This window comes from Pinus tabuliformis, chromosome 9, assembly GCF_031772625.1.
Source record: "Pinus tabuliformis cultivar Carrire ecotype Pingquan chromosome 9, CPIR1, whole genome shotgun sequence".
Taxonomy (NCBI): domain Eukaryota; kingdom Viridiplantae; phylum Streptophyta; class Pinopsida; order Pinales; family Pinaceae; genus Pinus; species Pinus tabuliformis.
In genome coordinates this window covers 1,193,569,046-1,193,641,134 of record NC_142307.1, presented here as the reverse complement: position 1 = coordinate 1,193,641,134, position 72,089 = coordinate 1,193,569,046, and positions in this window count along the sequence as shown.

Here is a 72,089-nt window from a genome sequence, read left to right as displayed (position 1 = left end):
AATGGATGCCTGATGGTTTTCTTTCCTATTATCAAGTGCTACATAGATTCGAGGAAGTATTTGAACAAAATCCACGACTGTCTATGCCTCCTGGGCATTGTAGATCTGAGGCCTTCCACCCTGGTACAATGCACAACCCTTCTTTCGATGATCCTTTCCACAAATCCAACATTGCAATGGTTCTTTGCCACTACCTTTATTCTCCTCCTCTCGAGGTTGAGGTCCATGTCCCTTGTCAGCTGCATTAAACTTCTTGCAAATAGCCACATTTTATTTCTCACCTACACCTGGAGGTGTTCCTCACTTCTAAGGCCATTTTCCTTTAGCCTTCTCATTCCCTTTCCAATCTCACTTAGGTTCATACTTTCTCTTTAAGAACTCATAACAATGCTTCAATTTATGCTAACTTCCTCTAATGACCAAGGCTCATCATACTCAATCAGATCCTTGAAGGCTAATGGCAGTTCATTGATGAATCTTTGGACCTTCATCTTCTCATCCTTGAGATAAGGCACATACCTCAACAACTCTAAAAATTTGGTCATGTACTCTTCATCTATCATAGAACCCGTCCTCAACTCATAGAACTCCTTGGCCTTTCTGTCATAATACCTCTCAGGAAAGTATTTCTTCCTGAAGAGTCTTTTAAATTCATGTCAACTCAACTCTTCTAACTTGATGCCTTTGACACACTTCACATCTACCCACTAGGTATTTTTATTTCCTTTGAGACTGAATATCACTACCTTGGCCTTCATATTCTTTGTATAATCATGCAATTCAAAGAAATTCTTCATACCAAGAAGCCATTATTCTCCATCTTCTAGTTTCTTCACATCCCCATTCCAATTAGGAGGCTTGAGTTTCTTAAACTCCTATGGATAGTACTACTTGTCACTCCTCCTATAAGGATGATGGCGATGATGACAATGATGTCTCTCTAAACTAGAACTACAATAGAACCCATAAGCAATACCTCTCTTATCAGGTGTATCCAACCATTTTCCACCTTTGATTATATCATCTTTGTCCAACCTATATTTTGATTGAGCCTTGCTACCATATCCCCCATTATCCCTTTCCTCCTATCCATGACTAATCTGTAGCTGTCCCTATCTCTGTAACTTAAATAGGCTATGAAGGATCACTACATTAACCTCTACTTTCTTTTCTTGAGCTATGGAAAGCCTTTCTTGTGTCTCAATCAACTTGTTATTATTTTCCTTGCAACTTCTCATTTCTGCCTTCAAACTTATCAATGTATCTGGTATGTTAGGAGAATACTCATATCTTTTTTTTTAGCTTATATGTAATGAGAGTCATGTGAACTGTAATCCACCATTATACTTGTCATATCTGATCTTCTTCTTCCTGCAAAAATGTCGTGTTAGATAAACCAAATAGAAACATGATCAAACATACCTTAACGAATTTTAGGGGAGGCTATCTCATCTGCAAAAACCAATCTAAATTAGCACAATATTCATGTATATACAAATAGTGACATCAACATGTCAACATATCAACTTCTCACATCATGTATGATGACACAAACTGTAACATCGACTATAATAGTCACACCTACAAATAACATGCATGCATAAAAATAACATATAACCCATCCAATCCAAGTGTTTGAACCCAGAAGCTCTGATACCAATATGTAACGCCTCCTCCCACATTGACCCACTTTTACAAGTTCCCAAGGGTAAACATGAGATTAATAACGCGCTTCTCCCATATTTAACCACTTTCACTGACTTCATAGGGTAAACATAAGATAATGGCTACTATGACATGAATAAACCTCCTAAGTATAGTTAAGGAAGTGGAATCAATATTTGGAACCTTACTAAAACTATAGGACACCCAGGAGCCAAAAAACCACTCCTGGTGCCCAACCCCTAAGTTGGAATGCCTTTTTAGTGACTTGGGCTCCCAAATGCATGCACAAAAAGGCCTCCATGTGGTTGAGGGCCTCCAACCACATGCGTAAGCCTACAAGGGTGCAATTATGACCAACATTCCTCAGTTCAGAGGGTGTGGTCCCAAATTCTAAGCCTTAATTCCAGGCCAGCCATTAGACTTCTGCCCAAAACTCAGTGAGACTTTTGAGAATGATAAATAACATTAGGAAAAAACAATTCATGCCAACTTGATCAAAGACATGACCTAACCAAGCCTAACATTGACATTCATTTTGTCAAACATATTGAGAACATGTAGTCTATAGGTCATGAATGCATATCTGAGCATAGGGGTCTAATAGTTATCTGAGAATCATCAAGAAGGTCTAATTTCCTCTCATAATAGTTGCAATCAAAATTTGTATCTCATGCATTCATTAACCATTCATCCAAAAATCAAACATATCAATAGCCATAGATAGAACCTATTATGGAACAATGCTTATAACCAACATATAACCAAAATAATAACCATGATAGAACAACCATCAAATCCACATAATAACAAGTACAAATACTCATGAAATATAAGAGGAAAAGATATCTTATTAACATATGCAAAATACAACCAAGTCAGAGACTTCCACGTACCACTCGACCATAGATTGAGATGAACCAAATATTTCTTTTAGCCAATCAACCCCGTGCCATATTCCAAGCGTGAATGTGGGACTCAAGACAAAAACAACTAGGGATTCCTGGAGATTAAACCACCTCCACCCTCATTCTCCCACGATTCCGCCAAAACTGGTCAAGAGACCACATTGTCAAACCAATACATAAACAACGAGGGCTTATCGGAGATTAAACCACATCCACCCTCAGGCTTTACCACAATCTTGCCAAAATTGGTCAAGCCATTACTAGGCACAAAACAAGCTTGGATGCCTTAGAATTTCTTCACCAATACCTTGAGGAATTTTCCTGTCTCCACCCTCAGGCTTAACTATAATCCTTCCAAAAATGGTCAAGGGATTCCTAGGCCCTAATGGAATTTTCCCGAGACTACCTCACTCGGTTCCAAAATCATCCAACAATAAAAAGATCAACCAAATAAAAGAACCCCATTGTTGGCTTGTATGGGCTTGAACCAAGTTCAGAGGTGATTTAGCCAAGAAAATCCCGGTATTACTAGCCCTTTCAGCAACAGTTCGTGGAGTGTGGGTTGTGGTCTCACTAGAAGTAGTATGGGAGGGTGCTAGAGCTAGGTTTCTGCACCCTGGGGATGTCTGATGGGCTTCTGAAGGTTCGCGGTCTGACCCATTGCTACGCGCACTTGCTATTCCTTCGCAACCCGTGTTGTTGTTTCCGCACAACCCTACTCGGGGTACGACCCATATAATACCCAAGTTCCTTGCTAATTAACCGATTACTTAACTTGTGTGTGTAAGATTAATGGTTATTACATCATATTCAACAATCATATTAGTGCGCGCAATACATAAACTAATATAAACATAAAGAGAAAATACACAGAAATAAGAATCAAATTCTCTTTATTACAGACTTGACACCGCCCTGCGCACTCAGGTGCAGGGGTCTGCACACTCAGCTGCAGACTTTACTAGGCCTCTGTGCACTGAGTTGCAGAGCCTCTTCCTACAATTATGACCCAATACACTCAGAATCCTACTCTAAGCTCGAACCATTCCTTCACTCTTCACCCCACTATCCACTATATTTTCAACTTAGAGCCTCACTCTATTTATGCAATCCCATAGTCCGCGGAACATGGGTAGGCTGGCATGAATTTACATTACATTACATTTATTTATGGCGGACATCCCTATGACTTAACCTCTACTTCACGCTCCGTGCCCGTAATTCACGGAGTCTTACAAAACCTTTGACCAAAACTTGGGCTTTGAGCCCCAAAACCTGCTGTGGGGGGATTCCATGCCCAACAGGCACCCAACATAATCATCATGACTCATCCCGAGTCACTCAGCTGGTGCGGCAATATTGGCATGGAGCCCCTCCAATTGTTCCCGTACTGCCTGGAGGTCCGCAGCACATTGTTCTGCAGTTTTTTGGACCTGCTGCATGCATTCCTCTGATGCTTCTTTGTGAGGATCGGCTATCTGCCTTAGTGCATATATCTCCTACATTTTTGTGAGCTTTCCCTCAATCTTGACCGTGATGGTGAATGCCTCAATAATCCAAGGCTAGACGCATGCTTTGAGAAGTGCCTCTTTCTGTCTTGCAACATCCACTTGTTCCTTCAGTGCCCTTGCTTGCTACATCTTGGCCAGCCGTTGGGTGAGGACGACTATCTGCGTAGTGCCCCTTACACTATCATACTGCTCCTGCAGTTCGCGTGCCTCTGTTTCCAAGCGCTGTATGTTGGGATCCTCCTGCAAGGATTTAAGGACGTCAAAAGCTTGATCCAACATACCAGTATAGTCCTGCACTGCCCATCTGATTTCTTCCAATCCTGTTTGAATCATGCTAATGCGCTGCTCTCTAACTTCTGGAGGAGTGGAAGGCTGCGCCTTCATCCATACCTCAGCAATTTGGAGGTTTAGCTCCAGCTACACTCGTTTTGTTTCCTTGCATGTGCTTCGGACTCCACTTTCCAGACAATGGATCCGCATCTCTGTTGGTAGGTCTATGGTGATGGATAAATCTGGAACACGCTAGCACGCTTCATCCACTGTTTGCATGATCTGATGATTCTGTGACACTAGCTTGCCATGCTGCAGGCTAAGCTGTTTGATGTTGATCTTCTACTCACTCAATACTTGGATCGTGCGGCCTTACCTGGTGCGTAGCTCTGTTGTTATTCCATCCTGCAACTGGTATAATGTGTCAAGCAGAAGGGCAACCAAATTTAGGCCAAGTCCCTTGATCCTACTCATCGTGGCTCTGTACTCCTCGCTCTCCGCTATTAGCGCTCCTTTCGGTAGCACTATGGTGTTGGCCATGTTTGCGTGCAGTAGTTGCTCTGCTGCTGATGTACCTGCGGTGCCATAGGCAGCTACTGTTCTTTCCTATGGGGGCCGCACCTGAAGTTCCTGCAGCTGCACCTGTAGGGCCCCCAACACAATTTGTTGCTATGTCATGGCTTCCTAGAGCGCTTCCCTGGTGACCTCACGAACCATGTCGCTGATGTCATAGAGGTCGCCTTCGGTCAGTGTAATTGGTTTGATGTCCAGTTTGGATGCCTTGACCTTTTTTCATGGACCTGATCTCTCCATGATGTGCGGTCATTTTAGCTAGGTGGACGTTGTGCTCGGGTCCGCACCTTCTGCTGTATCTGGTCCCTGTCTTATAGACATGTTATGGCCCCTTCCTCTTGCGTCATGGTGGCCCCTGTTGCCTGTGCTGCTGCTACTTTTTCGACGGCCTTTGCCTATTCTGTGTCTGCCTTTGCTACTTTGCAGGCAGCCCTTACCTCCGAAGCCACTTTTTCATTGCGCCTCTACTAGGCCAACTTTGTGACACACAACTTGGCTGCATCCTTCTACTTTTGTGCCACTATTCTATCCTTCTCCTCCAAATCCGGGGTGCACCACTTGGGAGGCCATGATTCCAGCACGAAGAAGATTACATCATCAATAGTGATGAAGGGGGGCTTGGTCCAGTTCTGTGCTGGATATTTATGCACCTTGATATACACATTATGCATATCTAGCTTGAAGTCTGCAAAGCTCCGCAGACTGTTGTACATAGTGGGGGACAGGCGCGGCCTCCTTTTGATCCACATCCGTACACTCGCCTCTATGAGCACCTAGAAGACCTTTGTTTCGCGGATCCATGTGGCGTCCTTTGTAGCCCAGAGTGATGCGTACTTCACGGCCTTTGGTAAGTCCTGTTCAATATTAGGGAACTGACTGTCCTCAGGTAGTTCCCCTGTTACCATAAAAATCGACAAGAGCAACCACGCGTAGTGGAAGGTCTTGCCCTGCTCCTAGGCTTCTTTGTAGTTAGTTAAGAACTCCTCGCAGAGGAACTTGGCCTAGTTGAATTGGACCCCCTCCACTCATTGTTCTGCCAGTGCAACTACCGGCGTTGGTACCTCATCTCCACAGCATTTTTGCATTACCTTCCCAGCCAGGGGTTGGGTGGCTACACGCACCCCTTTATCTTGAATGTTGCTGATTGTGTAACCCCTCTTCTTCTTTTCCAGTTTTTATTTCTTCTCATGGCCTCTGCGAGCGCCAAATCTCCACTTTTTCTGGTTATCTTCGCGAGGTCCTTTCCCTTACAGGTGAGCCAGGAAATCCTATGGATAAGATCCACCATGATGGGAATAGGCTCCTCCAGCCATAAGTACCCATCGTGAAGTCTAAGGTTCCCTCGTCAGATGGCTTCCTGAATCTTTGCATAGATGTGTGATTTCTTCCTTCTGGTCATCGCGCACTGTCACTACTACAGGGTCCAGTATGTGTGAATTACTTTTTGTATTTTCTTCAGTAATTACCGTCTCCATTCTGTTCTGCTCCTTTGGAATCGTCTCCGCGTTGAGGGTTTTACATATGGTGCAGTAGGCCCATCGAACCACTAGCCCGCGTAAGTCCCAAACATTTCGTCTCGCTTGGTGAACCTTGTTCAGTACTCTACACACCCTATCGAAGGCTTCGTTGCGGAGAACTAATAGCGCACGTTTCCTTTCCCGCTGCTACGATTTGTTCTGATTCACTATTCTTCGGTTGGTGTGTGCTTGTTCAGGTTTTACAGCATATGTCTGTACCCATCAAGAAAGGTGGGTGCACAAGTTGTTCTACCCTTGTTGGATGACTTGCATTTGAAGCTAGGGTTTTCCAAACTGTAAGTGCATCATCCTTCCACATCCACACCAGTCCTTGAAATTTCCTTGATGCGTACCCCACCATCGTGCAAGTGTTATGCACAGTGCCCATTTCAGAGCATCAAACCGTTGCTGTTCTGGTACTGCGCTTTCAAATTTTCTCAGAAATTCATCCACCGCTGATAGTCCATCATATGTCGACAGCTCCCTTACCTCTATTGTCACACAATGCAATGACCTGATCATCATGTTGCAGTTCAGTGTTGTTACTTCGTGTAGCCGATTCTACCATCACTCTCTCTTCGTCTGAATTAGAAGTGTAGGAGCTTTCACGCTCCGATGAAATCCTTCCATCTACAGTTAGATTCACCCAATCCTCTCCTTGCGCAGTTATCTTGTAAATAGCGTAGGATAGGAATTGCTGTAATTGACAATCTCTATCACTTCAAAATCTATCTGCGCGCTCGCACCTTCAATATCGACTGTTACCCCTTGTAATCTTCCCGTGGGAAAAATCTTCTATTGGTTCGCCATTCACAACTGAATAGGGGACCATTGTAGCATGGGTCTGCCCATGCGTTCCCATGTTTGAATTGGTAGTACATTTGCGTTCGAACCCAGATCTAGGATTACCTGATCCATTTTGTACTCACCTATTTGCGCAGTCAACCTCATCTCCCTTCCTGTGCATAATGCATACTTTCTAAGTTTCTGGACCACGTGCGGTTCTCCTAACCCCGCGCACCTAGTGATAAGTTCCTGTAGCCCTTTGACTGCCTTGCTGTCACGCAGTAGTTTCATGCATGTCTCTAGAAAGGTAGTGAGCATTGAAGGATCCATCCTTGGTTCTAGTTGATCTTGGCTACCTGAAGTGGAGGCCTCCGTGAAGCTCTTCTTAGCTTCCATGAATGTCTCCTTCACACGTTCTAAGTCAAACTCGGGTTCCTTTGTAGGAGCCTTGTGAACCCACGTGCTTTCTTCTGGTTGCTTCCCTTTATCATCTCCCATGGTCATACCACTCTTGAGCATCATGTTTACATTTGGGTCTTCTTCGCGTGGTTCAGACCTCATCATTTGTAAATTCTAGGTCGGAGGGGGTTGGAGTACCCCCCTTTCATGCATCCTCGCTATTAGTGAAGGGCAATCTTCTTCCTCATGATCAAACTGATTACAGTACCAACATGAAATCCTAGTCGAGTTTGTACAATCATGGGTGTTAGCGCTTGAAATTTCACCTCAGGCTGAGAAAGGTAAACCTCAAGGCTACATCAAACCATTCAGCCTCGTAGCTAGCCCTACGGGGCAGGAGAAGGCTCTCTCCGGTCTATCTCGGTAGATCTTCAATGAGACAAGATGACCAACAAGGTAACACTGATATTAGGCTAGTAAACTGATTCAAAAGGTTGATTTGGGGTTTTTAGGGTTTTTTGGTGGCAAATTGAGGAATTGCAATTTTGGGTGCGGGGATTGGACACAGTTTCTGCAGGGGGTTCCTTGGGGCGAGGTAGGAAACAGTATTTATGCCTTAACTTGAGATGGATGATCAGGAATGAAAGATGAGGAGCTAAAGAGAGCAAACAATGACTTTGAATTCCCTTTAGACAGTAGAAAACATTGAAATTAAACAAATTTAAAAGCAAAGCATGGCTAGCATGAATTCCTACTTTAACACTTCATTTGTTTAATGTGCAGCAGTAAAGAAAGGAAATGAATCACATAACAAAGCTTACAAGAACATTGAGAAAACACACCATCAACACATGAGTCCACAAGAATCCCAAAGATGACTGCAAAACCCTGGTCTTCCTTAGCCAAAAATTGCAGAGATACAGTGAAAATATAAAATGATAGCTTCTCCCTCAAAAGTCCAACCATGAAAATGAGCAAGAAAGTACATTATATAGATGATCTAACCTCTTTCCCTACCTCCATGGGTTGAGCTCACTATCCTAGGAGCTGTTTGAACCACTTCTAAACTAAGCACTACAAAATAGGCAGTCAAAACAACTTGCCTCTATAAACTTGGAAACCAGTTCATACAATCAATTTTTACCCTTTACATGAAAGAATCTTCTAGAAGAGTTAAACAAGAGTAAAAGTATCCAAAAAGTGTCACAATTACATCCAAGAGGACCACCATCAACCTCAAAAAGTCAAACTGGAGCCAAACTGCGTTTTCTGGGCTGAACTGGTCAAATCTGGCAAAATTTCCTCAACGGGTCACACACTTTGGAGCTCTGTTTGGGGCACTTCCTGATGTCAGAATTGGGCGCAGGATAGCTCGTTGGAAAGGTCTCTGAGTCTACTTTCCAACCCAACTAAATTTTTTGGATTTGGAGGTCATTTGCCCAGTCAAAAGTCAATTCTCCCAAGACTGCTTCGGGGGTGAGACTCGTTGAGAAGCCAAAACCTGTAAATTTCCAAAAAATGCCAAAATTACCCAAAATTCTCAAAAATTTTTGGGATTTGTGCTATAGCTGATGCTAGTGAGTGCCATGATCTTTGAGGGATGCCTCAACCAAGATACGGAGTGGATTGGTCTTCTTCGTCCGCCTAAGAGCCTCGGACAACCTCCTTTGGAACATTTTCATCTTGGCTTTGCATACATGCATCCTTGCCCAATAGTGATTCTCCATGTTTCTCAGCAGCTTTTTCTCTTGGTTGGCCTTAGCCAACAGCCTCTCCAAGTGGGCATTCTCCTGAATGAGCATTGACTCTCGGTCAACAAGCAATGGATCACCGGGTCTTCTACGGTTCAAGACTCGGCCGCTACGAATCCTCCATAGCTCATCAAGTGCCTTCTCCTCCTCTAGCTGTTTGTTCCGCTGCTCCAGGTAAAATAGTCCATTGGGCACCCTCAAGTCTCCTCTGTAGAACATCATTTTCAGCCCTGAGATGCTGAATGATCTCCTTCGACTCTTGGCTAGGAGAACTGACCTCAAGATCAATCACCGGATCCTCATGAATCATGGGCTCTTTGCCCCTCTGTAGTGCCTGTGCTGGTGAAGAAAACGAGGCCCCTTCCACCTGATGTGGAGATAACACTCGCTGAGCTGAAGATGAAGGCGAGACCCCTTCCACCTGCTGTGGAGATAGTACTCGCCTAGCTGCTGCAACTTGAAACAACACAAACCCTAGCAAAGTTTGCTCATGAACATGGCAGCCATAAAATGTCCTTTCACTTGCATGATTTTGAGGTTATAATACAAGCATCAGGGTTTACATTCATCACCAACCACAAAAGAATGTTGAAAGAGCCTACCTCGAACAAATTAGATGATTTGGAGGAAGATTGGGAAATTTCCTTGAAGTTTGCAGCAGGCCAACTCAACGGGTCGCGACCCTCCCAACGGGTCGTGCACGTTGATTTTCTGAACTGCAGAAGAGCTCTCAACGGGTCGCGCACCACCCAACGGGTCGCGCTTTTGCAAGAGGATTTTGGAGGCCTTCCCGATGTCAGAATCGGGTGCAAGATAGCTTTTTGGAAAGGTCTTTGAGTCTACTTTCCAACCCAACTAGAATTTTTCAATTTGGAGTTCATTTGACCTGTCAAAAATCAAATCTCCCAAGACTGGTCAAAAAGTGCCAAATGAGGCTGCCTCAAGGAAGAGTGTTGTTGCAGTCAACTTTTGAATGCCTTCATCAACCCCAAATTGAGCTCATGATAGCTCATTGGAAATATATTTGTGTCTCGTTATCATTTTACCCATCAAGAAAATCATTTGGCCAACCAAGCTAGGAGAAAACTTGATTTTCCCAAGGTCACTTCAGAGGTGTCTTTGATTCTCCTGAGGCAACGATATTCTTGACATTTCTCTCATACCATGAAACCTGTGAAAAAAGTGAAGGAATTTTTTATTCTTTGGCATGTTATGGACAAAAAGCTCTCTCAGTTTCCCAAAATTCATCTTTGATTGCTCTGAAACATCATTTGAGTGAAACTTGTCCCGATGTGTGAAACAAGGAATTTTGTCGAAATGGAGCGAAATGAAGGGGATAGGGGGCTTCTAAATTCTTGGGGAAATTTTTGGGAGTAGGGAGGGATGTTAGGAAGCAGGGGAAAGTGGAATATCAGAGATTGAGCGAGGGGAAGGGGTCCAAAAGGGCAAAACACAGGCCAAACCTAGAAAATTGCCCGGTTGTAGCTAGAAACTAGGGTTTGTGCAAAAATGAGGAATTTGGCGGATCTAAAGGATGGGAAGTGTTTGATAAGGTACTTTAAGGATAGGGGAAGGTTTATGAACATCTGGATACAAGTTTTTCCGATGATTTGACCGTCCAAGAGAAATTGGTTTCAAAACCCTAGGAGAGGGAAATGAACTTGCCAAAGCACAACTGAAGCATGAACAAGATGTAAAATGACTCATTAGACACTGACATGATAATGACAACCCTATGAATGATGATAGAATCAGCTGAATAGTGACATAGATTGGCATTTGGACAACTTTAGAAGGAGTTAAAGCAAACCCTAGACCTAATGCCTAGTGACCAAATTTTGCTTGAAAACTCTTTGAAATGACAAAATTTGACCTTGACACTTCAAAATCACTTTGTAAGAGCATATTTGATCACTGAAGGAAGGCTGGAAAGACTGACACTAACAATGGGCATAATGCCCTCACCCTCCACAATTGTAACAAATTATTTGGCCGCGACCCCTTCCTGGTCCCATTCCACCTTGACCCCAACCACGCCCTTGAAACCTAGCGTGCACCATCCCTACATTTGGGTTGAGGGATCACATTTCGGCCTGCACATTGTAGGCAAGAGTCTGATCCATCATTAGTTCATAGCTTTGGTAGGTCTGTTTGTCATGGCCTACCAACCTGCAGAAATTACAAAACAATTGCTGGGATGTCTATGTATAATTCTACAACATATGACAATTATTTGTGTTGTGTTTTTCTTCCATCTGGAAGACTGTGCACCATAATGCATACGCCGCACTCGACCCTACCTGTGCCTCCGGTCTTAACGGAATTGTCCATCCTCCTGCCAAGTAGTTCGTGAACACTGGACAGTGGTCCTTGTCATGCCCTTGGCCTTTGCATTTTATGCACCATAATTCCTCGCGCACCTCCGGCTGAGGTGTTCTATCCTGTTTCAAACTTTGCATTTCCAGACACAGCTTCTGCAGTTGTGCGTGGATTTGTTGGACTCCCAACCCAAGATCTTGTATAGGGGTCTCATGCAATCTCATTGCCATCTCCAACGCTTCGGCCTAGGTAGAAAGTTTTTGCTATGACAGCGCCGTCCTTAAGTGTGCCGTGAGTGAGGCCACAAACCATGCATGATGATGTGCATCTATTAATGTCATATTGGCTTCACAGATCGTACTCTTCAGCCTTTGGTCTAGATCCCAGGGCATCTTGCCCAGGAGCATGGCGATCTCCTTAAACCTGATGATTGATTGTGTCTTTGATTTTGGGCCGCTCAATTCCCTATTTAGCACAGCTTGGATCTATGAAATTCCTATGTTCGGGTGGTCATTAGAATGCTTGATATACCACGTTAAGGCGCGATCTTGCAATGTGCTTACCAGCATAACCTTTTTAATATTATCATCCACGATGCCCTGTGCTTCCCATACTTCTCTTACCATGAATCAAAATTGGTCCGGATCTTCATTTCCTACTCTTCTAAACACCGGTAGTTTGATTGTACTTGCCATACTGAACTCCGGTGGTGGCGGAGGTGGAGTGGGTGGAGATGGAGGTGAGCAGGGTGAAACAGGTGGCGGTGTGGGTGGAGGTGGAAAATGCGGAATTCTATGTCTTATCAAACTGACCGCGCTTCTTGGAGAAACTTTCGCAAGCTCCTCCTCGCTTTCCCGCAAGGGTGAAATTAAGGGACTGTTTTCCAACTCTTCACTACTTCCGCTTCTGTAGATCTTCCCGCTTTGCGTAGTCCCAAACATTAATTTATTCGCATAACCTGCTTTTCACATAATAGCATCTTAATCCAAGTGTTCAAATATTTAATATACTTACCTCGCGGTCCCTTGAGAAAACGTCGCTCTGCCTCACTGTAGCTAACGGTTGTGTCTACCATGAACTCAATGATAAATCCTCCTATTATTCGGTCGAGCCAATGGTCCACAGCTCATGCTATCTTATCTTTTGATGCTTCTAGTCTGCGCACTAATTCCGGAGTCCACACTATTGGTTTTTCAAGCCTACACCTTCCCTGGCTGTCTGCTAACTTCACGATCCACTCATACAACTCAGAAGGAAAAGATGCAAAGAAAATTTCGTGGATTTCCATATACAAATAACACTCCAACCATTGTTCCTTAGATACTCATGGATTTATCTTCTCCTGCACTGTGAACTCGTGAATCTTCTTTTCCAAGCACTCTTCAATTTATTTCTTTATTGGATTCCAGTGGCATGACATCAGACATCCTTTATGCAGATCTCGGTCTCGGAAACGGAACCATTTGTTGGCTTGTATGGGACTGACCTAGGTTCATAGGTGATTTAGCCAAGCAAATCCTAGTACTACTGGCCCTTTCGGCAACAGTCCATGGAGCATGGGTTGAGGCCTCACCCGAAGTAGTATGGGAGGGTGCTAGAGCTAGGTTTCCACACCCTGGGGATGTCTGATGGGCTTCTGGAGGTTTGCGGTCCAACTCGTCGCTACGCACACTTGCTATTCCTTCGCAACCCATGTTGTTGTTTCCGCGCAACCCTACTCGGGGCACGACCCGTATAATACCCAAGTTCCTTGCTAATTAATCGATTACTTAACTTGTGTGTGTAAGATTAATGGTTATTACAGGATATTCAACAATCATATCAGTGTGTGCGATACATAAACTAATATAACATAAATAATATAATGCATAGCAAATACATAGAAATAAGAATCAACTTCTCTTTATTAATCTTCAATCCCGATTACAGACTCGACACCACCATGCACACTCAGCTGCAGGGGTCCGCACACTCAGCTACAGACTCTACTAGGCCTTTGTGCACTCAACTACAGAGCCTCTTCCTACTACTACGACCCAATACACTTAGAATCCTACTCTAATCTCGAACCATTCCTTTGCTCTTCACTCCACTATCCACTATATTTTCAACTTATAGCCTCCCTTTATTTATGCAATCCCATGGTCCACGGACCGTGGGTAGGACGACATGACTTTACATTACATTACATTGCTTTAGGGTAGACAACCATATCACTTAACCTCTACTTCGCGCTTCGCGCCCACAATTCGCGAAGTCTTACAAAACCTTTGACAAAACTTGGGCTTTGAGCCCCAAAACCTGCTATCGAGGGATTCCATGTCCAACACCCATTGCACCATGGCTATCCAGAAATGGAAAGGAAAGGCTGAAATCATTGTCACACCTGGCAAAACCCATTCCAATTATGGAAAGAAAAACAAATACACACATGCATGTACCATGCATTCACAAACCAGCTAGGAAATCACAGATGCAACCTATTACCTACAAGTATTCCTATTGAAGTTTCTTAATCCGACTTTTTCTTACTTGTCCCTTGCTTTCCTTTGCCTTATTGTCCTTCCTTTCCTTTCCTTTCTCCAATGCTAGAGTGCTACAAGAATTCTCCAAGTGTGTAATAGTATGAGAGAATAGAGAGAGCTCCAAGCTATAACTAACAAAAATATGTGAACTAATCCTCATAAGAATTTTTATCATTGAGGCCTCTATTTTATTCATTTTCATTCAATTTCCCTTGCATGTAAATCTGTGTCTCTTCACCTTACTTCTCTCCTATTTTCCTTTATTTTCATAAATAAAATGCCAATTAATGCCTCTTTGCCTTTGAAAATTTCCTTAACAATAATAAACTAAAATGAACACCCACTAGGATGTTTTGTCCAACATTTAACTTGAAATACATGTCCCATGACCTTGGTCTTATTTTTCCTTTATTAACTTTATTACATGAAATTTTAACTGGGGGCTATTACAAACCCCTCCCCGTTGGGGGAATATCATCCTTGGTGTTCCATGAAACCTATGACCAACAAACTACTGAAAAAAAACATACAACATATGAAGCTTTATAACCCAACTCGTTGCAGTATTTACAATGACCACTGCTAAAAACATGATAATCATACCATTTATTGGAGCTTTATAAGACAACTCATTACGATATTTACAATAGCAATCACATATAGTTATGCACATTTTCTTCAACCAACAAATAATCATAATGTATAAGGAGATTTATAAATCCAATTCCATACAATATTCACAATAGCGTACACATATACACATGCACAATTCCTCTAACCAACAAATAAAAGGATACAACGCTTGCAACCGCAACAAGAGAATCCAGAGGCTCACACCTCCACCCTCAAAGTTATAGCACGATTCACCTCCTTCCCAAGAAGTCTAGAATCCACTGCTAAAATCAGACCTGCATCCAGTGTCCAACGCTATGATCCTTGTGCCACCTATTCCCTCAGTGAACAATTACCGACTCATTGTTCCACGACACACTCACAATGTGCTTTTGGTTAGATATGGAAATGCTAATGACCCAAAACAAATCCATCCCTCGGCCTTCCCCTTCTCTACTACAAAGTCCCTTGAGCATTCCAATCACCCCCTTCCATGTAGTCACTCACCTTCCAAGTTCCCCGACATCCCCTTTCCCAAGTGATCCATCCATTGGCAAGGTTTCCTCACATTGGAGGGTCCAACAACAAAGGCATATCCCTTCCTCAAAACCATAATAGTAGTCATAGCATTCTCATGGAAATCAATGGACACTATTGGGTATCAATCTTCCACAATGGCCTTGCTCCTAAAGTGCTTTACTAGCATACCACTGCCTATTCCAATTCCTTCTATTGCTACTACTAATTATTGTAGTTAGTTTCAACCACCCAATTGGGCATTTCCCCGCTTTCCTGTACCAAGCACATAATTTCCATTATATTCAAAATGAATTGAAATAAATTCAAATCATACCTCATTGGTGGCCCATCAATAAGGTACACTTGAAATTATGTTTACTTCCTATTACAAAAAATCAAACTAGATCTTTGATCGAATCATCATGTATAAACATATCACATCTGGTTAGCTCAAAACTCAACCATCATAAATCAAAATCAAGAATCACATGTAATCATCATAAACAAAAGTCATAGATCACATGTAACTATCATAAATCAGAATCATATGCATAATTAAAACTGAATTAAAATATTGATACTTATCTTTCAAATGACTCTTTTGCTTCTTCCTTTATTCTTTGTCCTTTCGATACACACACTGAACCGGTTTCCAAATCTGACAAGCACCCGGTGCCTTTTCTTCTTTTCAACCATGTATACACAATAGTTTGGTTTGAAAACCCAACAAACACCCAATGCCTTCTCTTCTCTTCAAGAAACAAAGGAATCAAAAGACTAAACCGCCTCCTCCCTTAATATCAGCAACAAGGGTATCCCGAGACTAAACCGCCTCAACCCTTAATATCAACAACAAGGGTATCTCGAGACTAAACCACCTCTACCCTCAACATCAAAAACATGGGCCTAAACAGTTCCATACTTTCTTGTCCCATCACACTGTACAACCAGATACACATACACCATGTACAACACAACAAATACACGTACACCTAGTGTAAGATATGATACATACACCTACACCCAGTGTACAACACAACACATACACCTACACCTAGTGTGAAACATGATACATAGACCTACACCCAGTGTAGAACAAAAAACATACACCTACACGCGATGTACAACACAACTCATACACCTACACCTGGTGTACATCGTAATACATATAAGTACACACCATACTATACAATGAATACACATGTCACGACACAATGACTACATAGTACACATAACACAGTTGATGAGCACCAGTATTGCAGCAAGAATGCTGCAACTCCTGGAGCTACCATATTTACTTTATCAACCCGAGGTTCGTACAAAATTGGAGGTGACAATGCTATATACACAAGTGCAAGTGATGGTTCTGCCTTTTATCACTATTCAGCTAGTGAGAGACCACTAGGGTTTTCAATCCAAACTTCTATGGATTCAGAAGAAGCTTGATTGCTGATGAAAGAAATAGAGATCTACTCTAGGGGAAAGCTTATCTACTGCAAATAAGGAAAATGACTGAAATCCTATGCTAAAAACACACCCTTATCTAACTAATTGCTGAGACACTATGATTTACAAAAAGGCTAGACCAACATGTATGAAATGCTACTATATAAAGCATGGAAGTTCAAGACATCAAACATCACTATTGTGCATGTAAAGGACTAAAATAAATCTATTTTGTTCTTTTTATTCTTTTTCTAGAAAGTCAAGTGTAAACTCTAATCTCTTTTGGTGATGTGACAAGTGGTTTAGCGATGATGGTGGATGGTTGGGAGGTTTAGGAGATGATTGGGAGGTTTGGGAGACCCTTGGGTGACTTGGTGGGGCTTCCTAGAGGTTTTCCCTCAATTCGGCCTCAAAACATGCCACTACAGGAAAACCTACAGGATGTACTAGAAACCTACATGATTCCCTGTATTTCTATAGGATATAGCCGACATAAAAACAATGGTTACTGGAGGTGATGTAAGGTTTAGGGAAGGTGTTGTATGGGTGGAATGGAGTGATAAAATGCCTAGGATCACTCAGAACTCAATACCAAGGTTAGGAGATGGTTGGATTCTCTCAACATGCTTGGTGGAATTTCTATGTAAAATGATGAGATTGGTGAAAGCAAGGAATGATTATGGATGGATGAATTTGGAAGGTGGTTGCTTGCTATGAGATCCCTTTTGATTTCTAAAGCACCTGATCTGCAACAAACATTTAGAATTTCCACAAAGTCATGTAAACAAGAAGAATTATAACAAGTTAAAAACGAAGAATTGAACTAGCTGTCTACTTCATGCATGAGGAAAATTGTTGAATAAAATGGAATCATGGATGAGATATACTGAAAGACTGAACATGGAAGAGATGGCACCTAGATCCTACACTTGCAACAATGATTAAATGCCAGTTTAAGTACATCAAACACTAAATCTTATGAGGAAATGGAAATATGTCTTTTTGGGGCTACTTAAGGGTCTTTTCCTCAAATCATGATCCCTGAGGCAGGAGGTGAGGCCGAGACACCTCCTAAAATATTTGTGGTGCTCCTTTTATCTCATCTAACCTTCTACTGAAGTAAAGCACAAATGGAAGAAAACTAATAAATAATTAATCAAATCCACAATACTTACAATGAAATACTTCTAGAGACAAGCTAACCATGAATCTATGAAACTAAGCTAAGCATACATATACAAGAAGAGGAGCCTTTGCTGCTAGGGTTCAGCCCTAACCCAAGAGCTTCAGCCCTCTAAGTTAACTTAGTGTTGGATCAAGAAAAAGCTCACTTTCATTATCAAAATAGAAAATTACATCAATGTATTCCACAAGTCTTGAGCTAAAAAATAACTAGTGTTTTTAAAACAAAAATTCGAATCCTAATGACACTCTAGGCATCTGTACTTATACAATTGAAGTCTCCAATGACTTCCTTAAATCCAGGGAGGCTCAGCTCCCAAACTCAAGATTAACTAACTCCTTATCTATCACTTGCTCGACTTCCTTTTGATCTTCATGACTTGGTTGCTTGCACTCCGAGCTGGTGTGATTAATGTAGGGATATTCGAATGGGGGAAGAGTAAATGAGGAGGATTTACCTCCTACAATATCTCTCCCTTGTCCCATTCGAGTTTCAAACCTTATCCTTGCCAAAATTCCTTGATTTTCTCTTCCAAACTTGCATTCAATGCATATTAGTCCACTAGGCATAATATCACACTTTAACTCATCTCATTAAACAAAATATAATCAAAGCATGTAATAAGTTGTGAGAAGAGTTGATTTGACTAAGTTAGGAGGTGAATTAAGGCCCATATAATTACCCAATGATGAGGCTAATCATCACCCCCGTACTGAAAGTGTTGCTCATCCTCTGAGCAACTCTATCAATATCCATGTCTTTCATAGCTCTAGTGGCTTCCCTGACATCCCATGTCTCTACTGTGGTTTTTTCTTCTTGTGCATAGAATCCTACCTTATTTTCTACCTCCTCCCACTGCGTTCTTTCTTCCTCTTCCTTCTGTTGGGTGTGGGATCCCCCAAGGGCCGCTTTGGGGCTAAAAGCCCATATTTTGGTCCAATTTTGTAATCCAAATGTAAAGACTCTGAATTTTCTGGTCGTGGAGCGCGTAGGTGTTAAAGATTCATAGGATTGTCTACCCTTATTTTGGAAATTGAATGTCGGTTGTAAAATATCTACCCATGGTCTGCGGACCATGGGATTGTATAGATAGAGCTAAGCTCTAAGTAGTTAGAGGCATTAAGAAGGCATCGACATGTATGAGAGATAGCTCTGAAGTAGAAGTCTAAGTTTGGGTTGTAGCGTAGGTAGAGGCTCTGCAGCTGAGTGCACAGAGGCCTAGAAATCCATAGTTGAGTGCGCAGACCCCTGTAGCTGAGTGCACAGTGCAGGTCAAGTCTGTAATTGTCTAGAATTATCAATAAAGAGAAGGATTCTATAATTTCTACGTCTTTATTTCCTGTTTATGAATCTATTATATTGGGTATGAATTTCACTTATAATGGTTATATGATTCACGACCTATTTTGTTCTAGTATGTCAGCTGCAGGGTTATGAGTGAGAGGTGGCCAGCTATAGAGAGGATGAGAGCCTGGATGAGCCAATGAAGGGGAGCTTATCTGCCATATAAGGATGTAGCAGATGCAGCACGGGTGAGGCGAGTAGAGTAGAGATCTATGGTTGGAGGCCTACGCCTGCATTGTATCACCCGGCGGATAGAGTACCAGTGCAGTGGGGTGATAGGCCAATACCTCTTCCTCCTATGCTCCCGAGGAAGGGGGTACGACATAAAGCCAGTGATTACGCTCAGTGGTGACCCAGGGCAAAGGCATGTAAATGTGTTGGTTAAGAAAACAAAAGTAAGAACATCTATTTACGCGAGCTAACTAAGATCGGTTAATAAGATAAGTAAGACACTTAGCCTACTTTGGGAGATATTGCGGTTCACTACCCTAGCAGTGCGAAAGTATATTAGCCACAGGTTAGGGATGCGCTAAAGCCGATTGTATCCTTTTGTGAAGGTACTGAAGGGTGGAACAGAGGACTAAGAAACCTGCGCGTAGGCAGGTATAGCTGGGATAACCTGACATCACAACAATCTCAAGGGTGCGGAAACTTGGTTCCAACATCCGCCCATACTACTTCGGGTGAGACTTCAGTTCGTGCTCCGTGGGCTGATGCCGAAAGGCCCAATAGTGTAGGTATTTGTTTGGCTAACTAACATTGAACCTGGGTCAGGCCCCCTCAAGCCAACAAAAGGTTCCATTGCTAGGACCAAAATCTGCATAAGAGATGTGTGATGTCGTATCACTGGAATCCAACTAAGAAAGAAATCGAAGGTTGGTTGGACAGAGGGATTCACGAGTTCGCGACACAAGAAAATAGAAACTTGCGACTATCGAAAGAATAGTGGTTGTACCGATACCTATATATGGAGATCCATGAAATATTTTTCGCCTCCTTTCCTACTGAGCTATATGAGTGGATCGTGAAGCTAGCAGATAGCCAAGGAAGGTGGAAACTTGATGATCCTATTGTGTGGACCCCAGAGCTAGTGCGAAGGTTGGAAGCATCAGAGGATAAGATCGCCCGCGCTATCAATCATTGGCTTGATCGCATCATAGGAGGATTTGTGACTAAATTCGTGGTCGACACCTCAGTTAGCTATAGCGAGGCAGAGCGACGATTTTTCAAAGGACCGCAAGGTAAGTACGTAAAATATTTGAATACTTGGATTAAGACGCTGTTGTGCGAAAATCGGGTTATGCAGCTACCTTGATGTTCGGGGCTATGTGAAGTGAAATATTTTACGGAAACAAAGGAAATAAGGGTCTAGAGCATAGCCCCTTTATTTCACCTTCGTGAGGGGATGAAGAATGGATCACGAGGTCTCTCTGTGAAGTGCTATTCAGTTGATAAAACAAGGATTCTCGTGAATACCACCTCCACCCACACCACCACTGGCTTCATCACCATCACCTCCAACTTCACCTATACCACCTCCACCTCCACTGTGATTCAGTATGGCAAACACAGTGAAGTTGCCTCTGTTCAAAGGCTTGGAAAATGAGGACCCAAACCAATTCTAGTTTGTTGTGAGGGCTGTATGGGAAGCTCAAGGTGTTACAGATGACCATATAATGAAAGCGACACTGGTTAGTGCTCTACAGGATCACATGCTGACCTGGTATATTAAGTACTCCAACGATAGCCCGAATGCTAGAATAGTGGACATCCAAGCAGCACTAAATAGGGAATTTAGCAGGCCTAAATCTAAAGCGCAGTTGATTGTGGGATTCAAATAGATTGCGATGCAACCAAGTGAGATGCCTTGGGAGCTGGATCAGAGGTTGAGATGTACAATTCGCAAAGCCAACATGAATTTGATAGATGGACAACATCGCGAGTGGTTTGTGCCTTTGCTACTACCACACTTAAGGAGTGCATTATCATAGCAGAAGATAACCACCTAAGCAGAGGCCTTGGAGATTGTCATGAGATTACATGAGACTCTGATGCAAGATCCTAATCTAGGATTCTAGCAGATCCATGCGCAGCTGAAAAATCTGTGCCTTAAGATGCAAATTCTAAAGCAGGATAGGTAGTTCGACCAGAGGTACACGAAGAGGTATGGTGCTTGAATTGCAAGAGTCAGGGTCACGACAAAGACCACTGCCCGGTCTTCACAAATTACCCTGCAGGAGGAGGACTGATGCCTTTAATGCCAGAAGCTCAAGCAGGACCTAGCGAGGCACCTGCTTTATGGTGCGCTATCTGTTAGGTAGTCGGAAAACATGCCACAGACAACTGTCACTTGCTACAGAAGTATGTGCAAGCACCACAACAGTTGTTCTACAAATTTTGTAGGTCAGTAGGACATGATGAGCATACTTGTAGGAGCTATGAATTGATGATGGATAGAACTCCCACCTACAGGGTTCATGTCGAAATGTGGCCCCTTGCCCAGAATACAGGGATGGCGCGGATAGGATTTCAGGGCTGTGGAGGAGGCTAAGGCGGAGGAGGACCTGGTAGAGGTAGAGGACATTTGATTTGATACAATTGTGGAGGACTAGGACACTATGCCCGCGACTGCACTAATCCAACGCATCCATTGTGCAAGTATTGGACGCTGTTTGATTATGAAATAGAAGATTGTCCCACCTTGATAACTAGGATACGTGACAAAGGGGTGTTATCACCTACCCCGACTCAGAACCTATAGATGATTAGGTCTGAGCCGCACGAGGAAGATCTAAACATAAATATAGTGCTCCAGGGTGGAATCGCGACAGGAGATAACAAGGGGAAACAACTAGAAGAAAGTAAATGGGTTCGTAAGGCCCTAGTGAAAGAGGCTGAGTTTGATTTGGAGCACGCTCAGGAAGCCTTCATGGAAGCTAAGGAGAGCTTCCTTGAGGCCTCCACTTCAAGAAGCAAAGATAAGCCTGAGCCAGAAATGGACCCCTCTATTCTCACAACTTTCCTGGAAACATGTATGAAGTTACTGCGCGACAGTAAGGCTATAAAATGGATAGAAGAACTCATCAATAGATGCGCTAGAACCACGCCAGGTGGACCGTGCGTAGTGTGAAATATTGACAAGCATAAGACAAAGACAGGATGGGAGATGAGACTGACCGCACAAATAGGAGAGTATGAAATGGATCAGGTCATTTTGGACCTGGGGTTAGATGCAAATGTCCTACCGAAGCAGTCTTGGGAGCGAATGGGGTGACCTACGCGGCAATGATTTCTGATTCAGCTAAGGATGGCGAATCAACATAAAATCATACACATGGGGCGGCTGTAGGGAGTGACCGTGGATATTGAGGGAGTGAGCGCTCTGGAAAATTTTGAAGTAATAGAGATTATGGATGACAACAATCCCTACCCTGCGCTTCTGGGAATTGACTGGGCTACTAATATGAACAGGGTAATCAATCTGAAGAAGCGAAAGATGATCTTTGAGAAGAAATCACTGCGAGTAATAATACCCCTAGATCCTACTGAAGGAGCGCACTATACGGAACCAATTCACGACTATGAGAGTGATGATGATTTGGACTGCATCTATAAGATAACAACGCAAGACCAAGACTAGGTGAATCCAACCATGGATGGATAGATTACATGGGAGTGCAATAGTTCCTGCACTTCAGATTTTGACGAAGAAATAGAACGCTGGCAGAATTGGTTACACGAAGTAACTACACTGAATTGCAATATCATGACCTGGTCGTTGCATTGCGTGTCATCCAAGGTAAGAAATTTTCCTACTTATGATGGTCTAATTGAGGTAAATACCTTTTTGGATGCATTTGAAAGGGAGGCGCCAGAAAAGCAACGCTTCCAGGCCTTGGACTGGGTAGTGAGTGCTACACCCGCAAGATGGTGGGGTACGCACAAGGGAAGCTTTGATGACTAGTGTGAATATAGGAGGATGATGAGAGCACGATTTGGGAAACCTAAGATACGACTGACAGACAAGTACGATGGGTAGGATGATCTGCACGTGCATCTAGCCAAATGGAAAAAGGCGTATGGAGAAAGGCCTCAACTTGAGTGGGTGCACCTGTTTTGTCATACCTTGGATGTTATCCAAATGAATTGGTATATAGAAATAGAGCTCCGCCATGGGACAGGTGAATGGGATATCCTACGCGAAGGATTCATGATGACATTCAGTTTTGAGGATGGATTTGATAGTATTGATGAAGCACTACAAGAGGTGAAAGCAGCCATCTTTAGGATACCGCAAGATCCTTTAGACCTGATTTAGCCTGAATGGGCTACTCAGCTGAGTCACGCGCTAGAATGTTATAATGTAATTGTTGAAGAGGAGGGCAAAGACCCGCAGAAGATTAACATTCTAGAAATAGAAGGCCACCACGAGGTTGAAGGGCCACAGATTGAGAACCCTGATATAACCGCGTCAGTGAAAACTAAATAGGTGAACATTGGTACAGAGGCAGAACCCAAATTTGCAAACATTGGAGACTACTAGGGTGACGTGATGATGGATAAGGTCACTGAATTACTCCATGAATATCTAGACTTATTCCCGACCAAGTTTACAGATTTGAAAGGAATAATTGGAGATCTATGAGTGATGAAGATCACGTTAAAGTCTGACATGAAGCAAGTTAAGCAAAGGCCTTACCGCCTAAACTCGAAATACAAGGAAAAGGTCTGCTTAGAGCTAGACAAAATTCTAGTAGTAGGCATCATTGATCCCGTGGAGGAGTCCGATTGGGTAAGCCCAATGGTGGTGCAGGAGAAGAAGCAGAAGGATGAGATAAGGATATGCGTCGATCTCAGAAAACTGAATAATGCTTGTGTGCATGATTCTTTCCCAACTCCGTTCATAGATGAAGTGTTGGACAATGTAGGTGGTCAGGAAGCATATTCTTTCACTGATGGGTTCTCTAGGTACCACCAAATCAAAATCGCACTGAAGGATAGGAGAAAGAAAAACTTCGCAACTGAGTGGGGTTGCTTTCAATATATTGTAATGTCGTTTGGATTGAAGAATGCGCCTGCTATCTTTTCGCGTGTGGTTGTTGCGGCATTCAAGGAATTTATTCATAAGTTCCTAGAGGTCTATTTTGATGACTAGACTGTATTTGGGATGGTTAAGCACCATGTAGCAAGCTTGCACTTGATGTTGGACGCTTGTCGAAGATACTAGATTGCGTTCAACCTCAAGAAGTGTCTGTTTTGCATTCCTTTTTGGAACCTATTGGGGCATGTGGTTTGCAAGCAAGGGTTGATGGTAGACCTTGCGAAGATCGCAGTGACTCTAAACTTGGAAGCGCCAAGGAGTGTGAAATAGCTGCGCACTACTCTAGGACACATGGGATATTACAGAAAGTTTATCAAGGGCTATGCCTAGATCACCACACTAATGGAAAAATTGCTGAAGAAGGATGCCACGTTCTGCTGGAACAATGGCTATAAGAAAATCTTGGATATATTGAAAGAAAAGATGGTTACCGCGCCGATTCTAGTCTTCCCGAACTGGAATAAAGAGTTTCATGTACATGTCGATGTGTTGTGTATAGCACTAAAGGCAGTACTAACACAGGATGGAAGAGAAGGCTTGGACCACCCTATCACATTCGCAAGCCGCAGATTATCCAAAGTAGAGAAGAACTATTATATCACTGAACGCGAGGGGAAAGCTATGGTGTAAGCGCTCCAGAAGCACTGACACTACTTGCTAGGAGGCCACTTTAAAATGTATACGGACCACTCTGCACTGAAGTACCTCATCAATAGCCTGTGTTGGGGGGGGGGATTTGCAGATGGTTCTTACTGTTCCAAGAGTACAATTTTGAAGCTGTTGTGAAGCCTAGATGATTGAATGCAGGACCAAACCATCTGTTGCGCATCGAAATAGGGAGGAACCTACTAATTTGGAGGAAGGATTACCTGACGCACAACTCTAACAACTGGAACTGCATCGGAAGGATACTCTATCTAGAAAAAGAAGGAATTAGTGGTGCGCGTGGCAGATTTCTCTGTCATTGCTGGGCATCTATACAAAATGGGGAATAATGAAATACTATGAAGGTGTGTACCTGAGTTTGAATGAAGCAGCATCCTCACAGATGCTCATGGGGGCGCCGCGGGAGGACATTAAACATGGAGAGCAACCGCGCAAAAGATTCTACGTGCAGGGTTGTGGTGGCCAACCCTTCATCAAGATTCAAAAGCATATTGCAAGGCATGTGATGCATGTCAAAGAATAGGCAGGCCATCGCAAAGGGATGAAATTCCTTTGAATGCACAAATGATGTTGCAACCTTTCGAAATGTGGGCAATAGATTTTGTAGGACCCATTCAGCCTCAAGGGAAGATAGGTGTGAGGTACATTATCACTGCGATAGAGTATTTGACTCGTTGGGCAGAAGCACAGTCAGTGAAGGATTTCACAGGCATGACTTCTGTGAAGTTCCTATTTGATCATGTACTGACACGATTTGGATGTCCAAGGATCTTGATGAGCGATCGTGGTAAGCACTTCCTGAATGAGACAATCAACGCACTAACGGAGGAATTTCAGGTGTATCACCAAAATAGCACACCTTGTCACCCACAGGCTAACGGGACAGTGGAGGCATTCAAAAAAGTGCTTGAAAATGCACTAACCAAAGTATGCCATTCTCAGTAAAGTGATTGGGACCTGCACATATCTGCAGTGTTATGGGCTTATTAGATGACATGCAAAAAGTTGACGGGACAAACATCCTTTAGGCTGGTATACGGGATTGAATCAGTGATGCCTATGGAATACATCGTGCCTAGTCTGCACATAGCAGTGCTCACGGGTATTATGGATTGCAGAGCCCTGGAAGAGAGGCTCATGTAGTTGGATGAGCTCAAAGAAGATAGATTTTTGGCTGGATTTCACCAGCAGGTCCAAAAGCAGCGTGAAAAAGCGTGGCATGACCGACATATTAAGCTGCGCACCTTCAAGGTAAACGATTTGGTTTTTTTGTAGTATAGTAAGTTTGATAACTTCCCTAGAAAATTCAGGATGCACTAGTTAGGGCTGTATGTTATTAAGGAGATTACCGATGGAGGCGCGGTACAGCTGGTCAAGTTAAATGGAGAACCCTTCCTAGGAAAGGTGAATGGCAGTCACTTGAAGCCATACACCGACGATCCGGCCATATGACTATATGAAAGTAGCACAGCCTTAGTGCTCCAGGCAGCTGAAAGGAGGCGCTAGACTATAAACTACACTGCTTGGGTTGGGGAGTTGCGTGACGTCAGGATTGCGCGAAGTAGTGAAGTGTCACAGGGACCATGACATCGCGAAGGCAGTTGCGCTAGTGCACAGGTCTGGAGGAAAGTGACCGTTAAAGTCACTATTCACGATTTGATGGTCATTTTGAGGCCAAATGGAGTGGGTGACAAGCATTTAAGGCGAAATTTATGGGTTAGATTCTTGAAAATTTACTGCCAATCTAGCATTAATGGGCCGAATGTGGGGGGAACGGTCAAATTTGAATTCAAAAAGCCCTATAAATTACAAGTGGTTGTCCAACAAAAAACACTTGGCATTTTAAAAATTCAGTTGTTGCACTATCAGTTGTGTATGGACCTTCCAAATTTTGAGGCTTTGAGAGAAAGTTCAGTGTTTGAGATATTGCCAAAGGAGATGTAGGACCTCCTAACCAGAATGATGTCGACACTCGAGGAAGCTGCGCAGGAAATTGTGGTAATAAAAGCCCCAGAGAGTGCCAAAGTGATAGTTGAGGTCCCTAAATCACCCAGAACACTGAGACCTAAGAAGGATAAGCAGGCAATGATCCTAGTGCGCATCTCGCCAAGAAACCCACAGAGGACCAAACTCACCTTGCAGGAAAAGGTGAAGGTCATTAATCTGGAGGCCAATGAGGAAGAATCTGAGGAAATCCTGGTGGATGAGGAGGAGGCAGAAATGGAAGTTGAAACCTAGGGTGCGGACCCTATTACCAGGTTACCTGAATATGTTCCTTCATACAAGGGCAAAGCCAAGGTGCTGAAGGACATAGACGAGATCAAGAGCTCCTTGCAAACTCTGCTACTCCCAGATGGCATTGTTTTTGAGGGGCCGCACTGACGACAAGTTCCTATACTGAAAATTGAAGATTGGGACCTCACAGATCACGAGAAATTCCTGCATCTAGCGACTGAGCAGCTAATGTGTCGATGGATTGACGTGACTGCTGGAACAATTGAATTGGAGCCACAGACTTGGCTCAAGAGTGTAGAGTAAGTCGAGTTACTTAACCTGCTCTAGGTGTCGCATTACCACTATACCCTAGTGGCCATCATCGTCATCATGCAGCTACTCTGCTTGGTGCATCATGGGTGTTTGTGGCTAGAGGAGCCCATTCCCATCATAGACCACTTGATCCATTGGATTACACGGTTGCCTTACTCAGGGGAGGATCCAGCCAATAATTCAGAAGAAAAAGGTGGCGAGTTGGCCCTCACGGAAGCTATGAAGAAGAAATTCAAGTTAGAGAAGAAGAAGCGAGGATATTCCATCTCCAGTATTAACAACCCTGCAATCAAGGTAGCGACGCAAATACTAGCAAGGAAGGTGATGCGGAAGTGCCGCGTGGATGAAGTGCCTGCACCTTTGATTGCACTAGTAGCCCAATGCACTGGAGGAGTCCATTTCAACTGGGTGAATTATCTTTTGGAGAGTTGCTTGTGAACTATCACAAGGCACAGGAACAGGGAAAAACATTTCACTATGCATGGCTCTTGCTGTCGATTGTACTGGTGGCATGGGAGCTGCCAGAAGACAGCTAATTCCCTTCGGTCACGCTGAACCTTCCAAAGGTAGTGAAGTATGCTTCCTTGTCGATGACCAATGATACGCAGTGCATAAAATAAAGCAAGATATTTTGGGTCTTAATGGAGATGAGTATCCGAATGGGGATCAATCGCAAGCCATGGTTGTCACCCATAGTATATGCCAGTTTGCAGAGCTTTGCAGAGTTCAAAGCATATTTCCACCATGTTTTTATCAGGGTGTGGAAGGACCCCATGAAGACATGGCATAACTTACCATATCTGGCGATTGATGATGTGATCTTTGCAGTCATCGAGTCTTGGCCACTGGAGTGGTGTGCTCCAGCAGGTTCTGTGGTGGAAACGGATAAGTCCGCCGCCAAACGTAAGAAGGAGGAAACAAAGCTCTGAATGGCACAGCGAGCTGAGAAGCATAGAAAGGAGGAAGCAGAGGCTAAGGCCCAAGCAGCGTGTGACACTGTGAAAGTGTCGGAACAACAAAAGACTGGAGAAGAAGTGGGCGAAGGACATAAACCACCTTCACCCGGGGTTGGGGCAAAAACAAAGGAGCTGAAAGAACAAGGTGGCGTGGACCCGCAGACAACGTCCACCCAACTCAAGCGTCCGTGCCCGCAAGAGAAGGTAGCATCACGGAAGAAAACCAAGGCTTCAAAGACATCCTTGGACAAAAAAACCCTCACAAAGGGAGATTTGCACGATATCGGTGAAACAGTGAGGGATGTCGCCACGGAGGCCCTCCAACAGTTCAAAGAACAATAACAGTTGGTATTGGGGGCTCTCTGAACAAAACTGCAGGAGTTGCAGGTTCACACTCCACAGGCTAGCAAAGTGTCCACTAGCCTCGCGATCGGCACTTCAGCTGCCGACGAGATGTTGCACACAAGGGTGACCAACACGATAGTGGTACTAGATGGGTCACTTACTACAGAGAATGAGGCCGACAGGCCCATGGTCAGCAGTCTGAAAGGGTTAAGATTGAATATGGCCACGATCCCTTAAGAGACGCTCTACTTCTTGCAGGATGGAGTCACCATAGATCCAAAGATCAACCAAATAAAAGAACCCCATCGCACCATGGCTATCCGGAAATGGAAAGGAAAGGCTGAAATCATTGTCACACTTGGCAAAACCCATGCCAATTATAGAAAGAAAACCAAATACACACATGCATGTACCATGCATTCACAAACCAGCTAGGAAATCACAAATGAAACCTATTACCTACAAGTATTCCTATTGAAGTTGCTTAATCTGACTTTTTCTTGCTTGTCCCTTGCTTTCCTTTGCCTTCTTGTCCTTCCTTTCCTTTCCTTTCTCCAATGCTAGAGTGCTACAAGAATTCTCCAAGTGTGTAATAGTATGAGAGAATAGAGAGAGCTCCAAGCTATAACTAACAAAAATCTGTGAACTAATCCTCATAATCCTTTTTATCATTGAGGCCTCTATTTTATTCATTTTCCTTGAATTTCCCTTGCATGTAAATTTGTGTCTCTTCACCTTCCTTCTCTCCTATTTTCCTTTATTTTCATAAATAAAATGCCAATTAATTCCTCTTCGCCTTTTCCAATTTCCTTAATGATAATAAACTAAAATGAACACCTACTAGGATGTTTTGTCCAACATTCAAATTGGAATACATGTCCCATGACCTTGGTCTTATGTTTCCTTTATTAACTTTATTATATGAAATTTTAACCTGGGGCTGTTACAAACCCCTCCCCATTGGGGGAACACCATCCTTGGTGTTCCATGAAACCTATGACCAACAAACTATTGAAAAATAAACATACAACATATGAAACTTTATAACCCAACTCGTTGCAGTATTTACAATGACCACTGCTAAAAACATGATAATCATACCATTTACTGGAGCTTTATAAGACAAATCATTACGGTATTTACAATAACAACCACATATAGTTATGCACATTTTCAACCAACAAATAATCATAATGTCTATGGATATTTATAAATCCAATTCAATACAATATTCACAATACCACACACATATACATATGCACAATTTCTCTGACCAACAAATAAAAGGATACGACACTTGCATTCGCAACAAGAGAATCCAAAGGCTCACACCTCCACCCTCAAAGTTATAGCATGATTCACCTCCTTCCTAGGAATTCCAAAATCCACTGCCAAAATCAAACCTGCATCTAGTATCCAACGCTATGATCCTTGTGCTACCTACTCCCTCAGTGAACAATTACCAACTCATTGTTCCAGGGCACACTCCCAATGTGATTTTGATTCCATCTGGAAATGCTAATGACCAAAACAAATCCATCCCTTGGCCTTCCCTTCTCTACTACAAAGTCCCTTAGGAATTCGAATCACCCCCTTCCATGTAGACACTCACCATCCAAGTTCCCCGACATCCCCTTTCCAGGGTGATCCATCCCTTGGCAAGGTTTTCTCACATCGGAAGGTTCAACAACCAAGGAATATCCCTTCCTCAAAACCATAATATCAGTCATAGAATTCTCATGGAAATCAATGGACATTATTGGGTACCAGTGTCCCACAATGGCCTTGCTCCTGAAGTGCTTTACTAGCATACCACTTCCTATTCCGATTCCTTCTGTTGCTGCTGCTAATTCTTGTAATAGTTTCAACCACCCAATTGGGCATTTCCCTGCTTTCCTGTACCAAGCACATAATTTCCATTATATTCAAAATGAATTGAAATAAATTCAAATCATACCTCATTGGTGGCCCATCGATAAGGTACACTTGAAATTATGTTTACTTCCTATTACAAAAAATCAAACTAGATCTTCGATCTAATCATCATGTATAAACATATCACATCCGGTTAGCTCAAAACTCAACCATCATAAATCAAAAACATGAATCACATGTAATCATCATAAACAAAAATCATAGATCACATGTAACCATCATAAATTAGAATCATATGCATAATTAAAATTGAATTAAAATACTGATACTTATTTTTGAAATGACTCTTTTTCTTCTTCCTTTATTCTTTGTCCTTTCGATACATACACTGAATCGGTTTCCAAATCCGATAAGCACCCAGTGCCTTCTCTTCTTTTCAACCATATATACACACTGGTTTGGTTTGCAAACCCAACAAACACCCAATGCCTTCTCTTCTCTTCAAGAAACAAAGGAATCAAAAGACTAAACCGCCTCCTCCCTTAATATCAGCAACAAGAGTATCCCGAGACTAAACTGCCTCAACCCTTAATATCAACAACAATGGTATCTAGAGATTGAACCACCTCTACCCTCAACAACAAAAACATATGCCTAAACAGTTCTGTACTTTCTTGTCCCATCACACTGTACAACAGATACACATACACCATTTACAACACAACACATACACCTACACCTAGTGTAAAACATGATAAATACACCTACACCCGATGTACAACACAACACATACACCTACACCTAGTGTAAAACATGATACATACACCTACACCCAGTGTACAACATAAAACATACATCTACATGCAATGTACAACACAACTCATACACCTACACTCGGTGTACACCGTAATACATATACGTATACACCATACAATACAATGAATACACATGTCGCGACACAATGACTACATAACACACATAACATAGTTGATGAGCACTAGTATTGCAGCAAGAATACTGCAACTCTTAGAGCTACCAGCTTTACTTTATCAACCCAGGGTTCGTACAAAATTGAAGGTGATAGTGCTATATAGACAAGCACAAGTGATAGTTCTGCATTTTGGCACTATTCAGCTGGTGAGAGACCACTAGGGTTTTCAAGCCAGACTTCTATGGATTCAGAAGAAGCTTGATTACTGATGAATGAAATAGAGATCCACTCTAGGGGAAAGCTTATCTACTGCAAATAAGGAAAATGACTGAAATCCTACGCTAAAAACACACCCTTCTCTAATTAAATGCTGAGAAACTATGCTTTAAAAAAAGGCCAGACCAACATGTATGAAATAATACTATCTAAAGCATGGAATTTCAAGACATCAAACATCACTACTATCCATGTAAAGGACTGAAATAACTCTATTTTGTTATTTTCTTTCTTTTTCTAGAAAGTCAAGTGTAAACCCTATACGATTCCCTGTATTTCTATAGGATACAACTGAGAGAAAAACAATGGTTGTTGGAGGTGATGCAAGGCTTAGGGAAGGTGGTGTATGGGTGTAATGGAGTGAGAAAATGCCTAGGATCACTCAGAACTCAATACCAACGTTAGGAGATGGTTGGATTCGCTCAACATGCTTGGTAGAATTTCTATGTAAAATGATGAGATTGGTGAAGGTATTCGTCAAATCAAGGAATTATTATGGATGGATGAAGTTGGAAGGTGGTTTCCTACTATGAGATCCCTTTTGATTTCTAAAGCACCTGCTCTGCATCAAACATTTAGAATTTCCACAAAGTCATGTAAACAAGAAGAATTCTAACAAGCTAGAAAAGCAAAATTTAATGAACTAGCTGTCTACTTCATGCATGAGGAAAATTGATGAATAAAATGGAATCATGGATGAGATCTACTAAAAGAATGAAGATGGAAGAGATGGCAACTAGATCCTACAGTTGCAACAATGATAAAATTCTAGTTTAAGTACATCAAACTCTAAATCTTATGAGGAAATGGAAATCTGTCTTTTTGGGGCTACTTAAGGGTGTTTTCCTCAAATCATGATCCTTGAGGGAAGAGTTGAGGCCAAGACACCTCCTGAAATATTTGTGGTGCTCCTTTTATCTCTTCTAATCTCCTACTAAAGTAAAGCACAAATGGAAGTAAACTAATAAACAACTAATCAAATCCACAATACTTGCAATGAAATACTTCTAGAGACAATTTAACCATGAATCTATGAAACTAAGCTAAGAATACAGATACAAGAAGAGGAGCCTTTGCTGCTAGGGTTGGGCCCTAACCCAAGAGCTTCATCCCTCTGAGTTAACTCAGTGTTGGATCAAGAAAAAGCTCATTTTCATTATCAAAATAGAAAATTACATCAATGTCTTCCACAAGTCTGGAGCTCAAAAATAACTAGTGTTTTTACAACAAAAATTTGAATCCTAATGAGGCTCTAGGCCTCTCTACTTATACAAATGAAGTCTCCAACGACTTCCATAAACATAGGGAGGCTTGGCTCCCAAACTCGAGATGAACTAACTCCTTGTTTATCACTTCCTTGGCTTCCTTTTGATCTTCATGACTTGGCTACTTGCACTCTGAGCTGGTGTGATTAATGGAGGGATATTCGAATGGGGGAAGAGTAAATGAGGAGGATTTACCTCCTACAATATCTATCCCTTGTCCCATTCGAGTTTCAAACCTTAGTCTTGCCAAAATTTCTTGATTTTCTCTTCCAAATGTGCATTCAATGCATATTAGTCCACTAGGCATAATATCTCACTTTAACTCATCTCATTAAACAAAATATAATCAAAACATGTAATAAGTTGTGAGAAGAGTTGATTTGACTAAGATAGGAGGTGAATTAAGGCCCATATAATTACCCAATGATGAGGCTCATCATCATCCCCCTACTGAAATTGTTGCTCATCCTTTGAGCAACTCAATCAATATCCATGTCATAGCTCTAGTGGATTCCTTGACATCCCATGCCTCTACTATGGTTTATTCTTCTTGTGCATAGAATCATGCCTTCTTTTCTACCTCCTCCCACTTCCTTCTTTCTTACTCTTCCTTCTGTTGGGGCTAAAAGCCCATATTTTGGTCCAATTTTGTAATCCAAATGTAAAGACTCCGCATTTTGTGGTCGCGGAGCACGTAGGTGTTAAAGAGTCATAGGGTTGTCTGTTCTTATTTTGGAAATGTAATGTCGGCTGTAAAAGATCTACCTATGGTCTATGGACCATGGGATTTTATAGATAGAGCTAAGCTCTAAGTAGTTAGAGGCATTAATAAAGCATCAACATTTATGAGAGATAACTCTGAAGTAGAAGTATAAGTTTGGGTTGTAGCGTAGGTAGAGGCTCCACAGTTAAGTGTGCAGAGGCATAGGAGTCCGCAGATGAGTGCGCAGGGTGGGTCGAGTTTGTAATTGTCCAGAATTATCAATAAAGAGAATAATTCTATAATTTATGCATCTTTATTTCCTATTTATGCATCTGTTATATTGGGTATGAATTTCACTTATAATGATTATATGATGCACAAATGTATGTAAATGTGTTGGTTAAGAAAATACAAGTAAGAACATATGTTTACGCGAAGCTAACCAAGATCGGTTAATAAGATAAGTAAGACACTTAACCTAGTTTGGGATATATTGTAGTTCGTTGCCCTCGTAGCACAAAGGAAGGTACTGAAGTGTGGAACAGAGGGCTAAGCAACCTGCGCCTAGGTAGGTATAGCCAGGATAACCCGACATCACAACCATCTCAAGGGTGCGGAAACTTGGTTCTAGCATCCCCCCATACTGCTTCGGGTGAGACTTCAGTCCGCACTCCATGGGATGATGTCGAAAGGGCCAGTAGTGTAGGGATTTGTTTGGCTAACTAATGTTGAACTTGGGTTAGGCCCCCTCAAGACAACACCTTCCTTCCTTCTAACTTCCCCAAGAGCAGTTGGGGATTGAGTTTTAGGCCAATCCAATTGACTTTGAGCCTTTGGATGGATTGCTTGTACATGGGTGTCTTGTTTAGTGCCTCTCTCTTCCTTTGTGGTACTCTCTGATCTTCAAATTGTATGGCAATGTATTCCATCTCCTTAGGCAAGCTTGCATGCTGTCATCCTCTAATAATATGAACATGACTTCAAAATGTGTAATTGATTTCTCTTGGGCAGCAAGATACCTAGGTGCAAGTTGAGGATCATTTGTAATTAAATTATGTGTACTGATGAGTGCCATTGAATTGGACTGCTCAGCTCTGATCATAAGAGGTTCTCTTTGTTCTCTTTCCTATACCTTCTTCATTTCTACAGCCCTTGCTTCCTCATGGTTCATCCATGACGACAAAGCCATAAAATGTAAATCCCCTAGATTTGCATTAGGGTCCCATAAATACATGTCTGTCAAGGCCATGTTATGAAAATAAGACTCACACATCTTGGCCCTATCTTCCAATGTGATTTGATCACAAAGATCAATGATCTATCTATAATCCTAGAATGGCATAACACCTATTTGTGCCAGGGCCTTGATTTGGAACTGCAGCCACTGTTGCTTAAGGTATAGTGCATAGGACTTACCTGGCATCTTGCACTAGATTGCTTCCAAAGAGAGACTAGCCATGGATGCCAATTGATTTTCTCTTTCTTGTAGCTTTCCTTTCAACCATGTATTTTCTGCCTCTAACTGATTTTTCATGATGGCCTCTCTGTCCCTCAAGCTACTTAGCTCTTTGCCCATCTCTTTGAGCTTTTCTTCCATGTGACCAATGTCCTCTACTCCCTTGGACTTAGCAATTTGCATCCATCTATGAGTTATGGCTCTCTCTTTCTCAAGTTCAAAGAATAATGGAATGGAGAATTTTAGTGGAATGACCCTTCCCCCTCAATAAATTTGTAGTAGGAGTCAAGGTTAGGTTGAGGACTATGCTCCTCTAGCTCTGGGTCCTCTCTCTTTGTTTCTGGCTACTTACTTCTTTCCTCATCCAATTTTTGAGTTTCTTGTAGGTTTAGCAGAGTTTCCTGTAGGACTACCTCTACTTCCTGTAGGTCCTGCTGTGTATCATGTAGGATGAATTTTCCTTTGGATGAGGTAGACCTGGTTACAAGCCTTCTCACATGGGTGATAGGAGACTTAGGGGAGGTTTGGGCTGAGGATACTTCTTCTTGGGTTTTTATGGGAGGAACCATATTCTCCTGCTGTTTAGGTGAGTCCTCAATAACAATGGGAACCTTTGTTGGAGCTTGGGGTCTTCCCTGCCTTATCCTTGTGATTTTCCTTATTCTGAAGTATAAGGGGGTCTGCCTTTGTCTTTTTCCTTTTTGTTTGATAGGGGTACTAAGGGCAGTGAGGGTAGCGACTGCCTCTCTCTCAGTGGGTTCTAGAGACACCTTAGGTGACTCCTTTTCTTCTGCCTCCTCTTTTCCATTGTCCTTTCCCTCTATGTTTTTCCCCTCTTCTTCTCCTTCTAGATCCTCATCTTGTTTATCAGTTTCCTCCTTGACATCTTCCTATGTTTCTTCATCACCTTCCTTCTCTTTCTCCTCTTCTTCCTCCTCATATATCTCATCTTCATCCCTCTCTGCTTCTTCTCCATTTGTTTCAGTTTCTTCCTCATCTTTTTCACTGACAGTAGGACTAATGTCATATGTGAGGGCTTTGATATCCTCCTCTATCTCCATGTCTCTAAAAATTTCCCATTGGATAGAAATTCTGAGGTTGTGGAGGGAATCTTCTATGATGATTCTAATTAACCCATGGTGGGATAACTATTGGTGGTTTTCATCCTTCACCTTTATGCTTGTATCTATTAGTGATTGCAGAAGGAAGTATGGTATGTCAAGCCTGTGGCGAGGAGGTGTTTCTGCTCCAAATCTCAATTCTTCAAAAATCCTAAAGTGATACCCATAAACCACACTATACCTACCTTCAAATGATATGTATTTAATAAGGTAGTAGCTTACCTCATTCCAGGGGTATGGTAGGCTTGTTCTCCTTACTCCATTCTTGTCCTCAATGGGCTCTTCTCCCTCTAGAAAGAACTTCTTCTTGGCAATCTAGCTATCTCCCTTGTCTTCCTTTCTCCAAGGCACTCCTAGGGGAAGCATGGTAATCCTGCTTATGAGTTTAGGGGTGAGCTCTATGGAGAGGCCTCTCACCACAATAGTGGCATGGGCTCTGGTCAGTGGAATGAGGGAGAGAGAAAACTCTCGGGCCACTCCATCATCATACCCCCTTAATTTCTCAAAATATCCCATCCAATTATGCCTTATGAATATTTCTAACATAGGAGGGTGTTGGTGGATTCTCACAGTGTTAATGGGCTCCCTTCTATTAAACCCCCCTGTCATTTTGGCTAGTGAATTTTGAGGAGAAGAGATGGTTGATAGAAATTTTAATGCAGAAGTAAATGGGATTGAAATAATTGTGGAGTCAATTCCCTTACACAGCTGCCAAATTCACTCAAACTAGGAGATTTTTTCTGAGAAATTCACTTGGAAAAAGGGAAGTAAATACAAATCTCACCTCCTCATGGTGTTTGTTGTGGACAACCCCTCTGTATCCCCTTTTGAAACTTCTCTCGGCCAATCCTGTAGACTGCCTCTCTATCTTGTAGGTTTCCTATGTGATGTTGTAGGATTTCTGGTGTAATCCTGTAGGAAGTCCTGTGCAGGAGAAAGGTGGACTTTGCTCTTCTGTAGTTTTCCTGGGTACGAGAGCAACTTTGCTAGAGTGAGCCTCGAGGAGATGAATGCATGAGTGCATGGGGATCAACGCGTATTTCCTCTTATGGCCATTTTGAGTGATGTGGTGTGTTGGAAGTAGAAGTACGTTTTCTATTTTTGGACAGTTGGTCCCCACTACCACCTCATCATTTCCCTCTCCTTGTAATCAACTCCCAGTTCATGCCTTCATAGAATTAACTACTTTTGTCCTTATCCTCTCTTTTTTTGACTTGACTGCTACCACGTGTGGGAGGACCAACTATTTTGTCTTCATCGATTGAATGAAGGTGGCCAAGTTAACTGGCCACCTTTCGCTTACAAACCAACTGGCTCACAACCTTTACATTTTTATACTACATAATGCAAATGAGTTAGTGAAGTGAGATACTTACCTATGGTGCTAATACCTTGTTGCAGTTTGTTGAAGACATGAGGTGCTTGTTGTGTGTTGGCTGCATGTTACTTTTCCTTCCTTTTTTTATTTCTCTCTGATGATTCCTTTGATGTGCAGGTACCTGGTGTCGAAGATGATGGTGCTGCTGCTACTTTGGAGCTTCTTTTGCCCTTGGATCTTCATGCTGGAAGCTTGCTGCTACTCATGATTTTTATTCTGTGGGATAGGCCACTACAAGATTTCCTACAGGATGTCCTGTAGCTGCTTCTCCCTCAGAATTTTTAATCATACACTCTGCTGGGATTTTGAAGATGATGACAAGGATGGAGAGGATGTCTAGAAGTGTGAATAAGAAGGAATACACTCAGGTTTTTTTCCCTTCTGCCCTTTTGTTTCATTTTTTCTCTATGTTTTCTCTTGAGGACTGTGAATTTTTTTTTTGAAAACTAATTTTTTTGTGATGAGTGCAGGGCGATCAAGGTGGAGAGAGGTATGGTAATGAAGTGGTGATGTAGGGATGTTATTGTTTTGACATGGCAGGTCATTTTCTCACCCTAGGGTCATTCCTATAGGATTCCCGAGCCACTGTAATTCCTACAGGATCATCCTGTAGGTTTTCAGGGGATCCTCTAGGTTTACAGGGGATCCTATAGAAAACACAGTCCCCTTGTAAACTAAAGCAAAGGAGTGAAAAAAATGAAAGAAATGGTGGAGTGATGACTGACGATGGGTGGAAAAATAAAAGTGTGAGTGAAATAGATCATTTTTTGACTCTCCTTTGTTCTCTGATCATCCTCATGCTGACCTGCAAGCACATTTTTTTTCATGATTTTTCTCTTTTTTTGTATTTTTTGTATTTTTTTGAAGACAACTAGTCTGCCTCTAAGAGGTTTTCATTCTAGTTGTTTTCCCGAGGCACCTCAAGAGAGGTTTTCACCCAGGGATCTTTTTATTTCCTTTTTTTTATTTTTTCTTTTTGACACCATTAGGCCGCTCCAAGGGGTTTTCAGCCCACTAGTGGGACTTGGACGCCTCATGGAGGTTTTCACCCGAGTCCTTATTTTTTCTTTTCTCTCAGTTATTTGATGAGGCAAGAGCTAAAAATTGCTCCACCACCATCACTGTTTTATTGATACCATCAATGAACTCTTGCTTTGACAATGGCCTCTTGTAAACTTTCAGTCTGTGCCCATTAACAAGTAAAGGAATGGCCTCTACATCTATGGTTTTGATCTGCACTGAACCATTATCGTGACATCTCTCTATAACATAAGGCCCCAACCATCTTGTCCTTAACTTGCCCTTAAAGTATTTATATCTGGAATCATATAACAAGGCCCAATCACCTTCTTGAAATTTCTTATCCTTGATGTTCTTATCATGCCAGATCTTCCTCTGAAGTTGAGTTACCTCTGTGTGTAGGAGGGCCTACATTTTGAATTCATCTAAACCATTCAACTGAAGCAATCTCTCTTGTTGTGCACTGTTGAGATCTAGATCTAGTTGGGTTGCCATCCTCAATGTGTTATACTCAAATTCAATGGACAGCAGGGCCTTTTTCCCATAGACCAGCTCATAGGGTGTGAATCCAGTGGTGGTCTTCCAAGTGGTATTATAGGCCTAGGTGGCCTCAACTAGTCTATCTACCCAATCTTTCCTGTTGCTGCTAACCACTTTGGTCAAGATGCTCTCCAGTGCTTTGTTGGTCACCTCCACTTGCCCATTAGCTTGTGGGTGATAGGGAGTGGAGGTCCTATGCTTGATCTTATGCTGGCTGAGCAAGTCTTCAATTATGTTGGAGGTAAACTGGCTCCCTTGATTAGTGTCCGTTCTCTAGGGTACCCAAATTTGTAAAATACATTCTCCCTTAAGAACTCAGCCACCTTCTCCTCTGTTGTTGCCTTAATTGCCTTGGTTTCAGCCCACTTAGTTAGATAGTTAGTGCACACAATGATATACTGCTTTTGCTTGGAAGGAGGGTCAATAGGTCCAATGAAGTCCATGCCCCATTTTTCAAATGGCTCAAAAGTCACTTGAGGTTGCAGAGGCATTTCATCTCTTCGAGTGGGATTTCCCATCCTTTGGCACTGATCACACTGACTAGTATATCTTTTCACATCTTGATGAAGAGTGGGCCAATAATACCCAGCTTGTAACACTTTAAATGTTGTCCTCTTTGCTGCAAAGTGACCTCCACAAGGCCCATCATGATAGGTCAAAAGGATGTCAAATACTTCCTCCTCCCTGACACATCTTCTCAGAATTTGATTTGGGCCAAGTTTGAAGAGGTTGCCCCCAATCCAGGTGAAGGGGGTGCTCTTCCTCACAATCTTGCTTTTCTCTTTGGAGGACAGATTCAGTGGGAACTGTGCAGATACCAAATAGTTTGCTATGTTAGAAAACCATGGAGAGAGAACTAAAATGGCGAATAAGTGCTCATCCAGTAACTGATCATCAACCATTCCCTCTTCACCTGCAGGAAAAGTTAATTTGGACAAAAATTCTGCAACAACATTTTCCTTGCTAGGCTTATCAACAATAGTTAGATCAAACTACTATAATAAAAGTAACCATCTAATAACATGGGCATTCACAATAGGTTTATTCATTAAATATTTGATTGCAACATGGTCAGTATGTACAAACATTTGATACTCTGTAATATAATGTCTAAATTTATTCAATGAATGCACAACAACTATGAGCTCCTTTACGGTCACTGTGTAGTTCAGTTCAGCCTTTGGCAGATTCTTACTGATAAAGTAAATGGCATAAGGCAATTGTTGGGTGTGGAGCCTGATTAATTTTTGTATTCAAAGGTTTCAACTAGATGTATACCCCAGGAAGATTGTACACCCCTCCACATGGGGGGGTGCAGGGGGTTAAATCCCCCTCGGCTGGGGGCTCTAGGGGTAGTACCCCCGAAGCCAAAAAATAGATGTAAAATTTCCTTGTAAAAGTCTAGTAATTTCTAAGTTAATCTGGGCTATTCATTAGGTGGATGATCTGACAGTAGAAGTTATGTTTAGTTTAGGGGTTTTTTTCCCTAGAAGGCAACCCCTCACTATATATGAGGGAATTGTGTTGTGTCTATATTAGATCTGTATTCTGAGTGAGGAAGAGAGAGGAGATTGAGAGCGAAGAGGGTGTTATAGTGGATCTGTTGTAGGTTGTATCTCTTCAGTTTGCTGAATAATATAATAAAAGAAGGACTGGCTGTTTCTCCATGGACGTAGCCCAAACTGGGTGAACCATGTATATCTATGTCTCTCTTGTTTTATGCGTTTTCTGTGTTTATATTTTTGCAATATTTTATGTGTTCCATTACTCTGTAATATATATTTTTCTAACAACTGGTATCAGAGCCGAAGGTCTATTTGGTTGATAAACTCGCAGGAGAGAAGGGTTCCTAGTTCGAGTGGGAGCAATGGTGGAAGATGGTAGGGTTAGTGTCGAAAAATTCAACGGCCAAAACTACCAGCTGTGGAAGATGCAGATGGAAGATTATCTGTATCAGAAAGATCTATACATACCATTGGGCAGAAAGACAAAGAAGTTGACGAGTATGACAGCCACAGAATGGGATATTCTCGACAGAAAGGCACTTGGAACAATATGGCTGTGCCTAGCGGCGTCAGTAGCATTTAATATTTCAAAGGAAATGGCAACACAGGGTTTAATTTCGGCATTGGCCAAACTATATGAAAAACCCTCAGCCTTAAATAAGGTATTTCTTATGAAGCGTTTATTTAATATGAAGATGTCAGAAGGTGGATCTGTTGCAAACCATTTAAATGATTTTAATACAGTTACAAGTCAGTTAAGTTCTGTAGGGGTAAATTTTGATGATGAAGTTAGGGCTCTGTTATTTCTGTGCTCATTTCCAGAAAGTTGGAATGGTTTAGTTATGGCCATTAGTAACTTTGTCTCTGGATCTAGTACTTTAAAGTTTGATGATGTTGTCGGTGCAATCCTTAGCGAGGAAATGCGATGGAAAAGCTCCGGTGAGACATCAGGTAATGCTTTGACTGCAGAGACTAGGGGAAGAAAAATGGAAAGAGGAAAGAGCTTAGGATATCGCAGTAAGTCAAGAAAAGGTAGATCCAAGTCTAGATCAGGGATAGTGTGCTGGAAATGCGGGAAGAAAGGACACTTGAAGAAAGATTGCAAGTCTCGGAAGGGAAAAGAAGGAGACATGCAACAAGAAACTAATCATGAAGCGAATGTAACAGGTGATGTGTTGCAAGATGCTTTGATTCTTTCATTAGAAAATATTATTGATGCCTGGGTGGTAGATTTAGGGGCCTCATTCCATGCCACACCTGATAAGAAACATTTTCATGATTATGTTCAAGGAGATTTTGGACAGGTTCGATTGGGTGATGATAAACCCTGTAAAATCATTGGAATGGGTACAGTTTTCATAAAACAACAGAATGGAAATCAATGGCTATTGAAGGAGGTAAGGCATGTTCTAGATCTGAAGAAAAATCTGATTTCAATAGAGCAGTTGGGAGGTGAAGGTTACATAAGTACTTTCACAGATAAAACCTGGAAGGTCACTAAAGGATCCTTGGTAATAGCGAAAGGAGGAAAGGTTGGTACATTGTATCTATGCAATGGTATTTCTAATTCTGTTAATGCTTTAACCTCTAAAGGAGAAGATACGACATTGTGGCATCATAGGCTGGGGCACATGAGTGAGAAGGGGATGCAGATTCTTCACTCAAGAAATTTGTTGCCAGGTTTGAAGCATGTTGATTTAAAATTATGTGAGAATTGTGTTTATGAAAAACATAAGAGAGTCAGATTCCTTAGAGTTGGGAAAGAAAAGAAGAGTGAAAAATTAGAGCTTGTGCATACAGATGTATGGGGACCTGCTCAGGTATCATCTCTTGGTCGCTCTCGTTATTATGTTACTTTTATTGATGATGCAACTAGGAAAACTTGGATTTATTGTATTAAGAATAAATCTGATGTATTTGATACTTTCAAGAAATGGAAAGCTTTGGTTGAGATTGAGACAGGAAAGAAATTGAAGTGTCTCAAATCAGACAATGGAGGTGAATATTGCAGCAAAGATTTTGATAGGTACTGTTCAGAGCATGGAATTCGCAGAGAGAAGACAGTTCCAAGAACACCACAAGAAAATGGTGTGTCAGAAAGGATGAACAGAACAATCTTGGAGCTTGCAAGGTGCATGAGATTGCATACAGGATTTCCTTTACAATTTTGGGTAGATGCTGTAGATACTGCTATTTATCTAATATACAGACGGCCTTCAAGTTCCTTGGATGGTGGTGTTCCAGAGGAAGCATGGATAGGTAAAAAGGTAAACTACTCATTTTTAAAGAATTTTGGTTGTGAAGCCTTTGTCCACATTAATAAAGAAAATAGAACAAAGCTTGAGGCAAAATCAAAGAAATGTACCTTTATTGGATATGGTGTTAATGATTTTGGTTATTGCTTATATGATTATGAAAATCACAAAATCATTAGGAGCAGAGATGTAATATTCAATGAAAAGGTCTTGTATAAGAATCAGTTGTAGGAAAAGAAATAGGAAGAAGAAAATAGAGAATACACAGTGCTTGACGATATCACAGGAAAAGTGATGGTGCCTGAAAATCATAATGATCAACAGCCAGAACAAAAACCATAACAGCAACAAGCACTTCAAACACCTGAAAGTGGTGTTAGAAGATGTACTAGGATAAGTGGTAAAAGGGAAGGAGAAACTAGTGTGCAGGTTGAAGAAGAGCTTGTATGGATTAAAATAGGCTCCAAGGCAATGGTATCTAAAATTTGACAGGTTTATGTCTGAACAAGGTTATACTAGATGTCACTCTAATCATTGTGTCTATCTCAAAAGGTAAAATGATGGCAGCTATATTATATTGTTATTGTATGTAGATGATATGCTTGTTGTAGGTTCTAACATGCAGGAAATAAATGTGCTCAAAAGGAAATTGCCAAACTCATTTGTAATGAAGGATTTGGGTGCTGCAAAACAAATCCTTGGTATGAGAATAACTAGAGACAGGAAGAATCGCAAATTAACATTGTCTCAAAGTGAGTACATAGAAAAGGTGTTGAAAAGGTTTAATATGCAGAATGCAAAACCAGTTAGTATACCTTTGGCTAGCCATTTCAAATTAAGTAAGGAGGCATGTTCCAAGACTCAAGAAGAAATGGCTCATATGTCTAAAGTTCCATATGCATCAGCAATTGGAAGCTTAATGTATCCAATGGTCTGCGCAAGGCCTGATATTTCATATGCAGTGGGAGTTGTAAGCAGGTACATGAACAATCCAGGAAAAGAACATTGGATGGCGGTGAAGTGGATTCTCATGTATTTGAGAGGTGCCACAAATCAAGCATTATGCTTTGGTGGTTCAAACATTTCTCTACAGGGATATGTTGATGCAAATATGGCAGGTGACAGAGATAATAGGAGGAGCACTATAGGATATGTATTTACTATAGGTGGAACAAATCTCAATTGGGTTTCAAAAATCCAAAGTGTTGTTGCACTTTCAACAACAAAAGCAGAGTATGTTGTTGCTACAGAGGCTAGTAAAGAAATGATTTGGTTACAAAGGTTTCTGGATGAATTGGGTAAGAAGCAGTAGTTGGGGAGGTTATATAATGACAGCCAGAGTGCCATAAATCTTGCAAAGAACTCTGCATTTCATTCTAAGACTAAACATATATAGATCAAGTACCATTTCATACGGTCAACATTAGAAGATGGACAGTTGAAGCTGGAAAAGATACACACTAGCCAGAGTCCTGCAGATATGCTAACAAAAGTTGTAACTGGGGAGAAACTGAGAATCTGCTCAGTTTCAATTGGTCTTCAGGTATGATGAAGAAGATGAGAAATAGCCAGGTCCAAATTGGAGTCATTGTCTAGCAAATGAAGCAGTGGTGGAGTTGCTATAATCAATCTTCAAGTGGGAGATTGTTGGGTGTGGAGCCTGATTATCTTCTGTATTCAAAGGTTTCAGTCGGATGTATACCCCAGGAAGACTGTACACCCCTCCATGCGGGGGGGTGCGGGAGGGTAAATCCCCCTTGGCTAGGGGGTCTGGGGGCTAGCGGGGGTTCGAGGGCAGCGCCCCTGAAGCCAAAAAATAGATGTAAAATTGCCTTGTAAAAGTCTAATAATTTCTAAGTCAATATAGGCTGTTCATTAGGCGGATGATTTGACGGTAGAAGTTATGTTTAGTTTAGGGTTTTTTTTCCCTAGAAGGCAACCCCTCACTATATGAGGGAATTGTGTTGCGTCTATATCAGATCTGTATTCTAAGTGAGGAAGAGAGAGGAGATTGAGAGCGAAGAGGGTGTTACTACGGATTTGCTATAGTTTATCTCTCTTCAGTTTGCTGGATAATATAATAAAACAAGGACTGGTTGTTTCTCCATGGACGTAGCCCAAACTAGGTGAACCACGTATATCTGTGTCTCTCTTGTTTTATGCGTTTTCTATGTTTATATTTCTGCAATATTTTATGTGTTCCATTGCTCTGTAATATATAATTTTCTAACAACAATTTCTCATCTATCTAGCTTAGGGATGCTCCTATGGCTCTGTGTGAGGCATCAGCATAAATATGAAAAGGAAGGGCCCAATTTGGCCCTCGAAGAATCAGTGCAATGGTTAACTTGTCGTTTAGGGTGTCCAGGGCCTCTTGACAGCTTTTTGACCATACAAACTCACATTCTTTGGCAATTAACCCAAATAAAGGAGAAGCGAACTTGCTGAAGTCTTTTATAAACCTTCGGTAGTATCTAACTAACCCTAGGAAACTTCTAAAATCTCTCTACTTTTGTGGAGGTGGGACCCTTTGGATGATAGCTATTTTGTTTGGGTCCACCTGCAGTCCTTGTTGAGATATTGAATGACCTAGCACGGTCCCTGTAGTCATCAAGAATTCACATTTCTCAGGACTGAGAGACAGGTTCATTTCAATGCATTTGTGCAGAACCTTACCTAAGTTAGACAAAGCTTCTTCAAAATCACCTCCATAAGGTGTGAAATCATCCATATAGATTTCTACCGCATCATGGACTAACTCGGCAAAGATACTCAGGACTTCTCTCTGAAAAGTGGTAGGAGCATTGCATAGGCCAAAAGGAAGGACCCTATAGGTGAAAGTACCCCAAGGACAAGTGAAGATGGTTTTATCCTAGTCTTCTGGGCTGATTTGGATTTGATTGTACTCACTGAATCCATCTAGGAAAGAGAAAAAAAAATTTCCCTACCAGGCCATCTAGCACTTAGTCGATGAAAGGTAGAGGGAAATGGTCCTTCTTTGTGGCTTTGTTTAACTCCCTGTAATCAACACAAATCCTCCACTTACCATTTTTATTTGGAACCAACACCAAAGGAGAGACCCACTCACTATCTGAGATAGGGTAAATGAATCCTGCATCTAGCATTTTTGTAGTTCTTCTTTGACTATATCTTTAAGAGTTGGATTCATGCTCCTTTGGGGTTTCCAGACTGGCTTGCAACCTTCCTTGATATAAATATGGTGAGTACACACCGAGGGGTGCACTCCCTTAATTTCTTGGTAACTATAAGCAAAGGCATCCAAGTGTTCCTTTATCATGTTGCACAACTTTTCTTCTTGGAGAATAGAAAGAGATGGATTGATTTTCAAAGTTCTCTCGGGACTAAATTCTATGGTTTTGACACGGATAGGGTTGGAATTGGCTAAGAATAGATCCACTTGATGGTTGTTTTTGGTTTCCTTTACTACTTCCTCTAAGGATAATGTATTGGGGGTTGGACTTTGGAGTATGTGTTCGATCAAATCATCTTCATCCTGCTATCCCCTCCCATGGTTGTTTCTAAGGTATAGAGTTGGGCAGAATAAACTTCATCTTCCTCCTCCTCTTCCAGCCACAAAGGTAAGTCATGTTCTAGAGATGGCTGAGCAAGAGAGTATAGGACTAACTGCTTGGACATGTGCCCATTCTTCATGGTCATATTTCCAGCTCTGTAGCTAATGTAAGCATCGACAGTGGCTAACCAGGGCCTCCCAAGGATGAGAGGGTAACCAATAAGCTTAGCCTTAGGCTAGAGAACTAGGAAATCTGCAGGGTATTCCCAAGAATCAATGGAGACCATCACATCCTCCACAATCCCCTCAGGGGTCACTGTGGAGTGTCTGCAAGTTGCAGAACTGTTATGGTCTTCCTCAATGAACCTTGGAGGTTGAGATTGAGAATAGTGTCCTTGGTCATCACATTAATGAAATCCCCAAGATCGATCAAAGTGTGTGGAACAATGGTGCCATTGATGTGCACATCTACTACATGGCTTCCAGGGTCCAAATACTTTGGATAGATTACCTGCCCCAACATTAAGTCAGACAATTGTCCAATGACATTAATGGTAGAGGCATCTCTTTTTTGCCTCCCTGGATGCTTGAAGCACTTCTCCTTAATCAACTTGTTGTAAATAGGTACATCCTTGATAGCTTGGAGAAGTGGAATTTTGACACATAGGTTTTTCAATTCTCCCAGAAGTTTAGTCTCTTCTGGGGTAGGATGGGGTGGTTGGGTTAATCTCTCAGGAAAGGGTGGTGGATTTACTTTAAGCACACTTTCCTCTCTTTCTTCCTCAACCTCCCTGGGTGGAGGTAGAGGTTGGTTGTCCGAAAATACCCTCCCAGATCTTAGGTTGATTTCCTGAATCTCCACAACATAAGTTGGACATGATGTCTCTCCATTGTATACTCGGTGTGCCTGTCTATTATTTAAGTTTGGATTTGGCTGGGCATGCATTTGGGGCTATTTAGGTGGAGCAGAGTGTAAAAGTTGTGGTTGGGCAGGTGGTGAAGGCAATAAAGCTGGAACATTGTTGTATTATGGCCTCCACCCCTGGGGCGGCACATTCCACTGAGGTTGTGGCGAAGCATATGGTTGAAATGACTGACTGGCTGGCTGGAAATGATACTGAGGTGCAAAGGACCAAGGAGGAGGTGTAGAATAGGAAGGATGAGAAAGGGTTCTGCAATAAGGTATGGATGTGGTTTGGTTGGGGTTGTAATATGCATGGGATGACCCTTGCATGCCCTGCTGGTATGGCCTAGGCCTATGAGGTCTCCTTTGGTTTATGTAGCAAATATGCTTAGTGACCCCTTCAGCTCCTTGATATACATATCTGAGTCCAGGTAAAGAGGGGCACTTTTCTGTGGAGAGGTTTTCTTCACAGATCAAGCAAATTTCAATAGAATTCAATGAACTAGGACAAAAAATGGCCAAGGCTCTCTCCACTTCCTCCTACTTTATCTTAATGTGCATAGTGTCCATCTTCAGGGAAAGGGTTTGCAACATCTCACTTTTGAAATCCTCCAACATATTTCCAATTTCACCCTTAATGGATGAATTGGAAGAGGATGGACTAACCATAGGTTGACTACCCCTACCCCTTTTCCTAGCTTCCCCAGAATGGTTTCTGAAGATAGTCTTAATATCCTCATAGGGTAACTAGTAGATATCCCCTCTTGCTAACAAGTGTAGGGTATTCAGAAGGTCTTCCCTTACTCCTCTAAGTAGGACCAACTTTAATCAATCAAGGTCAAGTGTGGACCTGGCTCTTTCGTAGCTAAGCTGGAATCTTTCTTCATAATCCTTTAGGGACTCATCATTGCCTAAGTTCATCCTAAAAATTTCCTCTTTAGTGTCTTTAGACCTACAATAGTCCTGATAATTGTTGTTGAAGGCTTGTTGCATTTGATCCTAAGTTGTAATTCTATCTCTAGGTAAACCCATGAACCAGTGTAAAGCTTCATCCTTGAGAGTGGTTGGAAATAGTTTCAACTTCTGCTCATCATTTGTCTAGTCATAGGTTCGACATATGACAAAAAACTCAAATAAGAAATTGTCTGGGTCTTTTGTGGTCAGGCCATGGAAATGAGGAAGGGCAGAAGGGCTTATATTTTTCATCTTAGTATACCCATTGGTTTCCCTGATGGGGAAGGCACCCTCAACTCTTTCTCTATTTCCCCTGTCATTTCTGTTTTCAACCATAGGTTCAGTAAGAATGGGTTCTCCTTCTTCTTCTTCCCCTCTAGGTTCTTTAAATATGTCTGGTTGCTCACCTAAGGGTTCCTCCAGTTCACAGCCACTGAAGAAGAGGGAAGGTTGGTTGTTGGAAGTAGTGGGGGTATTTGGCAAAAATTTCCCTAAGTTATCCCTATTCCTACGAGGCATGAAAAGAAATGTTTTTGTTTGGTTTTGTGATTTTTTTCAAACTTTGAAAGTGATTGTAGAATTGAAATTGCAGACTGAATGAAAACTACTAACTGAATGAAAAGATTAACTACTTGATTGAAATCTAACTTGCAGAATGGAAAGGAAAGCAAAGAATGCAGAATGAAAAGGAAGCAAACTAAATTACTTTTGCAAAAATGAAACTAAGAGCAAAATATTAGAAACAAGAAATAGAAGAAAGAAAGCAGTAATCACATAGTACTCAGACACCTCCCCGATAGTGGTGCCAAAAAGTGATGAGCACTAGTATTGCAGCAAGAATGCTACAAGCTTTACTTTATCAACCCGGGGTTCGTACAAACTTGGAGGTGATAGTGCTGTATACACAAGTACAAGTGATGGTTCTGCCTTTTGTCACAATTCAACTGGCGAGAGACCACTAGGGTTTTTGAAGCCAGACTTCTATGGATTCATAAGAATCTTGATTTCTGATGAAAGAAAGAGAGATCTACTCTAGGGGAAAGCTTATCTACTGCAAATAAGGAAAATGACTGAAATCCTATGCTAAAAACACACCCTTCTATAACTAACTACTGAGAAACTATGCTTTACAAAAAGGTCAGACTAACATGTATGAAATGCTACTATCTAAAGCATGGAAGTTCAAGACATCAAACATCACTACTGTGCATGTAAAGGACTGAAATAAATCTGTTTTGTTCTTTTTATTCTTTTTCTAGAAAGTCAAGTGTAAACCCTAATCTCTTTTGGTGATGTGATAGGTGGTTTAGTGATGATAGTGGATGGTTGGGAGGTTTAGGAGATGATTGGGAGGTTTGAGAGACCCTTGGGTGACCTGATGGGTCTTCCTAGAGGTTTTCCCTCAATTCAGCCTCAAAACAGGCCACTACAGGAAAACCTACAGGATGTACTAAAAACCTACAGGATACAGCCGAGAGAAAAACGATGGTTGCTGGAGGTGATGGAAGGCTTAGGGAAGGTGGTGGATGGGTGGAATGGAGTGAGAAAATTCCTAGGATGACTCAGAACTCAATACCAAGGTTAGGAGATGGTTGGGTTAGCTCAACATGCTTGGAGGAATTTCTATGTAAATGATGAGATTGGTGAAGGTATTGGTGAAAGCAAGGAATAATTATGGATGGATGAAGTTGGAAGGTGGTTGGTTGCTATGAGATCCCTTTTGATTTCTGAAGCACCTTCTTTGCATCAAACATTTAGAATTGCCACAAAGTCATGTAAACAAGAATAATTCTAACAAGCTAGAAAAGCATAATTTAATGAACTAGTTGTCTACTTCATGCATGAGGAAAATTGTTGAAAAAAATGGAATCATGGAGGAGATCTACTGAAAGACTGAAGATGGAAGAGATGGAAACTAGATCCTACACTTGCAACAATGATTAAATGCTAGTTTAAGTACAACAAACACTAAATCTTATGAGGAAATGGAAATTTGTCTTTTTGGGGTTGCTTAAGGGTCTTTCCTCAAATCATGATCCCTGAGGGAAGAGGTGAGGCCAAGACACCTCCTGACATCTTTGTGGTGCTCCTTTTATCTCTTCTAACACACTATTAAAGTAAAGCACAACTAGAAGCAAACTAATAAACAACTATTCAAATCCACAATAATTGTAATGAAATACTTCTAGAGATAATCTAACCATGAATCTATGAAACTAAGATAAGCATACAGATACAAGAAGAGGAGCCTTTGCTGCTAGGGTTGGGCCCTAACCTAAGAGCTTCATCCCTCTGAGTTAACTCAGTGTTGGATCAAGAAAAAGCTCATTTTCATTATCAAAATAGAAATTACATCAATGTCTTCCACAAGTCTGGAGCTCGAAAATAACTAGTGTTTTTACAACAAACATTCAAATCCTAATGAGGCTCTAGGCCTCTCTACTTATACCACTGAAGTCTCCAATGAATTCCTTAAATCTAAGGAGGCTCCACTCCAAAACTCGAGAGGAACTAACTCTTTAACTATCACTTGCTCGACTACCTTTTGATCTTCATGAATTGGCTACTTGCACTCCAATCTAGTGTGATTAATGGAGGAATATTCAAATGGGGGAGGAGTAAATGAGGAGGATTTACCTCCCACAATCTCTCTCCCTTTTCCAATTCGAGTTTCAATTCTTAGTCTTTCCAAAATTCCTTGATTTTCTCTTCCAAACTTGCATTCAATGCATATTAGTCCACTAGGTACAATATCTCACTTTAACTCATCTCATTAAACAAAATACAATCAAAACATGTGAGAAGAGTTGATTTGACTAAGCTAGGAGGTGAATTAAGGCCCATATGGTTACCCAATGATGAGGCTCAACAACAGTATCAGTGGTACACAACACAACATGTACGACATGTACACAGTACCACATGTACAACATCACCACATGTATATCATGTACACAACACCATGTGCACAATGCATACACAACATCACATGTACACAACACCACCTGCACAACATGTATGCAACACCACATGTACACAACACCACCTACACAGTGTGTACACAAAACCACATGCACACAACACCACATGTACAACATGTACACAACATCACATGTACACAACACCACATGTACAACATGTACAAATTGCCACATGTACACAACACTACATGTAAAACATGTAAAAAACACTACATGTACAACATGTACACAACACCATATATACAAAACATCATATGTACAATGTGTACTCCACACCACATGTACACAACACCATTTGTACACAACACCACATATACAACATATACACAACACTAGTACCGCACATCCATAGATCACACTGTTTCTACCAAGAAACCTTGCCTATATTGTCTTTCCACTATCCATGTTTGTCACAACATATCATAGATCGCACTGCTTTCATTCCACTAATGTATCCCTCAACATTACTTGTCCATAACATAAACATAGGTATAGTATAAGCACATAATATTAATGCACATCCACACGATGTTGAACTCATAGTTATGTTAGGGCTACTCTTTCCACTTGATTCCTCATGAAACCAGGAAACTCTTCATGCCATTCACCTGCATAAGTAATCATTCCTCCACAAGCATGACCCCTGAATATCCTAACACACACACACACACACACATAATGACCCTATTAGATAATGACATACATACATATATATACATGTAAACATTAGCATAAAAATATCACGATCCCTAATGACCCTGTCAGATAACGATATACACACACACACACACACACACACTAGCATAATCATAATCACAACACAATTACCAGATATCATAAGGTCAAGGTTAAGAGAACTCCCTTTATTCATGCACAACGTGCACAACCTTGAGAATAATAGTTCCCAACTTAACCAAGTCATCTAACACCTCAAATCCGTTTACTTTACCTTTCTTGTAACCTCTCATGGCTATCCTGCCACTATCCATTTACCCCAATGGAACCAACCAATCCAACTGGTTTTCATACTCTTACCTTCAACTGCCCTTTACTCATGCACTGGGCTTCATCCAGATCTCACCTTACCTGTTGGTTTTCATTTAGCTCCCCATGAGTTCCATTAACTGTCCTCTTTCCCCAACTAATTTCCAAGACCCTTAGAACATAAAGGCAATAACAAGAAACAACCAAGAAGAAAATCATGAAAACTAATAGAAATACGACAACAAAAACAAAGTGGCATGGCCATACACTAGATATAAATAAAAGTGTAAATCAAGTGCAAATAAATCACAAAGCACCAAAAACACAAAACTTTCAACAAACACCATGACTCAATCCCCATGGGTTCCTAGTGCTTCCAAGGGAAAACTCAACCCCAACCTTCTTCAATATTTCATGGTATTCTATTTTTCCATGCAATTCCTTGCATCGTACTGCCATAAATATATAATTGTCAGTGCATAAATAAACATAACAATATACCAGTTACCTTACACTAACATTTAATTGAACACACAAACACATATCATCTCTCAAGGGACTACAATTCCATGACTAATCTAGACATAATTGAAAACCAAATGTTATACCTGTCAAATGCATGTTCATAAATCTAACACATATCCACATAATGTCACGAAACATCAAGGTTAAGAAGGCTTCCCGTATTTGTGCAAAGAACTTCTTTATTAGGAATTGCGGTTTCCAAACATAGCCAAAGGAATTATCACCCAATTCCTTTCTTTTGCCTTTTTCCTTGCTGCAATTGAGTCTTATCATGTGCTATCACATCAACCATCTATTAGTTATATAAACAAATCAATTGTTACCTTGTCACAATAATACCAAGCATGTTGCCTTGCAATTGTTCACACATGTCAGTCACATGTACCAAAGGTCAAGACATCATGTCTATTAATTTAAATCAACCTTTACCAAGACTAACAACCATGTCATAATTAGAAATCAACTCACAATCATCTTTCATAATACTACAACTAGCACCCACTTCACATAAGTACATTCAACTATCTCAACACATAATGTGTTAATACAACCACCTTAAAACAAGATCATGTAATATTATAGGCATATACTCATAACGTGAAATTAATCAAACATTCAAACAACCTATAAACATACCATGATAGACAAACCAAATAGACAACATAATTAAATTCATACCTCAATGTATCTCTTGGGAGGATATCACATCTGCACAAGTCAGTCTAGATTATTATGACATAATATCATAAATATATTGAGTCATACCTAAATATCATAAGCATAGCCATCTGCACATGCTAATCCAAATTAGCACGACACATAATAACATCAAAATCTTAGCTACAATGACCATAATCATCATGTGTATAACCAAAATGCATATAACAACAAGTTACTATCATTCATGACTATCTGAAGCACGTGCATATGACCACACTGAACAACTAACATCTACCATGCATGTAACCACAATAAAAATATAACTAAAAGCATATACACAACCATAATTCATATCCATTAACCAACATAAATCCATGATGGATATGCAAACCTGTATGATGATCTACTATTACTCTGAGGTCCAATGCTGCAACCTCACTCTAATAATCTGCATCTCTTGCTCCATCTTAGTCAACACATCAACATCATAACATACCATTTACATCATGATGACACAAACTACATAATGACCACCATTATGAATGTATGACCTACTATGCATGCATAACCATATACATTTAGTTGGATGAGCTTGTTTCCAGGAAAACTAGTGTCTTTTCGATCTGCTAGCCCTCTAGGATTGGCAGCTATCCTAGAAACAAACAATCAAAGAAATTTGCAATTTCCTCTATTTATGATAGATAAGAGAGAGGCAAAGGAACCAACCTGTATCTTCCACTTAACTCCTTGCTTGATCTCTCTCCCCCTTGACAAAGCTTGCAACTCTTCTTCGTACTTATCCCGCTTGAGAGTACCTGTAGAAACACAGTAAAAAAGCACCATCAAAGCATCTTGATCTATTATATCATAAGCATTGCAGAATTAGAAATACAATGAACATAAAATGGCATTTACAAATAACAACATTCACAAATACACGATTGTATGGAGGAAAACTCAAAGAACTTCATTAAATATGAAGGGAGAATTACAACTCAGTTGTTTGATCTAGCATCATCCTCCCAACATCAAAGCCCTTTTCACCTCATGAAAAGCAAGATCACTCAACAATACAAAGCTCTTTCTCAAAGACAAACTATCAACACTTCCTTGCAAATTACAAAATTCTAGCCTCTATATCTCTCAGATGAGGGATCCATTTATAGATGTGTGCAAGGGTGTGAGTCATATCTAGGTTTTTGATTAGTGTCATTGCACTTGTTGTTTTTGGTTCCACTTGGAGATTTCTTGGATCTCTTACTCATCCCTGGGCGAATTCAGAGAGGCAAGTGTCATAGGAGAAGTTTCTAGAAGATTCCATGAGCATCCACTTAGCAAACTGTCTCAAACATTTGTCCATTCTCGCTCATCGCACCCCACAGAAGGCCTCTTTAATATGCATCGCACCTGTCTAGTGTACAAGTTAGTATGCATTGCACCCTGATAGTGGAGCAGTCAGTATGGTCCATTTTTGGCCAGTTCTAAGTGGTTTTTCAGATGGAATTTTTGGGGAATGATGTAATCAGTTGACCATGATCTTTTAGGGTATGAAACAACACTTTTAGGGATTAAAGAGACCTAGTTTATCGACATATAGGATTGGTGTTGAAGTGCCCAAATATGTCTATAACATTTTCCCCCTAAAGCATGAAGTCGTAAATCTTTTGATGTCGGGTGAAATGCTTTATCATGAGGATCTGAAGTATTCGAATTGGAAGGTGACCTGTATAAGATACAATACAATACGTCATCATCATATTATTTTCATGATCTAGCTGAGGTGGGCATTCCCATGCTCATCTTTATAAAATCATTTCATGTACATAGGACAGATAATCGTCTGCAGTTGCAGACTGGAGAGTCATCATCCCTGGCTTAGATGACCATCTGTGCAGCTTCTGTGTACATTTGATGTCTTTATATCCCTGAATATATCACAACCTGAATGGATGGAACTAGATCTGGGGTCTTCAATCTCGTTCAATCTTCACCTAAAGTACAAGTCGATCCATGTGAAGAGATTTTCTGAAGTCGAACATGGAAAGACATCATCTGATTATCAGCCAATAATGTGAGCTGTTAACAGACACGAGAGGAATCATCGATAATGATAATGACCCTCAAGGTACTACAGTACAATTCACGTGGTGTGAGAATATGATCTGATGTTGAACACCACGCAAAATCTTTCGGTCGAAGGCCATTGATGTCAACCTATCACTGGAAGTGAGAAACTTGCCATTGAGGCATGCAAGCTTCAAAGTACTGAAAGGGTTGTTTCTAAGTCAATCTTCTTGGATAATGAGCTGATGTCGACAAGAAGTGACCCGTCGTAGGAGGGCCTTAATGTATCCCACATCTGCGACACAAAACGAAGCAAATGATTTTCTGGAGGTGAAAACAATCTAACGACACAAGGTTCAGGAATGGCAGTCACGAAAAATGGATGGCGAAGGTATTGCAGTGGATGAGACATTAACTGGATGGTGAATTCTCAACTGAATGACTTCTCTTGAACATATCGGTGACACTAAGATGGATTGGTAGCGTTAACCCCAAATGATGGATGGTGTGGAGGACCAATGGTGAAATGCCCGGTGAACGGAATAACCCAGCTTGAATCAATCATGGTGATGGAGTGAAAGTGTCATGTTCAAGAGCGACCAGCTACCATAAAATTCTTCATGTTTTCTTCCCTTTTTCCCCAGTCATTGCTGACCAGTACCTCTTTATTTTTGTTAAGCTTGAGGAGGATAACATATGCTTGTTCTATAATTTGCCCTTCGTGCAAACCTGTCGCTATGTTTTAACGAGCCTAGCGACAGTGAAACTCATTTTTGTCTAGGGGACAAGTTTGTCGCTATTGTTTTAACGAGTTTAATGACAAGGATAACTTGGTCCTTTTCATGTTTAGAGAGTTTGAAAATGGACGAAAAGGAAACTCCAGAAGTTCTTTTTTGTCGCATAATCCCTTAAGTTCGAAAAAGGATAAAATAATACAAAAGGGATGACTTTTCGATCACTTTAGCGAGCTGAAAAAGGCAAGCGCTTGAAATTTTTCATGAGATAATCCCTCAAGTCTGAAAAAGATTAAAATATACAGGAGGGATGGCACTTCCCCTTACTTTAACGAGCTGGAAAGGCCAATAGCTCGACAATCTTTTCATATTTAACGAGTCTGAAAAGAGTTTAAAGAAGGCTCGTTTTTTAGGAACGAGTGGCGTTTAGGGTAGCAACTAGTTCCAGGTAAGCTTGGAACTTCTCAAAACATGGTGATGTGAAGAGGCTGGCTAATAGGACCAGTCGTCGTAGCTGTTCCTCAAAATGGTAAACAATCAAGTGGAAGCATATGATCAGCCAAAAGGATGGAGGTGATGGCAGGAACACAACCAAGGCTCAAAAGGCTAATAGAATGGCAATCACAGAGGTTTTTTACCGAAGGAGGGTTTATTTTTTAATGAGCTTGAACCTTGCAGTAACATATGCTCAGTGGTGGGTTTATTTTTTAATGAGCTTGAACCTTGTGGTAACATATGCTTAGTGGCGGGTTTATTTTTTAACGAGCTTGAACCTTGTGGTAACATATGCTCAGCGGCGGGTTTATTTTTTAACGAGCTTGAACCTTGCAGTAACATATGCTCAGTTTTTAGTTTTTCTTTTTATGCAAGCTAGAAATGACAAAACTAGAAAAGACAAAACTAAAAAGCTAGAAAAATTAAAAAGCTAAGGAACTACTGAGGTTAGGTAGGATAGTTTCATCAGCGTTTAGACAAAACACTTCCTTTTCTTCGTCCACAGAGCAGACAAAGGTGAATGGTGTGTTAGACTAATCACCTAACCTAAGAAGTTAAAAATTTAAAAAGCTAAAAAATTAATTTGAAAAAGGGTTGCATGCCCCCAGCATGATGAAAAGGATAGTCTCTAGTAACCATATGAAAATCACTGTGGTTAAGCAGGATGGTTTTTGTCAGTGATTAGACAAAACACTTACTCCTTGGCTTTGTCCGCCAAATAGACAAAGGTGAATGGTGTGTTAGATCAATCACTTAACTTACAAGGAAATTCATATGGTAGGATTGTTTCGTCAGCGGTTAGACAAAACACTTCCTTGGCTTCATCCATATAGTGGAAAAAGGTGAATGGTGTGGGATTGCACTTCCAATCACATAACCTACAGGGAAACCTATTTTTTCAGCTCGATTCATCTCAAAATAGACGAGGGTGCATGCCCCCTAAGCTTCGTTACATTCACCATACTACTCGCGGTAATTTGGTGGATGGAATGAAGGTTGATGTGACACTCTCGATGCAAAAGGACCATTTAGGGATGATGGTTGACTTGGAGCTGTGCCTGATCCAGGAAATGAAAGTTGGTCAATAGTGACAATCTTTCCTTCATGTGGGAAACACATCACTCGAAAGAGTGTTGAAACAATGGCCTCCATGCTATAAACATAGTCACGCCCAAAGAGTAGATTGTAATCTAACGGTCCTTGGACTACCATCACGTTCAAGTGAGCAGTTTTCCTCCCCAAAGTTATCGGTAACTTCTGAAGGATCCCTAACGGTCGACTGATTCCTTTGTTAAAGCCTGACAAATTCTGTTTAACAGGCATAAGCGATGGTGAACCAAGCGCTTTCCAAGTAGTTGAGGAAAGGATACTCACTGATGCACCCTCATCTATGATAGTGCCAGACACAATCATTTTGTAGACTTGTACTATGATCCAGAACGGTACATAAGAAGGAAGGTAGGATCTTGCTAGTCGATTCCAATCAAAGGAAGTGACTAGACTACTTGGAGGGGGTATTGAATAAACGGGAGACATAACCCCTTGAGTAGCGGGAATTGGGGGATTCTCTTCCTGTTGTGAAGGAACAGGTGGATTGCCCCCACGTTCATTTGACTCTGAAGTAACAAAAAGAATTTGAATAGTATTGTTCTCACTTTCTTTGGGGATGGTATCATTTGAAGGTGGACCTTCTGAAGGTGAAACTCGGTCGACTACCATCTCAATTTGTTGACTTTGGTCCGTATGTACTCAAAATATTCACTCTCAACGATAGGTGTTTCGACCGATGATTGAATTATGTCAGTCGGATTTTCAACTAGTAAAGGACTTGGGGAGAGTTTCTTGTATCTGGGTGGAAGTCGTTGCGGCGAAGCAGGACGGTTATGAAAGACTCCTTTGGCTTCATCCAAAAAAGGACAACAGGGAAGGGTATGGTCCCCTTCACATAATCTACAGGGAATATTGACCTTTCTTTTCTGCCCGTTGACTTCACTTTTACTAGTTAATGGTGTGTTGTCAACATGATCACCAGAGGTTGATGACACCGATTGGTGTGAATGGGGGGACCATTCTCTCAAGATCCGAGGAATGCATAGACATTCTCGATGAAAATGGTCTCCTTTGCAAATTATGCATGGATGTATAGGTTTGGAAAGTTCAGTGTGTAGATTTTCACCATATGCCACATGGTTGCCCCCTTGATTAACTGACTTCTTCTTCTTCTCCTTTCCTTTCTTCTTCTTCTCAGTCACTTGGTTACTAGCATTGTTATTTTCACCAAGCGAAGAGGAAGAAGGGGAGGGAGACACAAACGAAGAAGAAGGCGAAAGGACAACTTCAGTATCAACTGGTTGTTGATTTGATTACTAAGGAATCACGGTATTTTGAACGACAGAGGTTGAGAATAGCCATACTGGTAGGCCAATTGTGATTCCTGGAAGAGACAATGTGGCTATATACAGAGCACCAATATTTCCCCAAGAAGAAAATGGACTAGAATTCCCCTCAAAAGGGATTCCTTGATTGGTGGTTCCCAGATTTGTCTCCATATATCTCAACCTAAGATCAACAAAGGAACAGGGATGTTATTCCGAATTAAATAAATTTTAATGACGCTTTGACACAGCTTTGCTTTTTCAATTTTTAAGAGTCGAGAAAAAGCTAAAGATGACTCTAGTCTCCTTCAATTTTTAATGAGCCTGAAGTGACAAGTGCTCAGATGGACCTTTTCTTTTAAGGAGTCGAAAAAGAATGAAAGTGACTACTCTGGAAATCTAGACAGAGGGATTACCAAACCAATCCCAAAACTACAATATACACCTTGGTGATAAATTAAAGAGAAATTACCAAGGACTTATTTACGGCATTCAATCTTCCCGAATGTTGTGTTCAATACATTGGGATTGATAGGGCGGCAGACACGACTTCCTATGGATAAAGGATATAAGCCTATTGTGGTCTCCCAATATATACTCGACGGTACGGGGAGCACAAGTCCATGCTAGCACTTGTTGTATCAAAGAGGAGGAATCACCCAACCTTCGATGAAAACGATAGTTACTAGATTTTATGATGCCAGAACATGTCTCTAGCCTAGACCTCTAGATGTGTTGCGTTAGGTTCCAAAGTGTTGTTAAGTTCATTGAAATTTATTTTAGAGTTGATGTTGTTTAAAAGTTTTCCTTTCAATGGTTCACCGTGTGATGTAGATGTAAAATTCCTAAAAATGCAATCTACAATGATAAACAATCGTTGTTCATTTTTAGCAATGAAAATCCTAGCTACTAAGGAAAGAAAATTACAATTCTTTCAAACAAAGAGAAAATAGCACACACTAAATGCACTTTTCCTAAATCATTTTTCACACACAGTCTAAATGCAAATGCATGTATTTTTTTTTCATTCCCCTTAATGTGAAAAATGACAAAAAGGAAAACTAAGTATAGCAAAGATCTGAAATTTTTACTCAAAGCGACATTTCGACAATTTCTTTTTTAAAATGGAAAAGAAGACTAAACAACACTTTTCAATTTTGAATAGAAAATGCTTTCGACACTTAAAATATCAAAAAATCAAATCAAGTACTTGACGAAAATTTCAATCGACTATCCAGGGAAGGAAGACTCAATGACACTTATCTTTTTGACAACAAAATGATAGTTATGACACTTTGTGTACCAAAACGACAGATTGATTTAAGCAACTTTTCGACAAAGGATTGTAAATGATGGAAAAATACATAAAAACATTTACTAATACTAATCAATGGAGGCTAAAATATGTAATGCAAGCAGGCTTCAGTAATGAGGTATTGTTCATAAGTAGCAAAAAACAACTAAACAGAGCTGAAAACACAGATAAAAACCCCAAATTTCAAGGAGAGAAATGGGCTCAGTCAGTCATTGCACCTGAGCTTCACAAAAACAGGGATGCATTGCACTTTTTAGGTTCGGGAGGTGCGATGCATATTGGCTTATAATGATAGACAGTGTGATGGGCCAGGGAGCGCAACTGATATGGGTTTTGGCTCAAATTTGCAGCTAATTCTAGTGAGATAAGCTGAGCTATTATGGACAGTAAAGAGCAAGGTACAGGGGTATGATATTGAGAGGTTACTGAGCTACCAACAGGGCATCTAGAATGCTTGTAAGTCAAGTGCTCAGTTCATAAACTAAATTGGAGATTGACTGAAGTAGCATTCATCTACTATGCAATTGTAGAGCAAGAGCAGTTTGAAGGCTATCTAGCTAACTTCAGGCTCCATCTATAGTTTATAAAGCAAACAACAACAACAAACAAAACATCTATTCATTCCCCAGTGGAGTCACCATTTTGTTTCCAAGAAAACTAGTGTCTTTTCGATCTGCTAGCCCTTTAGGATTGGCAGCTATCATAGAAACAAGCAATCAAAGCAATTTGTGATTTCCTCTATGTATGAAAGATAAGGGAGAGGTAAAGGAACCAACGTATATCTTCCACTTAACTCCTTGCTTTATCTCTCTCCCCCTTGACAAAGCTTGCAACTCATCTCCGTACTTATCCTGCTTGGAGAGTACCTGTAGAAACACAGTAACAAAGCACCATCAAAGCATCTTGATCTATTATATCATAAGCATTGCAGAATCAGAAATACAATGAACATACAATGGCATTTACAAATAACATTCACAAATACACGATTGTATGGAGGAAAACTCAAATAACTTTATTAAATATGAAGAGAGAATTACAACCCAGCTGTCTGATCCAGCATCAAAGCCCTTTTCACCTCATGGAAAGCAAGATCACCCAACAATACAAAGCTCTTTCTCAAAGACAAAGTATCAACACTTCCTTGCAAATTACAAAATTCCAGCCTCTAGATCTCTCAGATGAGGGATCCATTTATAGATGTGTGCAAGGGTGTGAGTCAACTCTGGGTTTTTGATTAATGTCATTCCACTTGTTGTTTTTGTTTCCACTTGGAGATTTCTTGGATCTCTTACTCATCCCTGGGCGAATTCAGAGAGGCAAGTGTCATAGGAGAAGTTTCTAGAAGATTCCATGAGCATCCACTTAACAAACTGTCTCGGACATTTGTCCATTCTCGCTCATCGCACCCCACAGAAGGCCTCTTTAGTATGCATCACACCTGGCTAGTGTAGAAGTTAGTATGCATTGCACCCTAACAGTGGAGCAGTCAGTATGGTCTAGTTTTGGCCAGTTCTAAGTGGTTTTTCAGGTGGAACTTCTGGGGAATGATGTAATCAGTTGACCATGATCTTTTAGGGTATGAAATGACACTTTTAGGGATTAAAGAGCCCTAGTTTATTGACATATAGGATTGGGGTTGAAGTGCCCAAATATGTCTCTAACAGAGCTAAATGGGATAACCCACTTCAATGGCCTATCAGGGTAAACATGAGATTGTGGGATACTATGGCATGAATCAACCTCCTAAGTATAGTTAAGGAAGTGGAATTGGCAAAATGGAACCTTACTAACCTTCCTCAGGAACTACAAGACACCCATGATCAAACAACCACTCCCAGTGCCAAAACCCTGAGATGGAATGTCTTTTCAGTGACTAGGCTCCCAACTGCATGAATGACAAGGCCTCCATGCATTTGAGGGCATCCAACCACATGCATAAGCCTACCAGGGTGCGATTATGACCCAAATTCCTCAGTTCAGAGGGTGTGGTCTTGAATTTTGAGCCTAAAATCCAGGTTAGCCTTTAGAACTCTACATAGAACTCATTGAGACTTTCCAAAATGATAAATAACACCAAGACAAAACCATTTATGCCAAACTCGATCAAAGACTTGACCTAACAAGGCCTAACCATGATAGTCATTTCTTCAAACATATTGAGAACATGTAATATACAAGTCATGAATGCATATCTGAACATAGGGGTCTGATACTTATTTGTGAATCATCAAGAAGGCCTAATGTCTTGACATAATAGCTGAAATCACATTTGTTAGCTCATGCAATTTATTAACCATTCATCCACAAATCAAACATATCTAGAGACATCGTTGGAACCTGTTATGGAACCATGCTTATAACTAGCATATAACCAGAATAATAACCATGATAGAACAACCATCAAATCCACATAATAACAAGTATAAGCGCTCATGAAATAAAAGAGGAAAATAGCTCTTATTAACAAATGAAAAATTCAATCAAGTTATGGAATTCCTCGTATAACCTGATCATAGATTGAGTTGAACCAAATATATATTTCAGCCAATCACCCCCATGCCATATTCCAAGCTTGAATGTGGGACTCAAGACAAAAACAACCAGGGATTCCTTGAGATTAAACCACCTCCATCCTCATGCACCCATGATCTCGCCAAAATTAGTCAAAATATAACATAAGAAAACCAATACATAAACAACTAGGGCTTCCCAGAGATTAAAGCACCTTCCCCCTCAGGATTTACCACAATCCTTCCAAAACCAATCAAGGGATATCTAGGCCCAAAACAAGCTTTGATGCCTTAGAATTTCTTCACCAATACCTTGAGGAATTTTCTTGTCTCCACCCTTAGGCTTTACCACAATTCTTCCAAAATTTGTCAAGGGATTCCTAGGCCCTATGGGGATTTTCCTAAGGCCACCTCAACCAGTTCCAAAACTCTCTGACAATCTAAAACTTAACCAAATAAAAGAACCCCATCACACCATGGCTATCCAGAAATGGCAAGGCAAGGATGAAACCACTATCACACCAAGAAAAACCCATGCCAATGACAACAAGAGAACCAAATACACACATGCATGTACCATGCATTCACAAACTAGCTATGAAATCACACATGCAACTTGTTACTTGCATGTATTCCTGTTGAAGTTGCTTGATTCAACTTTTCCTTACTTTTCCCTTTCTTTCCTTTTCCTTCTTGTCCTTTCTTTGATTTCCTTTCTCCAATGCTAAAGTGCTCCAAGAATTCTCAAAGTGTGCAATAGTATGAGTAAATAGAGATAGCTCCAAGCTAGAAATGAAAATATTATGTGAACTAATCCTCAAAATCCTTTTTATCATTAAGGCCTCTAATTTCTTCATTTTCCTTCATTTTTCCTTCAATTTCCCTTGCATGCAAATATTTGTCTCTTCACCTTCCATTTCTCCTATTTCCTTTATTTTCATAAATAAGATGCCAATTAATGCCTCCTTTCCTTTTCCAATTCCTTTTCCAATTTCCTTAGCCATAATAAATTGAAATGAACATCCACTAGGAAGTTTTTCCCAACATTCAACTTGGAACATGTGTCCCATGACCATGGTATTATTTTTCCTTTATTAACTTTATCACATCAAGTTTTAACTCGAGGATATTATATGATGAGTTGACTCTACCTTCAAGTTCCAGTTATGGAAGTGGGACCAACACACCAACAACTTATAGACATCCCTCAGACACTACAGACCAATTAGGAGCCTGCAAACCACCCCAGGTGATCAATCCCTGAGTTGGATTTATTTTCACAAGGGAAACTCCCCAACCACACAAAAAACACAACATCAATGTGGTTATGAGGTCCCAACCATATGCATAGGCCTGCTTCCATGCGGTCATGACCCAAAAACTCTAGTTCTATGCCAACGGTTCCGAGATCTGAGCCACGTTTTTAGGCTAGCCTCTAGACCACTACCCAGAACTATCTGTAACTTTCCAGAAACATAAACAATATTTTAACAATGCTAACCATTCAAAACTTGAACAAAAACTTGACCTAGTCATGTATAATCCATGATAGACATTTCGTCAAACATATAAGCTACAGGTCATGAATGCATACATGATCATAAACTTCTGAAATTCATATGAAAATCACCAAGAAGGTCTAATGCCCTCTCAATATATCTATAATAACACTTGTTAGCCCATGCATTCATCAACCATTCAATAGTCTATAAAATCATGAATAAGAGCCATAACTAGAGCACATCATAGAACCACGCTTATAACCAACATATAACCAGAATAGAAACCAAGAAAATCAACCATAAAATCCACATAATAACAAGTACATGTGCTCATTAATTACATCATAAGAATATATCATATTATCTTATGCAAAGACAACTAAGTCATGGACTTCCACGTTCCACCTAACCATAGATTTGGTTGAACCAAATCTTTCTTTTAGCCAATAACCCTCATGCCATATTCCAAGCATGAATGTGGGATATCATGGGATAAACGAAGACAAAAAAAACATGGAATTCAAAGGTTAAACCACCTCCACACTCAAGCTACCGTGATCTCACCTAAACCAGTCCCGAGATCACAAAGCCAAACCAAGGTTGGATGCCTCAGAATTCCTTCATCATACCTTGAGGAATTTTCCTATCTCCACCCATTTGTTGAGGGATTCTCGGAGAAAACCATATACACCCCCAACCTTTTGGGTTTTCTTGAGACCACCTCACCCTGTTCCAAAACCTTATGGAAATCCAAAGCACAACCAAGAATGAATCACATCACACCATGACTATCCATGACATCGAAAGGAAAGGATGAAACCACTGTAAAACCAAGAAAAACCCATGCCAATGACAAAAAATGAACCAAATAAACAAATGCATGTACCATGCATTCATACCTAAGCTAGGAAATCACACATGCAACTTGTTAGCTGCAAAATACTCTTGCCGAAGCTACTGATCCAATCTTCTCTTTTTTCTCCTTTGCAGTCCTTTGCTTGCCCTCTGATTTTCTCTGCTTGTCCTTTTCTTTCATTTTCTTTCTTGCTTGCTCTCTCCTCTTGGAGCTCTCTCTCTCTCTCTCTCTCTCTCTCTCAATTTATCCAACCTAAAATTGACAAAATCTAAGCCAAAACTTATGAACTATTTCTTTGATGCCTTTTTATCATTGATGTCTCATTTTTCTTCATTTTCCCTCTAATTTCTCATGCATGCATATTTGTATCCCTTCACCTTCCTTTTCTCCTATTTTCCTTTATTTCTCATAATTAAATGCCAATTATTGCCTCTTTTCCTTTTACAATGTCTTTGCCAATTTCCATAGCCATTATTAAACCACAAGTGACACCAATTAAGGTGTTTTCCCAAAATTAATCTTGGAATAAGCGTCCCATGACCTTGGTCTTATTTTGCATATATTATCATGTATTACATGAAACTTTAACCCAATGTTGTTACACATGGTCAACCTTCAAAGCATTCACCAATGCATTATACCAGTTCCTTTGCTCAAAGTTGATGGTTTTATTGATGATGCAAATAAGATTCTTGTTGGTAGAATCAACTAAATCATTTCCTTAAGGGTAATAATTTAATGAGTTCTTTAAAAAAATACCACTTTCTAATGAAAAATAATAAATTTTGAGTGATGAAAAATAAGTTAAATTATAAAAAACAAGTGATGTAGGAACATTGAACCCTAGAGCGAGATCACCTGCACAAAGGTAGGGATAGAAGAGATCAACGACATCACAACCATCTTGGGGTGCAGAAACTTGGTTCTAGCATCCCCCCATACTGCTTCGAGTGAGACTTCAGTCTGCACTTCATGGGCGGATGCTGAAAGGGCTAGTGGTGTAGGGATTTGTTTGGCTAAATAACACTGAACCTGGGTCAGGCCCCCTCAAGCCAACAAATGGTTCCGTTGTCGGGATCAGAATTTGCATAAGAGATGTGTGATGTCATATCATTGGAATCCAACTAAGAAGGAGATTGGAGACTGGTTGGATAGAAAGATTCATGAATTTGCTGTACAAGAGAATAGAAACCCACGACTGACAAAGGAACAATGGTTGGACCAATACCTATATACAGAGATCCACGAGATATTTTTCTGCTCTTTCTCTATTGAGCTATACGAGTGGATCGCAAAGCTAGAAGATAGCCAAGAAAGGTGGAAACTTGATGGTCTATTGTGTGTACCCCAGAGCTAGTGCGAAGAATGGAAGCATCGAAGGATAAGATTGCCTGCGTTGTCAATCATTGGCTCGATCGCGTCATAGGAGGATTTGTGACTGAATTCGTGGTCGACACCTCAGTCATCTATAGCGAGGCGGAGCGAGGTTTTTTCAAAGGATTGTGAGGTAAGTACATAAGATCTTTAAATACTTGGATTAAAATGTTGTTGTGCAAAAAATGGGTTATGCAGCTACCTTGATGTTCAGGACTACGCGAAGCGGAAAAACTTATAGGAATGAAGCAAAAAAGGGTCCGGAGTATATCCCATTGATTTCACCTCTGCGAAGAGACAAATAAGGGATAGCGAAGGTTTCTTCGCGAAGTGCTATTCAGTTAATAAGACAAGGATTCTCGCGAATACCACCTCCACCCACACCACCTCCAACTTCACCACCGTCGCCTCCAACTTCACTCGTACCACCTCCACCTCCACCTCCACCGTGGTTCATTATAGCAAATACAGTGAAGTTACCTTTGTTCAAAGGATTCGGAAATGAGGACCTAGACCAATTATGGTTCATTGTAAGGGTTGCATGGGAAGCTCAAGGTGTTACAGATGATCATATAAATAAGGTGACATGGGTTAGTGCTTTGCAAGATTGCACACTAACCTGGTATATTAATTACTCTAATGATAACTCAAATGCTGGAGTAGCAGACATCTAGGCAACAATAAATAGGGAATTTAGCAGGCCTAAATCTGAGGCGCAGTTAATTGTGGGATTCAAAGAGACTACGATGTGACCAGGTGAGATGCCTTAGGAACTAGATCAGAGGCTAAAGTGTACAATCCATGAAGCCAACATGAATATTGGTAGATGGACAACATCGTGAGTGGTTTGTGGCTTTGCTACTACCACACTTAAGGAGTCTGTTGTCATAGTAGAAGATAACAACTCAGGCAGAGGCCTTGGAGATTGCCATGAGACTACATGAGACTTCGATGCAAGATACTAATCTAGGAGTTTAGCAGATCCATGTGCAGCTAAAGAATCTATGCCTTGAGATGCAAAGTCTAAAGCAGGACAGGACGGTTCGACTAGAGGTACGTGAAGAGGTATGGTGCTTGAAATGAAAGATTCAGGGTCATGACAAAGACCATTGCCTGGTATTTGCAAATTACAATGCAGGAGGAGGACCAATGCCTTTAAGGCTGGAAACTCAAACATGACCTAGTGTAGGGCCTACATTATGGTGTGCTATCTATTAGGTAGCTGGAAAACATGCCACGGATAACTGTCACTTGCTATAGAAGTATGTACAAGCACTGCAATAGCTTTTTTGCAACTTTTGTAGGTTGGTAGGACATGATGAGCGTACTTGCAGGAGCTATGAATTGATGATGGATAGAACTCCCACCTACAGGGTTCAGGTTGAAACATGGCCCCTTGACCAGAATGCAGGGATGGCATGGATAGGATTTCAAGGGCATGGACGAGGCTGAGGTGGAGGAGGACTTGGTAGAGGTCGAGGACAATTGATTTGCTACAATTGTGAAGGACCATGACACTATGGCCATGATTTCACTAGTCCAGTGCATCCGTCATGCAAGTATTGCACGTTGTTTGATCATGAAACAGAATATTGTCCTACGCTGATAGCTAGGATATGTGACAAAGGGGTGCTACCACCTCCACCGAATCAGAACCTGCAGATAATGAAATCTGAGCTACGCGAGGAAGATCCAAATGTAAATATAGTACTCAGAAGTGGAATCACGATGGGAGATGACAAGGGAAATACCCAGAAGATAGTACATGGGTTCACAAAGCCCTAGCGAAAGAGGTTGAGTTTGATTTGGATCATGCTCGTGAAACCTTCATCGAAGCTAAGAAGAGCTTCGCTGAGGCCTCCACCTCAGGAAGCAAGGATAAGCTTGAGCCAATGATGGACCCCTCTATGCTCACAACATTCCTGGAAACATGTATGAAGTTACTGCGTGATAGTAAGGCTGTGAAAGGGTTACAAGAACTCATCAATAGATGTGCTGGAACCACACCAGGTGAGCCATGCGTAGTACGAAAGATTGGCAAGGATAAAACAAGGACGGGATGGGAGATGAGACTGACCGCACAAATAGGAGAGTATGAAATGGATCAGGTCATTTTGGACCTGGGGTCAAATGTGAATGTCCTAAGAAAGCAGACTTGGTAGTGAATGGGGAGACCTACACTATAGTGGTCTCCAATTCAGCTAAGAATGGCGAATTAGCAAAAAATCATCCCCATGGGGCGGCTATAGGGAGTGACCGTGGATATTGGGGGAGCTAATGCGCTGGTGGATTTTGAAGTAATAGAGATAGTGGATGACAACAATCCCGACCCTCTGCTCCTAGGAATTGACTGGGCTACTGGTATGAACAGGGTAATCAATCTGAAAAAGTGAAATATGATCTTTGAGAAGAAATCGTTGCGCGTAATAATACCCCTCAATCCTGCTGAAGGATCGTGTTATACTAAACTTGTCCGTGATTATGAGAGTGATGACAACATGGACTGTATCTATAGGATAATGGCGCAAGACCAAGATTGGGTGAATGCCACAATGGATGGATATATTACGTGGGATCACGAGAGTTCTTTCACTTCGGACTCTGATGAAGAAATAGAACACTAGCAGAATCGGTTACATGAAGTAACTATGCTGAACTGCAACATAATGACCTAGTTGTTGTGCTGTGTGTCGTTTGAAGTAAGAAATCTGCCTATTCATGATGGCCTAACTGAGGTAGATATCTTTTTGGATGCATTTGAAAGGGAGGTACTGAAAAAGCAGTGCTTCTAGGCCTTGGACTAGGCACTGCACGCTACACCCGCAAGATGGTGGGGCACACACAATGGAAGCTTTGATGATTGGCGTGAATGTAGGAGGATGATGAGAACATGATTTGGGAAGTTTAAGATGCGAGTGACAGACAAGTACGATGGGAAGAATGATCCGCGCGTGCAACTAGCCAAATGGATGCAGGCTTATGGAGAAAAGCCCCAACCTGAGTGGGTGCACTTGTTCTGTCATACCCTAGATGTTATCCCAATGAATTGGTATATAGAAACAGAGCTCCACCATAGGACAGGCGAATGGGATATCTTGCGCAAAGGATTCATGATGACATTCAATTTTGAGGACGGGTATGATAGTATTGATGAAGCACTACAAGAGGTGAAAGCAGCTATCTTTAGGATACTGTAGGATCCTTTAGACCTAATTCAGCCTAAATGGGCTACTCAGTTGAGTCAGGCGCTTGAATGTTATAATATAATTATTGAAGCAGAGGACGAGGATCTATGGAAGATTAGCATTTCAGAAACAGAAGGCCACCATGAGGTTCAAGGACCATAGATTGAGAACCCTGATATAACTGCGCCGGTGAAAAGAAAACAAGTGAACATTGGTACGGAGGAAGAACCCAAATTTGTGAAGATTGGAGACTACTAGGATGACGTGATGGTGGATAAGGTCACTGAATTGCTTCGCAAATACCAGGACTTATTCCCTACCAAGTTTACGGATCTGAAAGGAATAATCGAAGACCTAGGAGTGATGAAGATCACGTTAAAGCCTGACGCGAAGCCAGTTAAGTAGAGGCCTTACCACCTCAATCCAAAATACAAGGAAAAGGTCCACTTAGAGCTAGACAAGATGCTAGCAATAGGCATCATTGAGCCTATGGAAGAATCCGATTGGGTAAGCCCAATGGTGGTGCAAGAGAAGAAGCAGAAGGATGAGATAAGGATATGCATGGATATCAGAAAACTGAATGATGCTTGTGTGCATGATCCTTTCTCGACTTTGTTCACGGATGAAGTGTTGGACAATGTAGGTGGCTAGGAAGTGTATTCCTTCACTGATGGGTTCTCTGGGTACCACCAAATCAAAATCACGCCGGAGGATAGGAGCAAGACAACCTTTGCGACTGAGTGGGGTTGTTTTCAATACACTGTAATGTCATTTGGATTGAAGAATGCGCCTGCAATCTTTTCGCGCGTGGTTGTTGCGGCATTCAAGGAATTTATTCATAAGTTCCTAGAGGTATATTTTGATGACTGGACTGTATTTGGGCTGGTTAAGCACCACGTAGCAAGCTTGCGCTTGATGTTGGATACCTGTTGAAGATACCAGATCGCGCTCAATCTCAAGAAGTGTCTATTTTGCATTCCTTTTGGGAACCTATTGGGGCATGTGGTTTGCAGGCAAGGACTGATGGTAGATCCCATGAAGATCACAGTGATATTGAACTTTGAAGTGCCGAGGAGTGTGAAACAGTTGTGCGCTACTCTGGGACATACGAGATATTATAGAAAGTTTATCAAAAGCTATGCTCAGATCACCGCGCCAATGGAAAAATTGTTGAAGAAGGATGTCATGTTCTGCTAGAATGATGATTATAAGAAAAGCTTGGATATATTGAAAGAAAAGATGGTTACCGTGCCGATTATAGTCTTCCCGGACTGGAAGAAACAGTTTCATGTACATGTCGACATGTCATGTATAGTGCTGGGGGCAGTACTAACATAGGATGGTGGAGAAGGCTTGGACCATCCTATCATGTTCGCAAGCCATAGATTATCCAAAGAAGAGAAGAACTATTCTACCACTGAACGCGAGGGGCTAGCTATGGTGTATGTGCTCCAGCAGTACCGACACTACTTGCTAGGAGGCCATTTTAAGATGTATACGGATCACTTTGCATTGAAGTACCTGGTCAATAAGCTTGTGTTGGGGAGGCGAATCTGCAAATCACTCTTATTGTTCCAAGAGTACAATTTTGAAGTTGTTGTGAATCTTGGATGATTGAACGAGGGACCAGACTATCTGTCGCACATCGAAACATGGTAGGAACCTACTAACTTGGAAGAAGGATTGTCTGATGCACAACTATTTGCAGTGCGTGTCGCAGATGGTCATTTTGAGGATATAATACACTTCCTAACAACAGGAACTGCACTGGAAGGATACTCTGTCCAACAAAAGAAGGAATTAGTGGTGCACGCGGTAGATTTCTCTGTCATTGCTGGGAATCTATACAAGATGGGGACTGATGAGATATT